Source organism: Lepidochelys kempii, chromosome 25 (genome assembly GCF_965140285.1).
Source record: "Lepidochelys kempii isolate rLepKem1 chromosome 25, rLepKem1.hap1, whole genome shotgun sequence".
Classification (NCBI taxonomy): Eukaryota; Metazoa; Chordata; order Testudines; family Cheloniidae; genus Lepidochelys; species Lepidochelys kempii.
Window position 1 is genome coordinate 15,695,669 of NC_136404.1, and position 61,842 is coordinate 15,757,510.

General features: G+C 60.4%; 2 protein-coding genes and 1 long non-coding RNA gene across 3 annotated transcripts; 1 reads left to right on the plus strand and 2 right to left on the minus strand.

The window, feature by feature from the left end:
* Window positions 1-4,691: 4,691 nt before the first annotated feature.
* Window positions 4,692-7,096, minus strand: LOC140903302 (uncharacterized). Its single transcript, XR_012156211.1, has 3 exons — window positions 7,012-7,096; window positions 6,803-6,929; window positions 4,692-4,750 (listed from the first exon to the last, which is right to left on the minus strand). It is a non-coding gene; the product is annotated as an uncharacterized LOC140903302 (long non-coding RNA).
* Window positions 7,097-15,784: 8,688 nt separating this feature from the next.
* ADAMTSL5 (ADAMTS like 5) lies at window positions 15,785-34,975 on the minus strand. Its single transcript, XM_073323873.2, has 12 exons — window positions 34,471-34,975; window positions 30,923-30,992; window positions 26,305-26,459; window positions 24,757-24,817; window positions 23,930-24,038; window positions 23,637-23,764; window positions 23,158-23,281; window positions 22,062-22,145; window positions 21,271-21,434; window positions 20,645-20,888; window positions 19,945-20,016; window positions 15,785-18,727 (listed from the first exon to the last, which is right to left on the minus strand). Exons 1-12 carry the CDS (start codon window positions 34,587-34,589, stop codon window positions 18,414-18,416), a joined length of 1,644 nt encoding a protein of 547 aa, XP_073179974.1. The 5' UTR covers window positions 34,590-34,975; the 3' UTR covers window positions 15,785-18,413.
* A 10,460-nt stretch (window positions 34,976-45,435) lies between these two features.
* Window positions 45,436-57,455, plus strand: PLK5 (polo like kinase 5 (inactive)). The gene is made up of 15 exons (XM_073324027.1): window positions 45,436-45,540; window positions 47,536-47,643; window positions 48,916-49,032; window positions 49,947-50,076; window positions 51,618-51,705; window positions 51,785-51,880; window positions 52,294-52,492; window positions 53,049-53,187; window positions 53,276-53,364; window positions 53,460-53,568; window positions 54,767-54,847; window positions 55,241-55,400; window positions 55,958-56,087; window positions 56,319-56,429; window positions 57,270-57,455. The coding sequence occupies exons 1-15, from the start codon at window positions 45,436-45,438 to the stop codon at window positions 57,453-57,455; spliced, it is 1,848 nt and encodes a 615-aa protein (XP_073180128.1).
* Window positions 57,456-61,842: the final 4,387 nt, after the last annotated feature.

Below are 61,842 nucleotides of genomic sequence, written 5' to 3' on the forward strand. Positions count from 1 at the left end.
AAAAATATTACCCAGCAAGTCCCAACGGCAGGGATTGGGACCCAGGCAGCCTGACCTCTGCTCGGCTGCTCTTACGCAAAGGGCTTCTCTGTTAGTGGTATCAACCCTTGAGAGGAGACTTGATCCCCAGCCAGTACCTGCATGAGGAAGAGGCCACTAGCAGAGGGCTCTTTGATCTAGCAGGCAAAGGCAGAACAAGACACAAGGGCTGGAAGCAGAAATTAGATAAATCCAGCCTAGAAATAAGAGGCACATATTTGACAGGGAGAGGAATTAACCACTGGAGCAAACTTACCTGGGGGCATGGTACGTGCTCTACCCCTTGAAGTCCAGTCCTAGTTAACAGATGCACTAGCTCAGCTACAAGATATGGGCTGGATCCAGGAATCACCAGACAGCCCTCTGCAGATCAGACTAGCTGAGTGTCAGTGTCCCTCTGGGGGGTAGATTTGATGAACTCTCAGTACCCTAAAACCAGCACCAGGGGAACGTAACTGGGTCTCAGGAATGTCACCCCCCAATAGCACTCACATCTCAGAGGCAGGGGCCTGGGGTCCAGCTAAGAGTGCACTGGTTGGGTGTATAAGTTGAGGGCTGACCGTCCCTTTGCTGTACGGTGATCGAGTCCTCACCCAGCACTGAAATGGTTAAAGCTGGTTCTCTCTGTGCAGCGCCTTCCGGTCCCAGCCCAGATCTTAACTTGCATGGCATGTTCCATCCCTAGATCTCAAAGCACCATGGGCCAGGCTTACCGTCTCTGTTTTACAGATGGGAAAACTGAGGCACAGATGGAGTGACTTGCCCAAGTAAACTCCACCACAGAGGCTGTGGCAGGGCCAGAAATCAAACCCAGGTCTCCTGAATCTTAACCCCTCATGCCCATCCGTCTCACAGGATGGGAGCATGGTTCCTGCAGCTGCCCCTCTGCCTAATTCAGAGCCACCTCGCTCATTGCCACCTTCCTCTAACAGCAGGACTCCAGCGGGGAGCACACTCTAGCTGGGGAGACCAAAGCACAGAGAGGAAGGGACTTGCTCATGCCCCCCACCCAGCCAGTCAGGGGTAGAGAATCCAGGCCCCATCCCTAGCTCTAACCCCTCTTCCCACTGCCGGCCAGGGAACAGAACCCAGCTCCCCAGCCCTGTCCTGGTTGTATGGGAGGTTAAAGCACTCCTGGCTCCAAAGTGGGTGTCGCACTGCACTGGGGTGGAGCCGATAGCAGCCTCCTGCAGGAAGCATGGCCCCTGTGCAGTTGGGATTTCTCTCACTGTGGGGCCCTGTTGGGGGAGAGCAGTACAATTGGTGGTTACTGGTTCTCCCCCCACCCCCCATAATAGCTTTGAGAGCTGGGCTGAAATCCTCCAGGATGGGGTGATCTAAGGGCTTCTCTGACAACAGGGCCCTTTGTTCAGCAGCAGCCATGTGCTCAGTGTTGAGAGCCCAGCAGAAGGCACGGGGCGGGGGGCGCTGAGGATAGAGTTACACAAGCTGGTGAGGGGATCCGGCTGGATTCTACAGGGGTGGCAGAGGCAGGGTTATGCACCCAGACTGCTATTGGCCACAGGGCTAGGCTGGGCAGCTGCTGAGCTGGACCCAGGCTTCCCGCCTCTGGCTACTGGGGTTTGCAGCCCCTTGTGCATGTGGAGGAAAGAGACTGGCTGGTGGGATTTCTGGTGCCCCCCCCCACACACACACACTGACCCCACTGCTGTGACCCCCCTCAGCTCCTGGGGCAGGATGCCCCCCCCCCCATTTCCCAGTGGCTGGAGAAAGCAGCTAGGTCACAGTCTAATCTCCTCCAGAAGGGAAAGGCTGGCTCAGTAACCCACTCTTCCCAGACCCCCCAGCCTGAGGCAGGGGCATTAGCTGTGGGGACTGAACCTGGGTCTAGCAGCATGACCCCCTGCCTGAGCTCAGAGACCCAGTGTGGCTGGCTCATGAACCTTCATGTAGCCCAGACAGAGCACCCCACGGGGGGCTGGAGAGGGTCTGCAGTGGGAATAGCTCCAGCCCAAGGCTGCACCTATAGGGGAAACTTGTGCCTATTCAGTGAGCAGCAGCCAGGGAGCTTATGGCTGCACCTAGACAGACACCCAAGGGAGACAGGTGGGGCTTCCCTTGTCTGGCTGCCCCGGCTCAGAAGCAGGGCAGTTTGTCCCTGCTGTACGACTGCCACCCTCTGGGGGCTACCCCAGATCTAGAACCTTACATGGCTGGGGCTGCCGCCAAGCCAGCAGCCCTTTGTCACCAGCAGTGAAGAGAGTTTCCCTCTGGCATGTGTTCTGGTGACTAGGACTGAGTCTGTGTCAGGCCATTTGCAGTAAAGCAGGCAGCTGGGGGAGGGGTAGGAGGAGAGGGGAGCAGCACAGCAGAGATGAGTAGTTGATGGTGGTTTTTTTATTAAACAAACAAGGTTACAAATAATGAACTTTTCAAAACAAAATTATAAGAGTCCAGCTGGGAATCTCAGCCCACGGCCCTTAAAAACATGGAGAGGGCCCAACACACAAAAATCTCTCTCTAACTCCACCCCAGACTTGGCAGAGCCAGGCACAAGGGTTACACACCAGCCTTGCACATGGATGATCATGAGGGAGGTGTCTGGGGGGCAGGGAGGGAAGAATACCAATATTTGGCCTGGAAAGAGCTCCTTGGCCCAGCTGAGTTGGGTGGTCAACTGCTGACCCACCCCAGCTCCTTGGCCTTGGGGATGGCCTTGCTGAACACAGCACTAGCTGCTGTTATGGCTTTGAAGTGCCCGTGGCTCACTGCAGAACCCAGACTATGTGATCAGAGAGTGCCAAGCTCCCAGGGTTCCCTGTGCCAGCCTGCTAACCCAAGTGGCTCAGTTCCCAGCATGGGGGGGCATGTTGGCAAGACAGGGGCACACAGATTGAAAACTGAAAGCTAAGGCTGGCTGCAAATTCCTCTCCCATCAGGGCCCACCCACACTCAATCAGCCCCCGGAGTGGCTACAGGGAGAGCCTGGTTTGCTCTCCACTGACCCACCCTGGGAGAAGAGGGAGGCCTTGAGTTGTTTTGAGGCAGGGGGAGGAAGTGCTGAGTTGGAAGAATTCAGGAGGTGAGCTACAAAGACAAGAGGCAGGTGTGAATGCACCACTAGAGAAATCTTAGCAGTGGGCAGAGCTGCACAAGCCAGCGACCATTGCCCTGGGCCCAGCACACACTCAGAGATACTAGACTGTAGCCACTCTGGAACAACAAGCCTTAAATGCAGTCCTCTGGCTGAACAAATTGTCTCAAAGGTTGTTTTTTTAAAAACTGTTCTAAGGACACCAGTTTCAAAGCCAATACAAACAGCCCAGCTTAATACAAAGATGACAACAGAATTTAAGTGGAGTTTACCTTCAGCCATTTGTATTTCTCTCAGCTCAGAGGCCGGTCAGTTTCAACTTTTGTTTCTAGTCTGTTTCACTCAGGTTCTCAAACACTGGGACCTTGCTGCAATTCTTGGGTTGCAAAGGTCTGCAGGGAAGTTGTTGCTTTGCAGAGGGAAGCTTCCTTTGTCTCCTCCTAGTTTGAAGAGCACTAAGTAAAGGGGAAGTTTTCGAAGAGTCTTTTTTTGGGTTAATATACACACCAAGATTTTCTTAATAAACTTATGAGTCCAGGTACCCATCTGATTTAAGGGGCCTGATTTGTCAGAGGATGGGTAAAAAACAACCCAGCCCTCTTTAAGAGGTTCTCAAGTTGGACCCCCCCAAAACTGAGATACTCAAAGGCACTAGTAACTTCTGAACTGTAACTCTTGAAAGTTGGGGGTCAGACTTGGATTTCCCCTTTAGAAAGCTGCCCTCTGTGCTCACATTAGGTTGCCAAGCTCAGTTTTCCCAGCGGGGTGTATGTGAAGGAGAGAGTAGGTAGGAGAAGAGTGAACGTTTGCCTTGCCGCAAGCTTTGTGCCTGGGACCTTTGAGAGCAGCCCATCAGGACAGACTTCTAGGAAGGCTTTTCCCCTCTACACTTAGTCCCTGGGCAGACATCAGTCTACAGCCAGTAGCTTGCAGAGACGGTATTTCCTCCGGATTTCAGTGCGGACATCACCCTATGGGAGAGGGATTTCAAAGGGGACAGCTCAGGTGGGCAGTGCTTCGTTTGGGCCGGGGCTCAGCCCCAGCCCCTCTTTCATCACAAGTGGGGCACAGCAGGTGGGGTGTGCAACACTCACAAGGATCCCCCACATGGCAGGGGAGTCGGAGACTGGGACCTCCAGCACTGCAACACAGACCTCCCACTACTGCTCAAGTAACTCTGCCAACAGGCTCTGTTCCTTCAGTGGAGCAGCCCCTGTTCGGGGGCGGGGGGGGGGAGAGATGTGGCATGTTCTGCCATTGTGTTACAGGGGCATTATTTCCTAAACAGATGATCAGCACCACTGACTCCTGAGGGTAAGAGGAGCTGATCCGGCCACTTTACTGACAGATCAATAACCCTAGATTAGCACTGTGGAGTGGCACTAGGAACCATGTCACTGCTCAGCTCGGGGCCTGTCTCCATAGAAACAGGGCACATCTGAGCCCTGAGGAGGGGCAATGCCCATGAAAGGCAAGAACGGGCGAGATCCCATCCAGCCCCTTGGTCAGCCGGGTTAGGGGGATAGTGACCGAGCTGGCTCAGCGTGCTGGTCTCCTTACCACTTGGCTAAGCTTCCCCAGCAGTGGGAGAACGCGTAGCAACTCCTCGTCCTGGCGGTCCCCCAGCCAGCCGGGGATCGGGATCCAGTTGGAAATCTGCAGAAAGGGAAGGAGTGTTGGCTGTGCAAGAACCAGGCAGCCCCGCCAGCCAGCAGTTAGCCAGGGGAATGTGGAGAGATTAGAAATCCAGGGGCAAGAGTGGGGAGAAAGTGTAGACTCCTAGAGGTGCAGGGCTAGAAGGAACCTCAATCATATAATATCAGGGTTGGAAGGGACCTCAGGAGGTATCTAGTCCAACCCCCTGCTCAAAGCAGGGCCAATCCCCAATTTTGGCCCCAGATCCCTAAATGGCCCCCTGAAGGATTAAACTCACAATCCTGGGTTTAGCGGGCCAATGCTCAAACCACTGAGCTATCCCTCCCTTCAAGAGGTCAAGTCTAACCCCCCTGCACTGAGGGGGGACAAAGTCAACCTAAACCATCCCCAAGGGGTGTTTGTCTAACCAGTTAAACCTGCACTGATGGGGATTCCACCATTGCCCTTTGAAGCCTTGCAGGACCCATTAGATACACCCTCCCCCTTGGGCAGTGAGTCATTGATAACAACTCGGGTATCAGTTGCACCCCAACCATTAGCAATTTCCTCTCAATTGCATTTCCCGGGTTTGAGAGTTTCAGGTGAGATGGTCAAAAGCCTTTTTTAAAAAGACGCACCCCCCCCCACCCACTAGGCCGTAACCCCAAAGGGGGTTAAAGGAGAACAGTAGGTTGGTTTGGCAGGATTTGTTCTGGACAGATCCAGGCTGGCTATTATCCTCCATGTGCTCACAAACGGAGTGGTTAGAATTTGGTTGCGGTATCTTTCTGGGGAGTGAAGTGAGGCGGAGTGGTCTAGAACTTCTTTGGTCCTCTTTGTACACCAGTCCTCCAAGATCTTGCCCATCCTCCAGGAGTCCCCAGAGAGAATTGCTAACACGTCTCAGATTGCTTCAGCTGGTTCTTTAAGGAACCTAGAGTGAATTTTGTCAGGCCCTGCCAACGTGAATGTAGCTACCTATTCTTTAGCCTGCTCTTTCCCCATGTGACTTGTATTCCTTCCCCTTCGTTGTTGGTTTGTTAATTGCATAGCGTTAACCATCTGATCACAACTCACCTTTCTAGCCAAGAAAGGAACAAAACAGGCATTAAACAAACACCTCCAGCTTCTTGAGGTCATCCCTTATTAGCTCTGCCTCCCCACTAAGTGGGCTGTGCTTTCCTTTGTCTTTTATAGAACCGCATATGTCCCTTGCGAGGCATAATGCAGTTTGGGAATTAGCCTTTTGCACTTCATCCCCACATGTGTGATTTGTCTGGACACCTCTTCAACCATTCATCCACTTTTCCACTCTTTGTAGGATTCCTTTTTGGTTTTCAGGTTATTAAAGAGCTTCTGATGGAGCCACACTGGCCTCTTGCTATTGACTTCTCTGGACTCCTCATACTCTGCAGAGCTAGAGTGGGTGGGAACCCCTCTCCAAAATCCTGCTTCCTCTTGTGTTTATCCCCACTGATGGTCAGGCATGGCATATACAGGCAAACACCCCCAGCAGGACTTCAGCAGGGAAGGGTGCAGGGTTAGGATCAAGCATGGGAGACACTGGTCTTTAGGATGAGACTAAAGGACCCAACCTCTTGTGGTCTCTAATGCCCCTGGCACTTGGGGTGGCACTTGCTTTCAGGAGAAAGCCAGAGAGGCAGAGTGTAGAATCCAGCCAGGATGCTGGGGCAATCGTACATGGGGCAAGTCTTACCTTCAGCAGCCTAGCCTTGCTGGGTATTGTTTAGCTGCTGCATCACACCCCAGAAGCAGCTGCATTCCAGCAGCAGGGGAGTGCGACTGTTTGCAAAGCACCATAGGAACCTTGGGGATGAAAGGGGCTCAAATGACCCTCTTATGCTTTTGACGGGAAGCACGTCTCACCTATGCCCCGTAACACACGACTCCCCTCTCCCCAAAGGAGGTGGGGAGCTGGGGAAAGAGACCTCTGACCCGCTGCATGGCACCAGATGGGGGTGAGCAGGCAGAGGGTCACACTGCCTTCGGAGAGCTCACCCCCAGCCTGTGCAGGCAGAGCCATGCTAGCTGCATCCAACACCCCCCAGTTACCTGGTAAGGGAACCCTTGGAGGGAATCATCCAGGGCCACTGTCCTGGCCAGGTCTCTCTCCAGGATGGAAAGGTCCTTCACGTAGTAACCCTGCAGGCAGAGACAGTCCTGCTGATAGAGGCGGTGCCTGGGGGGGGAGAGGCCAGGGCAGGATAAGAGTCTGAGCGGGGGCAGGGAGGAGACCTGCACCTCTTGCCTGGGACAGTCACCTGATCAGCTTCTTCTGAGGGTCCAGGACATCCAGGATCTTCTCTGTGTAGTCCTGCTTTGCAGTAGTGAAGATAAAGATCTGGGGGAAGAACATGCAAGCAGGGCTTGGGAGCAGCTCCCCCATGGTCGTGTCTGAGCAGCTCCCAGACACAAATGGCGTTAGCCCCACTCACCCCCCACCCCCATATCCACAACCCTCCTCTCCCAGGAGCATCACCGGCTGTGACCAATGCGGAGCCGGAGGAACAGGGAGATGAACGGATGTGGTCACACAGGGAGTCAGTGGCAGAGAGGGGGTTGACCCTGGGACCCAGTGATTCCAGAGATCTCTTCAGTCCAGAGAGGAGCCCCCAGCTGGCCTCCCCTCACCACCCACCCAGACAAGCCCACGGACCTCCAAATTCAAGCCTGGCTTTGGATCTGGATTCTGCAGCTGGGTCCTCTCCCTATCGCAGATGTCCCAGCACATCCCTTCCTCCCACACAGCGAGCATCGTTACTCCCTTACACCTCCTGGCGTGGTGCAGTGTCCCCACCCCCAGCACATCCGTGCAGTGCCCTGGCTGTGGGAGAGGGAGGCCAGGGGCCCAGCAGGTACCTCATAGGCTTTGGAGAGAGTTTCCAGGAACTCCTGCACGTGGGGGCGCAGCTTCATGTAAACCTCAAGGAAACCAGGGGGCAGGAAGCAGGGATCTGTATTAATGGGTCCAGCCTCCATCCCCTGCACCGCAACCCCCGCCCCACCCAAACAAAACAAAAAACCCCTCCAGCAAGGGCTTCTCATTCAGCACCAGAGACAGAGGGGGCAGCAAGTCAGCTCAAAGGCCCATCGAGCTGCGGATCTGGTCCCCAGGAGCCGCTGGCTCCGGGGGATGGCCCAGTCCCTTGGCATGCAGGGTAAGCCCACTCCTTCCTGACCCCCATGCAGGCTTGGCTTGTGCCCTGAAGCAGGAGGATCAGTGGTGCTTGCGGTTTGGATTTTAGCTACTGCAACTGCAGACGGGAAGGGACTGCTCTCCCTGCACTGCCCACCGGCTGGGGAAGGCCCCGGAGCCCGATTGGCACGGGAGGGCTGCGGGAAAGGACCGAGGCAGGGAGGCCAGGTGAACACGGCTCTCGAGCCCCATCTAGTGGGCGGATCGGGGGCAGGGCCGATCTCCCCACTTCTTTCCTTGCTGCCACCTCCAAGGGCAAGGAGCCCCCCCCCCCCAGCTCCCCCCCCACCTTGCCCCAATCACACCCCAGGCTGCTCAGCAGCCCCTGCCAGGCACTAACCCGATAAGCATCCCCCTGGAAGTCTGTGAGGAAGGTGCAGTCGGCGTCCCGGCTGGAGGTCAGGGAGCAGCAGACCAGGGTCCCCTCCTACAAGCAGGGAGTGCGGAGCTGCTTTTAGCGCCCTCCCCACACGCGAGGCCCCCACCCCAGCAGCACCTCGAGCTGGCACAGCAGCCACGATGCACTGTACGGTGGCGCCAGGCCCACGGTGGGGATTTGGCTCCTTTGTGATCCCTGCACAGACACCCCCTAGCTCACCAGCTCCAGGACCAGCGTGCTCTCAGGGGTGCTGCGGGTCTTGATGGGAGTTTCTTTCCTGGGGGGCTTCTGGCTGGACCTGGGGGGCAGGGCCTTGTGGATGAAGCTGGATGGGTGGGGAAGCAGAGAAAGGGGATTGGAGCTTCAGGGGTACAGCCACCCCCCGCATCCCAGGGAGCGCCGTACTCACGGGCTCAAGATACTGGTTTCCTCTGGCTCATCCGATGGGAGGTTCCCGAAGTACACAACTCCACCCGTAGGCTGAGCCCCGGGCTTCCCTCTCTGCCCCCGAGGGCTCTCTGGCTCTGTAGGGACAAAAGCCTGGCTTCAAGATGGCCCTAAGTTTCAATGGGGACAAACTAGGACTTTGGGGCAACCAATGGGGCAGCACCCAGAGCCTGCAGGCTGGGGCTGAGGGGACCCAGTCCAGTTGATGTCCATGCAGCACAAACACAATCCCCAGAGTCGCCGACAGTGACCCCCCAGACCGAACCCTGGGCCTCCCCACACTCAGCTGCTGCCGGAGGGCTCCTGGAGGGCAGGCAGTGCCCAAGCACCCTCGCTGGGGGCAGCCGGCCTCACACCCAGCCCCGAGGCAGGGCACGGAAGCGCCTGGTCATCAGGGGCCCAGCAATTCAGCCAGCCCCACTTACCCTCCGTGCCCAGGGGAGAGAAGCAGACGACACCCAGGGGTGGGCCCTGGAGGGAAGCCGCCTTGCTTGCTGGGCTGGATGGGCACGGTTCGAAATGCACCTTCAGGGCCCTTCCCGTCAGCGGGGACACGGGCTCTGCGGGAGGCAAAGGGGGCAGGCGGTTACAGTCCGTAGGAGGTGGAATGGGGAGGGGGGACCCACAGAAGAGTCAGCACAAGGCATCAGCTCTGCAAGGTGCTGGGCACACAATGCCAATGGGGTGGGGGGGGAGCGCTCTGGGACACCACCCTCCCCAGCCTGAGCCCCCTCACCTGTAGGGCCATCCTCTCGCCAGCCTCTCCCCTGGCTCTTCCCCCCTCTGGGGGCACTCGCCTTCCGAACTGGGGGTCCCAGATCCTCCACATCGCTACTGGTCTCTCTGGGGCTGAAGGGCTTCTTCACCCGGGGCGTGATCTTACCCGAGCGCAGCATCATGGTGCGGACGGGCAGCTGGGGACGGTGGAGGAGACAGAACCACCCAGACCCTTCAAACAACCCACCCTGCGTGGTTAGCGGTCAGCAGTAAGAGACTCAAGAAGGCTCAGCCCCTTCTCCAGCATCAGCGCCCCGGGGATCTCAAAGCACATCGCAAACAGCGACTGACCCTCAGCGTTGGAGCTGCCAGACCGGATCAGACCTGGGACCCATCTCCGACAGCGGCCAGAACCAGATGCTTCAGAGGAAAGTGCAACCCCCAGCACACGCAGTGAATTGTTAAACTGGCTCCAGGGATGTCGGGGGGTGGGAATTCCCCCCCTACGTGAGGCTAACGCTTTTGGGGGAAACACCCCTCTATTCCCCTCCATAGAAAGGCCCTCACGAGCGACTCGCCCGAGGGATCAAGGCCTTAGCTGCGCCCAGGGCCGGCAGCAGAGCTTGGGGGGGTGGGAGAGTGAGTCACCCCCAGAGACAGAGGCGCTTGGAGAGGAGCAGGCCCAGCCAGCGGGGCACCTAGCAAGTGCCTTTGGAGCCATTTAGGGGGAGAAAGGGGCCAGGACCCCCAGAGGAAGTGAAATCGGTCCATCCCCCACTCTACAACAGCCCCAACCCAGGCCGGGCAGGAGAGAGCCGCCAGCCAGGCGGCGCGGACACGGCTATAGCCAGGGCCCTGGCTGGGAGCCGCAGCCGAGAGGCCACTGAATGAACACAGCCCAAATCGCCTTCTGGCCAGGGGCAGGCTCGCTCCCAGGCAGGGGGGGCCCACGGCTCCGGTGATGGCGAGGCAGAGGCGTCATGGCTGCCCTGTCACTGCCAGGCCTGCCCCAGACAGAAGGGGTCACACAGCCCCAGCTGAGATGAACATTACAGTTACTTTAGTACCTGGCCCTCCCTAGCAGCCACATCTGCTCCAGCATCCCCCATGGGCGTGACCAGGGCTTTGGCTTGCCAGCCACCTGCCCCAGGTGCAGGGATCGCCACAAGTTCAAAGCGGCCGCTTGGCCCAGGCGTGAACCCCCTGCACAGGGGGCAGGGAGCCAGGCCTCAGCAGCAGGGCCAGGGGGACATCATGGTGCAACACAGGAGGGATCCCCATCAAGCCACCTCCTCTCCCTAGCTCGGTTCATCCTCAGGGTGTAAGCATAGCCCAGAGACTGGGGGGAGCCTTGTCTGCTCAAATAAAGAGACCAACACCTCTTCCCTCTTTCTGTAACTGGCACCAGGCAATACAGCAATGGGCGCTTCAGAAAACCAGCTGCCCGTTACAACAAACGGGGGGTCCTGGTTCCAGGAGAACCGAGATTTTGTTCAAGTCTCTCTGAGGCCTGAAAAGGCCCAGCCCAGAACTGGTAACACTCACCTGACCTAGAGACCACAGCACATCAGGAAGAAGGGTCATAGAATAAAAGCCCCCAGGGCACTGTTTTATTGGCAGGGCTGGTTAGTAACACAGCCCAGCTGGGTTTGCAGGTAAGCTGGGTGCATTTAAAGGGACGGGAGCTTTAAAAAAAAAAAAAAAAAATCATTCTAACACACAGAGCCGGAGACTCAAGCATTCAAGCCCGAAACGAATAACGTACCCCAGCTTTCTAACGGGTGCATGCTAAGGCTCCGGAACGTGAGGGGTTAATAGCACTGGCCGGGGCACTAGGTAGGCAGGTGCTTACAAACTTCACCCACACAGGTCTCAGGAGGTCTCTCATTCCTGGCCTGCGGCTTCCAGCGCTATTCCAGTTCCCTCGCCCTGCCAACGCCCCTCGACCCTGACCCGCAGGCCCTGCAGCTATTCCAGCCTTGGGTCACCCCCCACAGCCCTGCCAACGCCCCTCAATCCTGACCCGCAGGCCCTGCAGCTATTCCAGCCTTGGGTCACCCCCCACAGCCCTGCCAACGCCCCTCGACCCTGACCCGCAGGCCCTGCAGCTATTCCAGCCTTGGGTCACCCCCCACAGCCCTGCCAACGCCCCTCGACCCTGACCCGCAGGCCCTGCAGCTATTCCAGCCTTGGGTCACCCCCCACAGCCCTGCCAACGCCCCTCAATCCTGACCCGCAGGCCCTGCAGCTATTCCAGCCTTGGGTCACCCCCTACAGCCCTGCCAACGCCCCTCAATCCTGACCCGCAGGCCCTGCAGCTATTCCAGCCTTGGGTCACCCCCCACAGCCCTGCCAACGCCCCTCGATCCTGACCCGCAGGCCCTGCAGCTATTCCAGCCTTGGGTCACCCCCCACAGCCCTGCCAACGCCCCTCGATCCTGACCCGCAGGCCCTGCAGCTATTCCAGGCTTGGGTCACCCCCCACAGCCCTGCCAACGCCCCTCGATCCTGACCCACAGGCCCTGCAGCTATTCCAGCCTTGGGTCACCCCCCACAGCCCTGCCAACGCCCCTCGATCCTGACCAGCAGGCCCTGCAGCTATTCCAGCCTTGGGTCACCCCCCACAGCCCTGCCAACGCCCCTCGACCCTGACCCGCAGGCCCTGCAGCTATTCCAGCCTTGGGTCACCCCCCACAGCCCTGCCAACGCCCCTCGACCCTGACCCGCAGGCCCTGCAGCTATTCCAGCCTTGGGTCACCCCCCACAGCCCTGCCAACGCCCCTCGATCCTGACCCGCAGGCCCTGCAGCTATTCCAGGCTTGGGTCACCTCCCACAGCCCTGCCAACGCCCCTCGATCCTGACCCGCAGGCCCTGCAGCTATTCCAGGCTTGGGTCACCCCCCACAGCCCTGCCAACGCCCCTCGATCCTGACCCACAGGCCCTGCAGCTATTCCAGCCTTGGGTCACCCCCCACAGCCCTGCCAACGCCCCTCGATCCTGACCAGCAGGCCCTGCAGCTATTCCAGCCTTGGGTCACCCCCCACAGCCCTGCCAACGCCCCTCGACCCTGACCCGCAGGCCCTGCAGCTATTCCAGCCTTGGGTCACCCCCCACAGCCCTGCCAACGCCCCTCGATCCTGACCCGCAGGCCCTGCAGCTATTCCAGCCTTGGGTCACCCCCCACAGCCCTGCCAACGCCCCTCGATCCTGACCCGCAGGCCCTGCAGCTATTCCAGGCTTGGGTCACCTCCCACAGCCCTGCCAACGCCCCTCGATCCTGACCCCCGGGGACCTATTCCAGTGTGGAGCCCCTCCCTGCAGTTCTGCCGCTGCCCCTCAGTCCCACCCCCACCCCCCACTCCAGCCCTGGGGTTCGTCAGCAGCAGCTGCCGGCCATGCCAATTGCTGGGGTGTTTCCCCTGCTACGATCAAATGTCCATGCTGGGCTGGGTAACGACCCGACAAAGTCATTTTACTTCTGACCTAAACCAGAAATTAAGACATAAGGGGCTAGTAGTTGGCGACGGTGAGTCAGGACTCTGAGTTCTGTCCCCAGCTGTGTCACGGACTCACTGTATTGCTGTGGCCAAGTCACTTCCCCACTCTGTGCCTCAGTTTCCCCATGTGGAAAGCAGGGTCAGTCTACCCCCCCAGAGGGACTGTGGGGCTGCGTTAATGGCTGAGCTCCTGGGATGGTGCATGCTCGCTGCAAATATTGTCACAAGTGGATTTGCTCCTTACACCATCTGTGAGTCCTGGGGAGACTGGACAACGCCGTCTCGTTTCCTCTTTGATTCTGCTGGTGGTGGAGGGTTCACGTGGGAGAAGGACGGAAAGATGAAACCCCCGTGCCTGGAGTCTGTCAGACACACATTGCTCCAGCCCCGGAGCCCCCCAGACCGAGCCCAACTCTGTGGTCCTTGTGGTGCCGGTCAGATTCCAAACAGCCCGCAGGGGGCACCCCACTCCAGCTGTGAGGTGTCCTCGGGCCGGCTGGGTGTTTTCCATGGGGACGCGAGGCCCCCAGAAATGCTGGTGGATGTTCCATGGAGGCCTCAAAATACACAGCCCGGCATAAAATCTTCTGCTTCACTCACAGGTTCGTGGCCAGGCGACCTGCCATCAGGAGCCTGCGCTCAGCCCTGGGTGCCATCTCTGGGATCTGGAGTGGGAATTATTTCAAGCTGCAGCCGGAGCCCGAGAAAGAAGGGGTGGGAGGGGGCGATACCTGTGCGCGCACGTGTATATGTGTGTGCATACATGCACATCTGTGTGTGGGGGCGTGCACAGGCGTGTTTGTATATGCACTCATGAGCCTTCACGTGTGTACCTGTGAGCAGGTGGGCGTGGCTGTGCATTATCACACATCCCCAGGCTTTATCACTCCCTCCCCCCATCTCAGATTAGTTTAAAGATCACAAGATTTTTTTTTTAATTCACAACGTGGGGCTGGGTTTCTTTGCCTCCTGGCTGTTGAGTCTCTGGGTGTCACCTTTTCAAGCTTTCTGGGCAGCCTGGCAGGCGAGAAACGTGCAAGGGATTTAAATGCAAGCTCAGAGTCTGATGAAATCACCTGACTCCAAGAACTGGGGCTTCAAGGAAAGCACCTGGTATTGTGAGACTCAGGTTAAGATCACGAGAGCTGGCCACATTGTTTCAAGGGCTTTCTCTGCCGGACACTCACAACCCCAGTGCCCCAGGCTGCTTTGCAATGGGAAGCCTAACAGATCCCAGCTACCGCATCCTCCTGCCCTGGACAGGATGGTTCCCTTTGCCGTGTATTCCCCAGGGCCATGGGCCAGCCCATCCCTTCCGAGGCTATTCCACACCTTGCTAGATCTCACCCTCAGGACCCATTTCCTGCTAGTGCCCAGCACCATGCTCTGAATCCGCTCTCAACAGCATCCCAGAAGCAGCCGCATTTCAGCAGCCTGGTTAGCCATCTCTGGAGTGGCTGGAGCTATGAAATGTCCACACTTATTGCTTCCTGCACCCTGCAGCCTCAAGTAGCCAAGCGCAGTTGTTCAGCAGCCTTTGAGTCCCAGACTTCAGACACACATCCCGCTCTTTCTCATGGCGACTTGACGTTAGTTCTTTCTTGATGCGTTCTCACACTCGGGGTTGGAATCCTCCAGCTGTCCCGGGTGGAAGGCAAACAATAGACGCTGTTGGTAGCACAAAGCCTCTAGGCCTGTCAAGGCCACAGCACATGCCTCAAAAAATCCACCGGGGACGACCAGGCCCCACCTCTGCGATGCAGACCCCGCTTAGCCATGATTTCACAGCCTGTTCCCGTGTTGGTTTGTCGTCCTGGGACAGAGCTGCCCTTTGGCAAGCGCTTTGGGTCTAGGGGTGAGAGTTGAGTGTGCTGGCGGGGAAGGAGCGAGTCCTTCCGCCACTGTTAATTGTGACCGGGGCTTTCCAGCTCCTTTCCTGGAGATAAAGCCGCCTGTTTCGGGAAACAGCTCCAGATAAGGGAGTGGGGCCAGAGCGCTGGCTTCTGCCGAGCTCTACCCCGGCCAGTGCTTCCCTTTCTGCCTCTCCCGCTCCTTCGCTCCTTCCAGAGCGGGTCGGGCTGGGAGCCTGTTGGAACGCTGCTTTGCAAACAGAGAGCCATCAGTGTCATGAGTCAGGAGGCCTCAACCCCTGGTTCCGGTGATAGCTGGGCGGGGCTTGCCTACTTCCTTGCCACCCTGCTGCTGTGACTCAGTGGGTGACACGCCCTGGAGCCCTGAGATGAGGCTGGCACGGAATGGCCCTGGAGCCAGGGGCTCCTGTAGAGTGATGGTGAGGCAGGAGCCCTGAGTGGCGGGGAGATGCTGGCTGGGGTCGGGGGGGGGAGGCACATACAGCACCGATGCATGAGGCTTTAAGACCTATGCCCACTTTGCGTGGAGGGCCTTAAAGCTCCCCAGGGAGCATCTGTAAACGCAGGAGCTGGCCAGGGCATTCCTGGGTAAGGCCCCAGTGCTGTGTGGAAAGGTGCTTCCCCGGGTATCTGAGAGCAGAGAACGCATTGGCTCCATGGGAAGGGATGTGGGGTTGGGGGTGCAGGAGCAAGGTCCCTACCCCCCTGGGATCATTGCAGATGTAAAGGCCGGAGCTGGTGCTTGCCCTGGCTGGATGCTGGCTCATTACTGACATTCTGGGCTCCAGTGGACGCAGAATTCTTCCTTTCCCTGCAGAGCAGCAGTTAAACAGCCCAGAAGTGGCTGGCAGAGAGCTAGGGCCCTGGACATGCCAGGCATGGTCCAGGCTCAGGCACTTGGCCAAACTGGGGGAGAAAGGCTTAAATTAAAAACACAGCGACATATTTTATTTTGCAAAAATAAATTACCCCAAAAACACAACAGAGGAGAAGGGATGGGGTGCAGCAGGGGAGCCCCGCATTGGCCTGACTCTCCCCGGGCGAGAGGCTGGGCAGTGCCCTGATGGAAGCAGGCAGGGGGGCTGCACAGGGGTCTGGGAGGGAGCGCCACCGAGGGGCAGCTAGGGGCAAGTCTGGACTACGTGTTGGATTAGCAGTGCATTCAGGAGGCATTAGGGAGGGCCCGCCTCCCGCTGTGCCCATCTCTGACCCCTTCCCCTTCTGCCCCCAGCCCCAGGAGCCTCCACCCCTGCGAGGCCCATCTCAGCACACGCCCTGCCCATTCCTGCAGAGCCCACCTGCTGGCATGTTCTGGTGTGTCTGTCTGCCCCCTCCTCCGACTGCCCTGGCCCTAGGAGCACCCTCACGGGCGGGGGCCACCCCTCTCTGGCTGTACCACTCCCCCTCAGGTGCCCATCTCATGGTGTGCCCATGCCCACCATGCCAGCTCTTGGGAGCCCACTCCTAGGCTGAAGGGAGCGTGTGGCTCCCAGCAGAAGCAGACAGTGGGACAGGCCGGGTGAGGGTGGAACAAGGACCCAGCCCAGCTGGGAAGCTCGCCTGGCATGCGCTGGTGGGCCCAGGCAACGGAGCTGGCTGGGCAGATGGAGTCCAGGGCACCTCCCGTGGGCTTGAGGGTGGGATTCCAGGGACTCAAGCGTTATCACTGCTGGGCAGAGCCGGGAGAGGAGCACACGGCAGGCGTCAGTGTGGGGGGGGGGGGGGCGCAGCACAGCAGTGTCTGATCCCAGAGACTCGACTCCGAGCAGTGGCCAGGCGAGAAAAGCCGCCCAGCCCTGCACCAGGGAGAGGGGGCAGGGAGAGGGGTTAGTTACAGACAGACACAGACGCTTTGCCTCGGGCGCTCCAGACGAGTTCAGGTGTGTGAGGGGCGGGACTTGGGTGGGTGCTGGTTTGCACGGCGGGGCTGCGGGGGCTGCAGAGTGAGCTTGTGTGTGTGTGTTTGCATGTGTAGGTTTGCACGATGGGCTAGCGTGTGCGTGTGTGTTTGCACGATGGGCTAGCGTGTGCGTTTGCACGATGGGCTAGCGTGTGCGTGTGTTTGCACGATGGGCTAGCGTGTGCGTGTGTGTTTGCACGATGGGCTAGCGTGTGTGCGTGTTTGCACGATGGGCTAGCGTGTGCGTGTGCGTTTGCACGATGGGCTAGCGTGTGCGTGTGCGTTTGCACGATGGGCTAGCGTGTGCGTGTGCGTTTGCACGATGGGCTAGCGTGTGCGTGTGTGTTTGCACGATGGGCTAGCGTGTGCATGTGTTTGCACGATGGGCTAGCGTGTGCGTGTGTTTGCATGATGGGCTAGCGTGTGCGTGTGTGTTTGCACGATGGGCTAGCGTGTGCGTGTGCGTTTGCACGATGGGCTAGCGTGTGCGTGTGTGTTTGCACGATGGGCTAGCGTGTGCGTTTGCACGATGGGCTAGCGTGTGCGTGTGTGTTTGCACGATGGGCTAGCGTGTGCGTGTGTTTGCACGATGGGCTAGCATGTGCGTGTGTGTTTGCACGATGGGCTAGCGTGTGTGTTTGCACAATGGGCTAGCGTGTGCGTTTGCACGATGGGCTAGCGTGTGCGTGTGTGTTTGCACGATGGGCTAGCGTGTGCGTGTGTGTTTGCACGATGGGCTAGCGTGTGTGTTTGCACGATGGGCTAGCGTGTGCGTGTGTGTTTGCACGATGGGCTAGCGTGTGCGTGTGTGTTTGCACGATGGGCTAGCGTGTGCGTGTGTTTGCACGATGGGCTAGCGTGTGCGTGTGTGTTTGCACGATGGGCTAGCATGTGCGTGTGTGTTTGCACGATGGGCTAGCGTGTGCGTATGTGTTTGCACGATGGGCTAGCGTGTGCGTGTGTGTTTGCACGATGGGCTAGCGTGTGCATGGCATGCTAGCAGATGTGGATGTGATGGCTGGGTTCTCACGCCGTTTGCACCCTGCCTGGCAGGGATTTCGCAGTGCCAGGGCTGCAGGGAGGTGGCTGAGCAGGGTGGCTAGTGTCCAGTAACTGGCTTGCTGCGAGGCTCACAGCCTGGATTTGCCCCTGTAGGGAGACACTGTTTTAAAGCCCTGTGTCCCCTCGACCACCAGGCGTGGACTCGAACATCCTGCCCTGTTGTGAAGCCACACTCCCATTTTACCCCTTGGACAGCATGGCTGGATCGGGGAGAGACTGGAGACTGAAATCCCCCCGTTCCCATTGCCCTCTGCCTTCCTCCGTCACTGCCGCCCCAAGCTGATCTCAGCAGCCGCTCTCCCATCAGCTCCCAGCTCTCACCCCCATGGCTGGCACTCGAGGTGAGGGTCTGGCTGCACTGGGAGCAAGGGGGTGACTTTAGCAAGGCTTGCATCAGGGCCTGCCTTGGAGCCAGCAAGCCCAGGGGTGAGTGGCAGGTGAAGGCAGCGTCGGTCAGACTGGCTGATCTGAGGGGAACCCTGCATTTTGTGGCATCACCCCGAGTATGCACGTGGGAGGGCTGGATGGAAACAGGTCAGGGCGCCCCCAAACCGCTCCCTGCCCGCCCTGTCCACGGCTGGGCTCCCCCCCGGTCACGCCGGCCTGCCCCGGGCGCAGTGCCCGGCGATGTCCCGCAGCAGCGTGTCCTCGCGTGGCGACCAGGGCCGGGCGTAGCTGCCACGCTGCAGCAGGATGCGGTTGAGCGTGTGCTCGTAGTTGACGTGGCGCCGGGCCATGAGCAGGTACTCGCGGCGCTCCAGCAGCGGGGGGCAGTCGCAGGCGTTGGAGACCCACACGTACTCCCGGTGCACCAGGGGGAAGCGGTTGCGGTAGGTGTGCTTCACCTGCACGTCGTAGCGCGTCTCCTGCCCGATCGGCCGCTTGGCCAGGATCCGGGCCCGGAACACTGCGGGCGAGAGCCGAGTGGGGGTGGGGCGGAAGGGGAGAGGGGGCGGAAGGGGAGCAACAGGCCAGGCGGAAAATCAGCTGCCCTGGGGGGCTGGGGCGTGGGACATGGGGCCCCTCCGCCTCTAGGGGGCGCCACCTTCAATCCACCCCACTGGGGGAACTGGCTGCCCTGGGGGGCTGGGGAATGGGACATGGGGCCCCTCCGCCTCTAGGGGGCGCCACCTTCAATCCACCCCATGGCGGAAAACTGGCTGCCCTGGGGGGCTGGGGCATGGGACATGGGGCCCTTCCGCCTCTAGGGGGCGCCACCTTCAATCCACCCCACTGGGGGAACTGGCTGCCCTGGGGGGCTGGGGAATGGGACATGGGGCCCTTCCGCCTCTAGGGGGCGCCACCTTCAATCCACCCCTCGGGGAGAACTGGCTGCTGTGGGGGGCTGGGGCGTGGGACATGGGGCCCTTCCTCCTCTAGGGGGCGCCACCTTCAATCCACCCCTCGGGGAGAACTGGCTGCCCTGGGGGGCTGGGGCGTGGGACATGGGGCCCTTCCTCCTCTAGGGGGCGCCACCTTCAATCCACCCCTCGGGGAGAACTGGCTGCCCTGGGGGGCTGGGGCATGGGACATGGGGCCCTTCCTCCTCTAGGGGGCGCCACCTTCAATCCACCCACGGGGAGAACTGGCTGCCCTGGGGGGCTGGGGCGTGGGACATGGGGCCCTTCCTCCTCTAGGGGGCGCCACCTTCAATCCACCCCACCGGGGGAACTGGCTGCCCTGGGGTGCTGGGGAATAGGACATGGGGCCCTTCCGCCTCTAGGGGGTGCCAGTTCTGAGCTGGCCCCAGAGTGTGGGGGGACTGGCTGGCTCAGGGGGTGGGGAATGGGACATGAGGCCTTTCCCCTATAGGGGGCGCCAGCTCCAATCCACCCCACAGTGGGGAACTGGCTGCCCTGGGGGTGTTGGGGAATGGGACACGGGGTTCCCCTCTAGGGGGCACCGGCTCTGATCCAGCCCAAGTGGGGAGCCTGGGTGGCCAAGTTTTTTTTGTAAAAAAGACAATGTGGAGCCAAGCTCAGTGCCCACCGTGCCCCGGCAATCCCTTCCCGGGTCTCCTGGCCTGTCCCAGTCCCGCGTGGCCCCTGTGCCTGCCCCCGGCTCCCTCTCCCTGCCGTGTTCACGCTCAGCCCCCCGACAGGGGGCTGGGCCAGGGGCTCTTACCGAAGTCACTCTGGCAGTAGTGGCGGATGCGCTGGGACTTTCCCTTGGGCGTCTGGCACCTGCCGCAGCTCCCTATGGGGCACAAAGCCAGGGCAGTCAGTGGGGGGTGGAGGATCGTTTGGGGGGGGATGCAGGCAACCCCGGTACCTGCCCGACAGCTGCAAGCCCCAGCGGAAGCCCCCAGGGGCCGAGGGATGCTGTGTTGTGTCTAAGGGTGGGGCTGGGAGGGAGGGGGCTGTGGTGGAGCATTAGCAGCCCTGCCGGGTGGGCGGGGGGTCCCACATCCCAGCAGCCAGGGGAGCCCCATGGACAAACGGGCCTGGGGCCAGGAGGATGTTTAGCTCCGGATCCAAACTTCCCCCAGGGCCCTAGGGGCTCAGATCTGGGGCTTTGGTTCTGCCCGTTGGAGCGCTAGGGGCCAGGGCAGAACTGCAGTTCGGATCCCGGTCTGGAACCCCTCTGGGGTGGGGCGCTTCTGTAGCCCTGGCCTTCCCCCCTGCCACCCCCATGGTGCTATATCTGCCCCCCACAGCAGAGCTGGGATCCTGCTGCCAAGGTGGCTTCCCCTGGGCTCTGCAATATGCCCCCATGGGGTAGCATCCTGCCCCAGTCCACTCCAGTAGTACTGTCTGTCTATCGAGGTCCTGTCTGTCTATCGTCTGGGCCCTGGAGGGAAGACCCATGAGGACAGAGCAGGCACCTGTTTGCGTTGTGTCTGTGGGTCCCCGCCGGGCCCTCTCCGTGGTCGTGTCCCTGATGCTGAGGTGCGTGGGGGGCACCAGTGTGGTCCAAGGCCCAGGCTGGGGCACGCCGGGTGGGTCCAGGTCGACCCCTCTGGGCTGAGGCTGTCGCAGAGGGCTGGAGTCACCCTGGAGGTGCCCGTGCCGCTCCCTGGGGAGCCAGAACTCGTACTCGATGCCCGGGTTCGGCTCCTGGAACAGGACCTGCTCGGCAGGGGGAAGACGGAGAGCTGCCTTTGAGCCCACCCATCAGGCTGCATGAGCCCCCCGCGTCCCAGCTCCCACCTGCCCGGGGGCATACAACAGTCCCCCCAAGAGACCCTACAATAACGAACCAAGGTGTGCAGCCCAGCAGCACTCAGGAGAGACCCTACAATAACGAACCAGGGTGCGCAGCCCAGCACTCGGGGGAGACCCTACACACATGCTGGGGGAAGTGTGTGTGTGTGAGGGGGGCTGTTCTCCCATGCACCGGGGTCCCTGGGGTGTTATGCTGTCAGGGCACCAGGGAGATCAGCCTGTGAAGGGGAGACCGAGATGGGGCAGCCCCTAAGCCCAGCTCGCTCTCTCCCCCAGCCCCCCTCACCATGACGTGCAGATCCTCCTCTGTCGGCCCGGCTGCCTCGAGGGTCTCGTGATTGTCCGCGTCCCGGGCATAGCGCACCGTGGTACCTGCCACCTCGTACGCGCCCGGCCAGTCGATGGCCCAGTCCCCGTTGATCACGTACTGCTGCTCCCCGTTCATCAGTGCTGCGGAGAGACACAGAGCGGCCCGAGTGAGAGAGAGGGAGGACTGGGGAGGGGACCTGGGGGGGCACAGTGTGAGGGTCTGCTGGGCTTGGGGGCGGGGGAAAGGCACCGTGGGGTAAAGCTGCAGATGGTGCAATGGCATTGGCCTGTAGCTGTGCCATCTGGGGGGGAGGATGCACAAAGGGCCCCAACCCAGCATAGCTTGGCTAGGCAGTAAGATTTAGTGGTTACAGCAGTGGGAGGGAAGTGAGGTCTAGTGGTTAGAGCAGGGGCAGGGTGGGAATCAGGACTCCTGGGTTCCTTTCCCAGCTTGGGGAGGGAACTGGGGTCTGGTGGTTAGAGCGGGGGCATGGTGGGAGTCAGGACTCCTGGGTTCCTTTCCGAGCTTCGGGAGGGAAGTGGGGTCTGGTGGTTAGAGCGGGATGCGGTTCCAGCAGTCAGGACTCCTGGGTTCTGGCTTAAAGGCACCTTCCCCAAGCACAATCAGGGACAATCTCGCTCTTGCCACTCCGGCTGTGGGACAGAGTCACTCCAAGTGGAATCATCATGTGGCCTGTGGGGGGGCGGAGTCAAGTGAGGCAGGGCGGGGCTAACAAGAGGCCATGGGGTGGGGATGGCTCCTCCTACCTAGGTAGTTGCGGCTCCAGTCGGTGACCTTGATGCGCATCGCCCCTGCCGGGATCCTCGTCACGTTCTTGTACCCAAAGAAACCTAGGTGGGGGAGGAGACAGGAGTCAGAGCAGAGCCTGGGCATGTGGGAGGCTGGTTCCTCCCGGCGCTGCAGCAACGTGTGGGCTGAACCCAACGGCGCCGCCCCAGGGGCAGCGAGAGGCCAGCTCGTCCTGCACGGCTCCCCCAACTCGTGTCCAGGGAGGGGAAGGAAGCGAAGGCTGCGGTGTGGCTTGGAGCTGGCGGGATGCCAGTTTCACAGGCACATGCAGGCATGGGGGGCGCTGGATGGCTGGGGGGGCTTAAGTGGGGCAATGGGCCTTGGGATCCCTTCTCCCAGGGGTCACCATGTCCAATCCAGCTCCGAAGTCACCATCACGTGGGTGGAAGCCGTCGATAGCAGCCTCTGGAGAGACCCAGGACTGAAAGGGGCTCAGACGGCCCTCTGCCCCCCTGGAGGGCAGGGCTCAGACATGCTTTGGGGGTGTAGAAGGAAGCTTGCCCTGGCGCCGCCCTGTGGGGAAAGACCAGCAGCTCTCTGGGGGCTCAGCCCTTTCCCCACAGGGGCCAGGCCTCTTCTCCTGGTGTCACTAGGGTGTGGCTGCCAGGGCCGGGCCAACGTGCAGCTGGGCACCCTCCTTCCCTCCCCTGCCGCTACTCACGGGGGCCTGGATTATTTGCGAAGCCACTAGCAAGCCTGTTACTGTGCAGGGAGGGGCGTGGTGGGCACTGAAGCCTGGCACCACAGCAAATGGGGTTTTGCCTCCTGTTCCCAGAGCTGGTCCCCATCTCTGCAGCATGCCCCATCCCCCCCACGCCAGCTCATCCACTCTGCAAGGCTTGTGCATTGCCGTCGAGCAATGGGGTCGCTCAGTTCCTCCTGGCCAGTGGGTTTGTCCCGTTTGGTGTCAGGAAGAGGATACGGTGCCCGGAGCAGGAGGGGATGGGCTGGCTCCGAAGGGTGGCGGGCGGGGGGCAGGGTGTGCGGCGGAGGAGACAGAGAGGGAGCGTTGAAGCCAAGAGCCAAAGCATTCACCCCTGGAGAATCAATCACCGGAGGAGGGGAGCGCGGCCCGGAACACCCTCTGCACGAAGAGGCACGAGTCGTTCCTGCCATCGCACAGGCCGCAGGCGTCGCTCCGAGAGCCAGACCCCAGGATCCCGTCGCAGCCCGCTGTCTGGTAGGAGGGGAAAGCGGGCGTCAAGAAGGGCGAGGTGGCTGCACCGGATATCCCTCCCCAGCACGGGACGACCCCCAGAATGAGCGGGGGCTGGGTCAGCCCGGAGTGCTGGCACCTCCCCGCATTGCCAGGGCTGGGACTCACCCACCTACGTCCCCTGAATGCAGGGTCTACGAGGTGGGTGAGCCTTATCCAGCATCCCTCGTTGCAGTGGCGTCGGCAACCCCTTGGGTACCAGGCACAGGGCGAAAGCCCCGCTCTGCCTGGGTACGCCAGGCACTGGCAGACAGTGCTGGTCCCAGTCCGGGGCCCCCCACGAGCCCCATGCCCTGCAGCACCAAGCGAGCCCTACCAAGCACTGGCCGCTGATGCAGAGATCCGGGGAGTCCGGGCTGCAGCGGGTCCCGTCCAGCACTCTGCCGAAGGTGTAGTAGAAATTGTGTCCCACCGCCAGGCAGTTCAGGTCGCAGAGGTTGGGCGCTGGAGGAGAAAGCCGGGGATGGGAGCGGTTCCAGTTTAGGGGCCAGGAAACCAGCAGGCCCTGCCGTTCAGCAAGGGCGGCTGGAGAAGGGCCCCCAGGGTGAGAACGGAGAGGCAGCAGAATGGCTGTGCCACCGCGGGGGTGGATTCGAACCCAGGACTCACCTCCATGAAAAGGAACCCACTGGTACCTCGCCTGGCTCCCCAGGATGGGCTTGCCGTCATACAGGGAGCACTGCACGGCCCGGAAGGGCACCGAGCTGCCAGGACACTCCTGCAAGGGAAGGGCACAGGGCTGCAGCCTCACAGGGGGGCGACCTGCCTTGCCTTGGCCATCGGGCACGCGAAGGAATGGCAAAGTGCCACCGAGTCCCGTCTGTACTAGCAGAGACCAGCGGGCAGGTTATCATGCACCCGGCAGGGGCACCTGTAAATGGGGCAGGTGGCGGGGAACTGCAGGAGGCCCAGAATCAGGGAGAATGCCCATGCCCAGTGCTGGTCTGGACGCCTGAGCTCTGTCTTTCCAGGGAGTCAGATGAGACGTGAGTCTCGAGATCAGAGCAGCAGAGGTGCTGGGCTGGACAACACAGGAAGGAACCACCCACCACGGGGCTCTGCCACCGAGACAGGATGGAGCATGACCCAGTTGTGGCAGCGACGGACAAACCTCCCAAGGGGATGGGGCAGAGAAGCGGCCAGCCACTGGCATCCACCCCTCTGGGGGCTGCAAAGTTCACGCGAGGAGTGGATGGAGAAACTGAGGCACAGAGAGGCAGGACCCAGCCAGGCCAGCGGTAGAGCCAGGAACAGAACCCAGGTGCCCGCTGTCCCGGTCCAACACCCTACCCATTGCACCCTGGTGCCTCGCTCTGAGCTGGCAGCTCCGTGTTGCTGTGGCATCGTGTGTTGGGGGGACGACACAGTGCGGATATAAACTGGTTCAGATGCACCCCTCCCCCACTCCAGCTGCCGTCGCTCTGGTGCACACTCACGTGCAGCTTGCACACGCGGTACTGCCGGGGCTCCCCTGCACACAGCTCCTCTTCAGGGAACCTGCGGTAAAAGGACCTTAGCACAGCGGCTCCCAAGCTGCCAGGCCTTCCATCTGGGTGGCAGGGCAATGGCAGGGTCCCATCATAGGCCCTGTGCCCAAGGGAGGGAGCCGGCGGGTGACGGGGCAGGGATTCCGGGATGGGGCGTGTGGGGTGTGGGAGCTGCGACGACTCGCTGGAAGAATGTGTGGTGGTTCCAAGAGGAAAACAAGGCGGAAGGAAAAGGGGCCCGAAATCCCAGGCAGGGCGCAGAGCCAGACGCCCGCCCAGCCAGCCATGCCTCCCGGTGCTAGCCACGGCGAGCACTGCTGCTTGCCCAGACGCTCGGCTGACACCCCCGCCGAGGCTGGGGAGCTGGGGGAATAGGGCAGAGCGTGCCCTGAATCACGCCCGATCTCGCCAGGCGCCTCCCCGCCTAATCAGGGCAGAGATAAGGAACCCGCTCACCCACGGACTCTGGCCAACCGGCACAGACAAATCCGCAGGCCTGCACCCCGCCCCTGTCTGCCTGGGATCCCAGCCACAGCCAGGGGTCCCCAAAAGGGGACCGATACCCCAGCGCACACCCCTTGGGGTGTGCGTCATGGATATCAAGGGACCATTGGGATCATCTCGTCTGATCCTCAGAGTCAGGTTGAGCCCAGTCACTTGGAGGGAGGGGGTGGGGGTATGAATAGCGGGGGAGGGGGTTGGGGGGCAGCTTATTCTGCCCAAGTTTAAGCTTTTTTATTTCTCTCCCCACCTAGAAATCAGGCCAAGCCTGTGTATTTTCCATGCAAAAATGTCAAATGAAGCTAAAAAATTTCATCTGCAATTTTGAGCAGGTGGGAAAATACAGAACATTCCCGCCTCCCCCCCCCAAATAAAAATTACTTTCCTTCCACATTTTCCCATGGAATTTTTCAGATTAACTAAAAATATTGTTATTCTCCTTCCCCTGCCCTCCAAAAAAGGGGGAAAAAACCCCAAATCAAACTTTTGTCATTAGAACCCTCCCCCCAAGTTTCAAGCCAAATTAAAATGCAAAGTCGTCGGAAATGCCCCAGAGAAAAATATTTTTCCATGAGAACCTTTCGGGCCACTGGAGAAATCAAGCCTGTTCCTTGGATCCCTGCCGGCTGGGCCATGGAATCCAGGCCAGCCTTTGCCCAGGACTGGCGCAGCTGGCCATGCTGGGCGCAGGGAGGTGAGAGGGTTCGGCTGACGGCCTTTGGGCAGAACCAGAGGTGGATTCCTGGGCCTGCCTGGAGTGGAGCCGGTGGTCTCCAGACGTGCATGTCGCTTTGCATCGGGGTGCGTTGCAGAGGGGTCATTCGCACCCTGGGCAAAGACCTCTCCCATGCCCCACATCAGCACTGGCCCTGTAATACCAGGCTGAGATGCCCTGTGTCTGGTCCCTGGGGGAGGACGCCGTCATGCCTGTTCCATGCATGGTTACGCAACATGGTGAGGGTTCCCATGGTTCTCCCCCCCGGATCCTCCACTCACCGGATGCATTTCCTGGTGCGAAAGGAGGCGCCGTCCCCACACGTACTGGAGCATGCGCTCCAGCCTCCCCAGGGCGTCCATTCCCCATGGCCTGGCTGGCGCCTTTGGCGGGGCTGAGGCTCCAGGCCGAACGCCAGGGTCCTGCTGGCTGTCCCCTACTTAAAGGAAGATGACAAAGTCACCCCTCCCGGATGGGCCAGTCCCTCCCAGCCCAGGCCTGCCCTGTGCCCCTCCAGTTATACAAGCAACATTTCCCACAGGGGCCCCTCAACCCACACCAGGAGGGGTGCCTCAGTCCCTCTGCCCTCAGATCCTCCCCCGCCCCACACCAGGAGGGGCTATCTGCCCCCCCCATACTCCCCCTGCTCCACACCGGGAGGATCACCCACGTCCATCCACTCCCTTTGCCCTGTCGCCAACACGCCCAGCCCAGTGCAGAGATGGCAGATCCCCAAGAACCTTCCCCGGTTATTTTGTTACACAGTCCCTGGAAACCGCCGTGCAGCTGGCACCAGCCCCCCAGGCTCCCTGCCAGTGGGGCATCCTGGGACACTCGCCACGGGGGGAGCACAGCTGGAGCACGCTGGAGAGAACTGCTTCCAATTGAACAATTTTGGGGGGGGCGCGGGCTCAGCGTCAGGCGTGTGGTTTCCATTCACGGTTTGGATGGAGGCCACGGGCAGCTTGTAGCTGTAACAATAAGTCTGAGATCTGCCCAGTTTGGGCCACTCGAGAAGGCTTGGGAGGCGGGGGGGTGGAGAGGGGGGAGTCCGGGCCACATGGCTTCTCTGGTGGAGTCAACATCCTAGATCTCCCCCACCCCCACCCCTTTATTTTTGCTGGGCAGTTATCATCACACAGTGAAATCATCCCCCTCCTCCTCCCCAGCCCTGTAATTGTCTCCTTCTCTGGTTTCTGTCCCTGCCACTCCTTACACTGAATCCTGTAGGATCCCTCCAGTGCCTGCTTTATCTCTGCTCCCGACATTTGGAATGAAGGTTCCTTCCTGGCTTCCCATCCCCTGGCTCCCCGCCAGCCAGGCCTGTCTCCCCTTCCAGTCCCCTGCCCCGCTATCCATTGTCCTTCTCAGACAGTGATCGGGACGGGGTGGAGGGACCGGCCTGGGGAGAAGAGTGATGAGCCCCAGGCTGGAGAGTCCAGAGCCAGATCTGGAGGGGAACTTCCCCAAAGGTGGGCAGGGGGGAGTTGGATACACCTTTACTTGTACTGCCCCTGGCTGAGCAGCCCCAGGGGGAGTGGGACAACATGCTAGCACCCTGCAGGGGTGTGACTCACAAGAGCTCAGCCACCACCATGAGAATGAGATAGATAGATAGATAGATAGATAGATAGATAGATAGATAGATAGATAGATAGATAGGAATCTATTACACTGGTGCTCCCTTTGCCCAGAGCTGGAGGCAAGAACATAAGTACAGCCCTAATGGGTCAGATCAAGGGTCCATCTAGCCAGTGTCCTGTCTTCCAACAGTGGCCAATGCCAGGTGCCCCAGAGGGAATGAACAGAACAGGGAATCATCCAGTGAACCATCCCGTCGCTCATTCTCAGCTTTCTGCAAACAGAGGCTGGGGACACCATCCCTGCCCATCCTGGCTAATAGCCATTGATGGACCTATCCACCATGAACTTATCTAGTTCTTTTTTGAACGCTGTTATGGTCTTGGCCTTCACAACATCCTCTGGCAAGGAGTTCCACAGGTTGACTGTGCGTTGTGTGAAGAAATACTTCCTTTTATTTGTTTTAAACCTGCTGCCTGTTAATAAACCTGCTGCCTATTAAAAGCTGGAAGCTGGAAGGAACCTCCAGGCCCAAATCAGCTGCTGCGTCTCTGGGACTCCCAGCTGCCGCATGCCTGGGGCCGGGTGATGGAAAAAGCAGATCTCCTCCCCCCCACTGCACATGGAGTCACACGCATGAGCACACACACGTGTGTGCAGGCACACATAGAATGCCACACAAATATCGTACACACATATGCGTGCATGGGGTTTTGCAGGCCTTGCACTACACACATACCCACACGCACGCACACATGGATGCACGGGGGCCTGACCACCGGGAAAGCCAAGTGCCAGAAGCTGGTGAGAGACACGGGGGTGGGCTGCGAGTGCAGAGCATCCCCCATGTGGAAGCTGACCCACAAATGAGCTGTGCCAGGGTCCAGCGGTCACCCGCTCTGGTGGCAAACTACAGCCTTCCACCCCAGGCCTTTCTTTGATGCTCCCTGGGGCAGCTACCACCCCTGGCATTCAGCCAGACCCTGGGGGCTCAGCCCCCCTCTCACTCAAACGTCCCCTGGAGCTGTGGGCGGAGCCAGCCATGCAGGAGACCAGGGGGCAGATGCACCCAGGGCCCCATACGTGGTTGCCCTGCAACCTTGTGCCAAGTAGGCACAGTGCAAAACTGTTGTGACCAGATAGTGTTTGCTCCAGGATGCAGAGCTCTGCCATGCTGGCAGAGAGGAGCCCCTGCCTGTGTCCTTAACCCAGCCCTAGGACAGGAGGGATGATCTCAGTGCCGTGGGTGGGTCCCTGCCTCTGTGGTTAGGGTGGGGGAGGATGCAGGCCCGTTTGGTAATTTGCACACCAGTTACTTCTTGTCTGCAGCGTGTTTCCTGGGGCCTGCACAGGGCCCTCTCCGCCACGCCCAGAGCTGAGATTCCCAGGGCCCCTTCACACCCACCACTGCTGCGCTGGGTTAGATTCTTCCTTTGATGACGGGCTCCCCTTGTGACACCCTCCCTCTCTCTCCCCCTCGCAGTGCAAATGCTGCTCAGAACTCAGGCACCAGCCCACGTGGAGTTTACAGCCGAGCTGGCCTGTAAAGTGTGATCCCGTGATCAGAGCAGCGGGAGGGAGCCAGGACACCTGGGTTCTCACCCCAGCTCTGGGAGGGGAGTGGGGCGAGGGGGGGTCTAGTGGGTTAGAGCAGAGTGGGACTGGGAGCCAGGACGCCTGGGTTCATCTCTGGCATTAACTTGCGGTGTGGCTTTGGGCAAGTCCCTTCTGGGACACAAATATGCCCTGCCAAGGAACATTACATCAGTGTCCAGCCACCACACTATTCACTGACAGTCTCTCCCAACAGCGAAAACCCAGCCTCTTCTCTTGGGGAGTGTGAGACGTCTGGAAGGGAAGCATCTGTACAGATACGTAACACGCAGAATATTGGGTTCCAAACCCCCGGGGGGCGGGGGGGGGAGAGAAACTTGTCACCTGCAGCAGGGTGGGTCTCCGAGCTGACTCAATGCACACTGACAACAAGTCACACCTGTCAGCTCGGCCCCGCCCTGTGGTAGTGATTCCTCCTGGCCGCCTTGGGTAACCCCCAACAGTGTCACACCTGCGCTGTGGCTCACTCGGCACCCCCACACAACTGGGCCGATCAGTATCAGCTCCGTGGGCATTCTGCACTGGGCCCTCTGGGCGCCGGCCGGAGAATTCCAAGGCCTGGGCTGTTAACTCCCCAGCAGATGCTGGGATTAATGAGCTACGGGCAGAGCTGGAAATAAACAGGGAGATGGGGTGGGGGGTCATCTGGCAACTGGGAGAGAAGCAAACGGCCAGGCCTGGCTGGATCAATTCACTGGCTCCTGGACAGGAGCTCCCAGGGGTCTCCTATGCTGGTGCCCAAGCCACCCCACCCCAAAGGGGGGACCAACCCAGCGACCTGACCCTGATGAGCTGCCAACCCTGCCTCCCGAGGAGCAGACAAGAGGGGAGGGCTGGGTCAGCCAGTTAAAGAAAGACAGAGCAGCTCTGGCTGCAGAGGAATAAAGCAGCTGAGAAGAGAAGAGACTATTTCCTGTATGACGAATGGAACATGCCTCCTGCAACGGAGGCCCACTGCTGCTGGAGATGGGGCCCTGACCCCTTGTGGCTGCTACCGATCCCCCACCGCAGGGGTCTGTTACTCCCAGAATCTTGGCCAGCTTCCAGCTGGAGGCATTTACATCCTATCTCCCCAAAATCCCCTCTGTAGCTGTTGTTGCTTTGTGTTGTCAAACAGCTGCCAGCTCTCACTCCAGGGGGGGCTGCATTGCAGTGGTGGGTGGGAATGCTTAGATAAGGACAGATGAATTGCTATCTACCAGTCAGTTAGCCAGATATAGTGGCATTGTGACCCTTGGCAAGTGCTTCAAGTTATTTTTATTTCCAGAGCTTTGGGAGGGTGGAGACTCCCATGCTTCTAGGCATGAGCCAACCCGTAAATCACAGGGGTCAGGAAGGAAATTTCCAAGGGGGCAGGTTGTTCCATTACTGTCACTGCAGGGTTTCGCACACCTGCCTCAGAAGCAGCTGGTGCTAGCCACCATCAGAGAAGGGACACTGGGCTAGATGGGCTGTGGGTCTCATCCTGCCTGGTAATTCCTATGTTCCTCACTTGGTGTATATCTAGGCCTATTATCTGTTAGGGGTCGGCGGGGTCCTGCAGTTACAGGTGGTGATACCACGACGTACATCAATGGGGACAGATATCTTGGGAAATGTTCAGATCCTACATGACCCCCACTCTGCTGCAGGCTTGGGCCAGGCCTTAGGGAAGGTCTGTCCTCCAATCTGACCTGTCCACGTGGTCTCTTCTCCTCCACTTACCTGAGTGCTGCCGATGCCCCAGCCCACACTCAGCCAGGTCAGGAGCAGGACGGTCCCCAGGGAACTGTGCCTGCAAAAAGCCAGAGAGAAAACTCAGCGTGGATTCCAGAGTTTGCCCTGCCCGGCATGTCAACCCCCCAACTCCCCGCTAGGTGGCAAAGGCTCCCACATTGCCTGCCTCATGGCACTTACACAGACCAGGCAAAGGAAGCATTTTGAACCCCCATTTCACAGAGGGGGAGACTGTGGCCCAGGGAGGCGAGTGACTCACCTAGGGTCACACAGAGAGGCCGTGGGGGAGCTGGGAACTGAACGCAGGTCCCAATCCAATACCTGACCCACTGTCAGTCACATGCTGGCCCCGCGCGTCCCTGAGATGCCATGGGCCGAGGCTGCTGTTCCAGCCCAGGCAGGCATGGGGGGAGCCAGCGAGAAAGGCCAGGCTGGTGTAATTCTGCAGATTCAAGGGGGCTGGAGAAGCAGCCAAAGCTATTGAGGTTGGCCGGTTCTTAGAGGCACCTGAGGGAACAGGGATGGGGGGGCCCTCTCGGGAGTGTGTGTCCCCCCCTTAGTTACCCACATTCATGTCTACAGGTGCATAACAGACACAAGGGAGACAGGAGCCCTGCAAAGCAAGCTTGGCTTGGTCCCGGCCCTCCCCCCAGATTTCGGCCTGAGCCAGACAAGACACACAGAGATAAGACAAGACACAACAGCTCAGGTGTGAGATCATCAGGGAAGGGAACAAGGTGGGGTGGATTCCTACAATCCAGTGGGGGTGGCGGGCTGACTGGAGATGGGTGGGGGGGCTGGGATGAAAAATGTGGGGCCAGATTTTGACCCTCTCCCCTGCCCGTCCAAAATAAATGTCTTTGTTTTGGGGGGTTCAGTTCAGACCATTGTGGGGGGTCAAGCTATGAAAGCTGCATCCACATCTGGGTTCCAGGTCCAGACCCCACAAATCTGGGGGTGTTTGACTGTGGGTTGAGGTTAGGCCCTTGGCAGAGATGTGGGGGGGGGTGTGGGAGGGGGAAATGGGGGGAGCTGGGGGGGGCTGGGAGGGGCGGAGGAGACAAGAGCGGAGAGGCCAGCCGCCTAGGACGCGGGCCAGCCTCATGGGTCGGGCACTGGCCTGCGACTGGGACCTAGGTTCAGTCTGAGTCTGGGCCACTCCCCGGGTGAGCTTGGCCACTCCCCAAGTCACTTTTCATTCCCCATGGGCTGTTCAGCTCCTGGCCACTCTGCCTGCCTGGAGAACAGCCCGACTGGGAGGCATTGCTCCGTTGCCCCCCCGCCACCCCTGTGCGGCACTGGCAGGACAGGGCAGAGGTAGGATCCTGCGGCCCCCGCTGGGAACCGAGCTGAAAGCGAGAGGCCACTGGTAGAACTGTCAGGGCACTCGGCAGCTCCTGCTCCGGCTTCGGGGCTCTTTCCCTGGGCGATGAGTCACGCGGCCAGCCTGGGATGTGCAAAGTGACCTCCTCTCTCTGTGTGAGGAATGCCACATCCACTCAGCAACCCGCCCTGCACAAAGGGTGCCGGTGTCTAGGGTTTGTCCCTAGCATTTCGAGACCAGAATGCTTCTAGAATATGCAGCCTGCTTGTAGAGCGTAGAACTGACATAGTGGCTAGGAGGCTCATGCCACCAGCTCACCTTGGGTTCTAGAGCACTTCAGAACTCAGGGCAGGGCTCCGGGTGCCTGGGGCTGCACCCCAGACAGACACACGCAGGTACACAGAGTCCCTGCCCCAAAGGGCTTGTGATCTATGGGAGCGCCGGACTGCGACACCTGCCTCCCCGTCAGCCTATCCTGCGGGTTCTAGAATTTACAACCCCTGAGAAATGAGCCGGCTTCTAGAATGTAGACGCCCCGGGCTCACATGGGGTACGCAGAGGCTGGGTCCCCTAGGCCTGCACAGGGTTCCAGAGCGCACACAGGTCTGGGCCGAAGCAACAGGCTCACGTGGGGTTTTCGAACCCAGTGGGTTCTAGACTGCACCCCAGTTAGAATTCCTTGAGCTCTAAAACATAGAACCCTCCTCAGAACAGCGTCTGGTTTGAGGGATTCTGGTTCCATGCAGGGGAGAACAAGCAATTAGTTTGCCTTGAAAAATTCTATCTTAACCACCCCTCCTCCCACCCCTTCTGACCCCCAGCTGCCCTGGGTTTTCCCGCAGAGTCACAGAAGTTCGGGCTGGGAAAGTCCTGCTGGAGTGTTGTCTCCATCCGTCCCTGCTCCCCCTGCCTGGCTGACGCAGGGAGCTTTTCGAGATGAGTCCCTGCATCGTTCAAAAGATGAGTCAGACATGGAACAATCGGAGGTGTGACTGGGGGTATCGTTTTGTGTTTGGTCCCATAGCAGGCCCCAGAACAGACACGTTGGCCAGAGCCCTGCCAGGACGCCAGCCCAAACCCTGCCCTGCTCTCGAGTGATACACAGGGAAGGAAGGTAAAATCCAGCCCGTGGTGTAGAAACAGGACCCCAGTCCTGCAACCGGACACACACTGGGCCTGATTCTCCTCTCACTCACGCCAGAGGGGGGTGGCATGGGTGAGTGAAGGTGGCAGGATCAGACCCATTCACCACCCTGAGATGCCCTCTGGGTGTGCCAGTGATGGCGAGTTAATGCCATGCCCGTGTGTGAGGGTGCTGGGGGGGCAAGGATCCCCAGCTCCTGGAGGTACCGTTGTTATCCTATCCTCACTGCAAAGTCACAGATCAGAGACTGCAGCCAGCAGATCACCAAGCCCTCCATGTGGCAGCTGGAGCCGGGTGATTTGCAGAAGCAGGGCACAGAACATCAGTGGCACCAGCAGCTGGCACACCAGCTGCCCCTGCCAGGCCGGAAGGGGTGCCATCTACATGCAGAGAGCACCCTCGGAGTCCATCTGAAGCTATGGGGTCAGGTGGGGGGAATTCTCTTCTGATCTCACAGGCTCTGGTCGAGCGGGTTTTATTGGAGCCCGAACTGTTTCTGATTCAGTATCACAGCAAGCTGCAGCAGCCGGGGATGCTCCACCCGGGACATGACAAGTTTTCTCATGTGGCTGGGACGGTGGGGAACAGGACAGGATGGGGAGGACAGGATGTAAGAACCCTCCCAGCTTCTAAATCACAGTGAAACCCAGACACCACACCCTGCAGCCTGCCCCCACTCTGCTTTAAGCAAGCACCTTACGCTGCCCCCAGCCCAGGTGAGTTGGAGCTCATAGACCATCTCAGTGGCCTGCCTGGCTTTTGCTGGCTGAGGGTTCCCTGTGCTATTACTCTCTCTAAGCTGAGGGTGGGGAAGGAGTACGATCAAGGAGTTAGAGACGGGCGAGGACTGGGAGTCAGGACTCCTGGGTTCTGTTTGCTGACCGTGAGCAAATCACTTCCCTGCTCCGTGCCTCGGGTTCCCCCATCTGTACATTTGGGGTGAATAACATTTCTGGAGGTGGTGGGGCTCCCATAGCTAGTGCTCGCCACACATTTGAAGAACCTTCAGGCGACAGGGGCTAGAAAAGGACAGATTGCAAAGGGTTAATAAGAAAGAAATACTCTTACCAGACGCTCTGGGAGCCCATGGTCAGCTGGCTGGATGTCAGACCCTCCTGGCACCCCTGGCTTTCTGTGCCCGCTCCTCTCCTTCCGCTAATCCTGGCATCAGGTGGGTGCTTTGCCATCCCAGCTCCCACCTGTATCTCCTGGATGCTGGTGGCTTGGGCTCACTTCCCAGAGGGGAGCTGGGAACTAACTGTGCCAGGTGCCTGACTTTCTCCCAAAGATTTCAGCGTCCGATCAGACCTGAGCACCCGGACGGGGACTTGCACGTGGGGGAGAGTCCAGCCCAGCTCCCCTCTCCAGAAACTCCTGTACTCTCATTCCCAAGCAGCCTGTAGCCTTGGAGTCTGGCCCGCATCGGCTTGGACGGCGTCCCATGTGCTGATCCTCCGGGGGGAGGGAGGTGGGGGCCGTGCCGGGGTAACCAGTTCCTGGGTTTAGCTGTCCCAAAACGCTGGAGGAAGGTGGGTTCTCATGCTGGATCTCCCAGCCACGCAGTGTCCCGTGCGGTTCCTCGGGGATGGAGCTAAAGCCCTTTTCCTTTCTCCTCCCCTTACGTCGTTTCACTTTTTAATGCTCTGATCCTGCCTACAACAACTGGTGTTATTAATATTCATACCCAAAGGTGCACATGGCCGTCCCGGTTTCCCACTTAACCCTTAAAGGCCCATGCTGCTCTGATAGGGAACACACCACGGCCGTGCCCTTCCCTAAAGGGAGCAGGGCAAACTGGCCGGGCGAGTCCGAAGTGTTTTCCCCTTTCGGAGGAAAATCCTGAAAACCGCCCCGCTGATTTGTTTCTATCGGGCCGGGTTTGGAGCCAGGGCAGAAAGGGTAAGTTAACTCTTTGATCCATGGCATTTTCCAGGCTGTCGGCCAAACCTGCCTTCAGGAGGTGTTGGGCCATATCAGCTATAAATAAATACACAGGGCCAAATTCAGAGCTGGTGGAGGAGGGTGCCAAGCAGGCCGAAGCTAGGGGTGATGTAAATGACTTGTGGAAGCTCCTCAGCTGGGGTCACACAGGCCTGCTCCTGATCATGCTTCAGCCCCGGTGTAAATCAGGACTAACCCATGGGAGAGGATGGAGCCGCCCCGAGGTTAGGGAAAGGGGTCGAAACGTAACTGACAGCCAGCGGGGGGTGCAAGGGATGTGATTGAGGTCTAAAAAATCACGAGTGGTGTGGAGAAAGTGTGTAAGGAAAAGTTATTTACTTGTTCCCATAATATAAGAACTAGGGGCCACCAAATGAAATTAATGGGCAGCAGGTTTAAAACCAATAAAAGTAAGTTCTTCACACAGTGCACAGTCAACCTGTGGAACTCCTTGCTTGAGGAGGTTGTGAAAGCTAGGACTACAATAGGGTTTAAAAGAGAACTGGATAAATTCATGGAGGTTTAGTCCATTAATGGCTATTAGCCAGGATGAGTAAGGAATGGTGTCCCTAGCCTCTGTCTGTCAGAGGGTGGAGATGGCTGGCAGGAGAGAGATCAGTGATCATTACCTGTTAGGTTCACTCCCTCTGGGGCACCTGGCATTGGCCGCTGTTGGCAGACAGGATACTGGGCTGGATGGACCTTTGGTCTGACCTAGTATGGCCGTTCTTATGTTCTTAACTCACCGCGGTGAGGAGGGGAAGAGGACAGGGTAGGGGGAGAAACAACCTGAGACTCCATCCAGTCCTGCCCGCTGCTCCGTGACACTCACAGGTGGGCCAATCAGTGCAAGTTACACTGACGGCCACTAGGCCTTGTTCTGTTCACACTGACACCAGCGGCTCCTGGCACGTGCTCTTGATTCACACTGGTGCCAATGACGGGGGGGTCAGGCCCAGTGGGCAACCCGCTGCACAGCCCCCCCCACCCCCGTGGAGTTTGGCCCACTCCCCCGCCCCGTGCAGCCTCTGCCACTGCTTGTGGCTTTGTTGTTTCAAACCCAACTTGTTTCCCGCAGAGTGGAGCTCCTGCCCCTTCCTGCAGGCCGGGGTTACAGCAACCCCTGAGCTTCCCAGGCAGTGCCGGGGCTGAGCTCGGTGCCGGCTCATCCCAGCCGCAGGGACACCCTGCTTCCATGCAGTTCTTTAACGCAAGGTTCCCCTGCCTGCTAGGCCTGTCAGAGGGGGCTCGGCCCAGCCGCTGAACGAGTCCCCGCGTGGAGGCCAGCTCCGCTCTCCCGCGCGCCTGGGGGTCTCCTCGTCGAGCATTACTGGGACTATTTCACGGAGAGGAAGGGACGCGCCCATGCTCACGGGCAGAGGCAGCAGCAGAGCTAGGAAGAGCTCTCAGGAGGCCCGACTCTGGCCCCCTTCTTACCCCTGGACCCTACTCCTCTCCCAGAGCTGGGAGCAGAACCCAGGAGTTCTGACTCCCAGGCCCAGCCCCCTAGACAGCATTCCTGTCCCGTCTGTGAAAGCCCCGGGCCCATCGCAAGGTAAAGCGAGGGCCCGTCACCCTCCATGGCCCTGCCCCAGGGACTCAGCCCCTTCCCCCTGCAGCCCAGCACGACTCGACTTCCATCCCCATGATCTTCCATCCCCACGTACTCCCAGGGGCTCCACCCCACAGCCCCAGCAAGCCCCTGGCAGGCGGAGAACCATGGCCCACCCCCCAGCACTACCCTGCTCTGCTGGGGGCGCTCGCTCCCCCTAGCCGCCTGGGAAGGTAGGGCAGATCTCGACCCCCTCCCCTCCCAGGGCAGGGATCAAGCAGTGACAGGAAGCTTGGGGGGCATTTTTATTTCTCCCGTCCCTGCTGATGCACCCCGCCCCCACCGCTATGTAGGATTGGAAGCAACCAGGGGCATGGGGGGTAGGGACTGGGAGCGGGAGGGGGGGCGGTTCTTGGAGGAGCTCAGTTCCCACCAGCCCTCAGGTGCCGAGTGCTGGGGCTGGGCTCAGAGCCCATCCCAGACAGGTTGTTTTTGGTGCTGTTCCCTGCCCCACTGCAGTGCGAAGCCAGCGGGCAAACCCCGGGAGGTGACCGAGATACGGGCTCCAGCCTCGTCCCCAGCCAGGGCCAGCGCCGCAAGGGAGATCCTACTCCAGGAGGATGCCAGGCAGGGCCTGCTGCCTGCCCTGGAGCCTCCTGGCAGGGAGGGCAGAGATGGGGACCAGAGCATCAGGGGCTTGTCCCCTTGCCCCTCGCAAAGCACCAGCTCCCTGAGCTGATGGGGAGAGGGGAGGTCCTGGCTGAGGCTCTTGCACGTGTGGGATGGGGCGGGTGATTCTGTGCTGTGGCAGTGGTGTTGTGGGGCTCGATGCCCCAGGCACACGGGTGATATGCCAAATCTGGCCACATGCCCAGATCTCATTGTACTGGTACCAACAGCCAGTGCAGCCTCCAGGCAAACTGGCCTGGCCCCACGTGGGAAGGGGGGCAGGCGGGGCGGGATTGGGAGGCATCCAGGCTTTGGCTCCGCTGTCCCCGGCCCACCAGTGGTGCCAGCCCCAGTGAGCTGGGCTTGCCTAGCCCACGATCACAGCCCAGCGGGGGGGTAAGACCCCCCATGTTTGAGACCGAGAGCTCAGAGGGCTTGCGGCTGGCGTGGGCAGGTTGTGGGGTGCGGGGGGGGGGCAGAGAGCAAAGCTGGACCAGCCCAGGAGAGCTGGGGGAAAAGGGTCTTGTGAAGCAGCACCAGGCACGGCCAGAGCCTGGCAGTGTGAGCAAGGCCTCTGCACAATGGCCAAACCAGGCCCCACGGCCAAACCCCCTCTTCCCAGCTCCGGGCTGGACAGCTCGGAGCTCCCCCGGGGTGCAGGGATCAGGGGGCCAGGGTTCCTTCTCTCTCTTTGCTTACAGGCTCTGAGAATACCCTTCTGCTCCCACCCTGCATCAGTCCTCCCCGAGAGCCCTGCCAGCCCCCCCTCATGTCCCTCCCCACCCCACAGCCAACCCCACTCCATGCCACCAGCCCAGTGCTGAGAACACTGGGGTAACGGGAGAGGGAAGGACCGCGGGGAGTGGCAGTCGGGTAAACACTAGGCCCAGGGAGTGGGGGGCACGAGGGGGTTAGGGTTGCCAACTTTGATTGGCCGTATTCCTGCAGGTTCCATCACATGACATAATCTTTCATTAAAGATTGATCTTTAATTGCTGGAGGCTCCAGGACAATCCTGGAGGGTTGGCAGTCCTAGGAGGGGCTGATGGTTGTGGGACTAGAGAGAATGGAGGGGCTGGGAAGGATGGGCAGAGCGGGGGTTGGGGGGGTACAAGAGGCTGGGAGAGATGGGGAGAGCAAAGGGGGCTGCATCTTTGGCTGGAATGCAGCTGACACCCCCCCACCCCAAGAACAAGGCCAGCGCGTGCAGTGCATGCTGGGAAATGGGCAGCTCCTTGCACCTGCAGCTGGGCTGCGCCTTGTTCTCCTGCCAAGGCTGCTTCAGGAGTGGGAAGGGCGGGGGGAGCAGGAGGACAGGAGAGGTCAGGGATGTGGGGGAAGGGAAGGGCAGAGAACAGAAGAAAGGGACGCATGTGTTGCGGGGGTGTCAGGCAGCCAGAGAAGGGGAGGAAGCTGCAGGGAGGGAGGGGTCTGGCCGGGGGTAGATGAAGAGTGGGATCGGGGGTGGGGGAGCAGGGGTACAGAGCACAAGGACAGGAAGGACAAAGCAGGAGATGGGGGAGGAAAATGAAGCCCTTTGCAGTGCTCAGTGGGGGAGGGATTCTTGAGCCAACACGGAGAGCGGGGGATTATGGCCTTTCCACCATTGACTGGGGGGGGGGGTACATGGCCCTCCCACCACCGGCCTTGGGAAGGAAGATGCTGGCAGGGGCAAGGCCGCTCCCCACCTCCGCAGGAGAGAGCACATGGCCTGAGCCTGGGAGAACCTGGCCCCAGAGCTCTCCGGCAGCCCAAGGGGATGGAGAGGAGCCCGGGCCTCATCCCTCAGAGAGGCAGCTCTGGACGCCCCCCAGCCCCTGCAGGGAGCTGGGAACCGTTTCCTGAGTCAGTTTTCTCCACCTGCAGCTCAGCATCCTCCCCCATGGCCGTGGGGCGCTGGCGGTATGTGGGGGGGGGAGGGGGATAATCAGCCAGGTGCCTGCCTGAAGCCTGCGTTCACGGACACGTCAGCACCTTGCCCGCCGGAGGGATGGTGGCTGGCAGCTCCCAGTGTGGCCTTGGTGGGACCCACAGAAGCTGTCTTTGTGGGGGTGTTGTTCAGAGACACGCTCTCCCAGTGGGGGTGGTGAGGCATCGATCCCAGGCCAGGATTGGGCCCCAAGTCCATCTCCCTTCCAGGACCTTTGCACCATTCAGCTCTGCTCCCTGTCCTGCAGCATGAGGACAAGGGAGGAGATCGCAAGTGCGCCCTTCCCCCAGCCACACACCATCAACCCCTGGAACTCACCGCTGCAGGATGTCACTGGGGCGAGCAGCATGCAGGGCTCCACATAAAGAGGAGCACAGCAGAAGTCTTCTTTAAATGGGCTTCCCTGACCATCTGTCTGTATCCACCTGCTGTCTCTTGTACTTAGGTCGTCAGCTCCTTGGGCAGCTCCTTTTTGTTCTGTTTGTGGGGTCCTGGTCCGGGACTAAGGTTCCTAGGTGCTACCCCAATACAGATTAAATCGTAAATAATAATAATCCATAAACCGCTTGCAGGCCTCAGCAAGAGCTCTTCTTAGCCCTAGAAAATCCAGGGACAACGTCGCCTCCTGCTAGGCACCAGGTACTGGCACCTTATCTGTTAACTACCTGGGTTTACACAGGCATCTGTTCTGCCGGCACCTTTGTAACAGTGCTATCTAACAAGAAGGGATCGGGCATTTCCCACAAAGAACAGCTCTTGCAGGGACACTGGCTAAGGGAAATCGCCATGACTCCCAGTCCTCATGCTTCAGAGCAGATGCTCAGGGAGGGTCAGGAAGGGATTTCCTCCCACAGGGAGAGCACTATAGTTTTTTAAAGCCGTATGGAGTGTCTGGCACTGGCTGTTCTTGGAAGCTAGATGTATCAGTGGAGTGTTTGCAGCCCGTTTTCCAGACAGAGAGGAATGCAGTCTTCTTGGATTTCAATCTGGCACCACATTGATGGAATTGGGGAGTTTATACAGATCATTGGTCCCTGCCTTTTAAATAACAGGGAAGCAGAGACTATTTTATATAGTTATTTATCATAGCACCAAGAGGATCCAACTAAGGTCGGGGCTCCATTGTGCAAGGTGCTGTATATAAAAGTTAATAAGAGATAGCCCCTACCCCGGAGAGCTTACAATCTAACCAGCCCAGACCTAGGAAGGATTGTTATCTCCATTTTACAGATGGGGGAAACTGAGACACACAGCAATGACGTGACTTGCCCAGGGCCACACAGGGAGTCAGGGGCAGAGCCAGAAATTGCTCCCATACCACCTGCATTCCAGCCCCGTAGCCTGCCCACACGACCACCTTCCCGTCTCACTAAATCACTGCAGATCCAGGTGCTAACAGGTACCTTCAGTGAGCGACCCTCTGACTAATCAGACCCTGTGTTGTTTCTCTGTACACGGCACACTGAAGAGACAGGGCCCTGGCTCAGCACTCAATGGGTTAAAGTTGTATGGTGTTTGTTGGGGGTCTGGGAGCCAAACCTCCGGGAACAGCTGTTCCCAGCCCCTGTTTTGGCTGCTTGCCAACCTTGTAGAGCTGCAGACTCCAGTCCTCAATGTTCAAGGGGAAAGGCTCCCCAGAGACACACCCATCCTCTCGCCCCAAACTCCCAAGTTACTGGGCATCAGCCAGGCTGGGTGTAGGGGATATGGCATGCTCCCCCCGCGCCCAAGGGCCCCCAGCTGGAGAGAGGGAGTGCAATGAAAGGAGGTGTGTTGTGGGGGGGGGGAACTTGACACCTCCTCTTTGCAATCCCCTTCCCCAGAGGGGATCTAAGCACCCCCAGGGACAGGAGGTGAAGAACTCTGAGATAGAGCTGGATTTCCACATGTCAGGGGAGTTGGGATCCAGGAATCCGATAGGGAAGGAATCCCTCCCTCCCCCAAAGTGCATAACAGGGATGAAAAGTGGGGGGGCATGGCTTCCCCACAGCCCTGAGCAGGGCTCACCTAGCCCTAGCCCATGATGCTGGTGTGCAGTGATTAACTCCCTGCCCCTTTCACAAGGGCTTGAAATTAACTCTGTGTGTCAATTGCAGCTCCCATTAGGGGTCCCTGGGGGTGTAGAGAGGAGCCCACGGTGGCTGCAGGAGAAGTGTATGTGCTGGACCCAGGAGTCCAGGGGGACTCTGCCTTCTAAACAAGCCCCTCTTCTCCCCAGACGCAGACAGCCACCAGGCTCTCACTGCAGCCTGTTCTCCTGCCAGGAGCGAAGAGCAGAAGGTGCCACTGTAAACACCAGGCGATCCGGTGTCAGACACACATCCCACAGGCCTGGCGTCACAGCCCGGCTCGGCCCCCTGCGACCAGCCCCACAGAGGGAGTGCGCACCCCGACGTCGGCCAGGTGGCACCGGCTGCTCGCCGATGGCGTGGGAAGACGTCGCAAGAGCTGCCCGCCTGGAGGCAGGCTCAAGGCGGTGAGATGGGAACCTTTGGGCAGGACCCACAGAGGCAGACCCAGGGGCGCCAGCCCCAGGGGCTGCCCAGGGGAAGGAGCAAAGGAGTCGGTGGTCCTGTAATGCCCAAAGCACTTCATGAGCACTCGCTAATTAAGCCACCTTTTGAGTTCGCTGGGCCTCCCGGAAGGTTGCCCCTCTTTGGGGGTGCTCGGCCATTTCTGGGGGCGCAGGCTGGTGACCCAGTCGCTGCAACAGCACCACCCCCATGGTAACCACAGCATCTGCCTTTCACCTTCAGCTCAGCCGAGCTGCCTGGTAAGACCAGCCCAGCTCCCAGGGGACAAAGACCCCTCTAGGATGGGGGTTTATCGGGCCTCCTCGCTGGGATCTTGTGAATGCACCATGGGGACTGAACTCCCCTCTCCTCCACCAGCCAGAGGTCCCTCCAGGGCAGGGCAGGGCAGGACAGGATATTTTCACTAAACACAGCCTGGTCAGGGGCGGGGCAGAGGGGGGCAGGAGTGCTGCCTGATTTGTACCATAATACAAATAACTAAGTGCTCCCCCATCCAGTCTTGCTGAAGTGGGTGGCTGCCTTTCATCACTTGTTGAATGCTGCCCCCTCGCCTCTCCCCCCAGCTACTGCAGGCTCCTGCAGACACGAGCACCGCCCGGGGAGATCTTTCCAACTTCATTTCAAGTTTTCTGAGGGTTGCTTTATTCCAAGGCAGACCCAGTCCCTGCGATCCCCTGGGCGGACGACTCTAGCTCTGAGATGCTCTCGGTCCCGTGTGGATGTCAGGAACAATAAGATTCCGCCCTTCTACAGCACTTTCCACCCTAGGATCCTGTTGGGCTTTAGATACATAAATTTAGCCCACAGGCCCCCCTCCCCAGCATTTTATAGATGGGGAAACTGAGGCACAGCAAGATTTAAGACCAGTATTTTCCAGCCTGGGTGCCTCAGGTTAAGCGCCCAATCAAAGGGTCTGATTTGCAAAACTAGTGCGCACCTGTAGCGCCCACAGACTTCACTGGCATTGTGGATACTTGGCACCTCCGCCAATCAGGTCACTTACGCAGCTAAACATGGATCCAGGGAGCCTAGTCTTAGACATCCAAGATGGACAGTGTTGAGCAAAGTGACCTGCCCACTGTCACACAGCAAGTTTGGGGCTAAGCCAAGAATGGAACCCGGATAAGCAGGGCCCCTTAATCACAAGCCCATCCTACCTGCATTAGAGATCCCGGGGGAGCTGCCGTTTGCACTCCTCCTCCTCGCATTGCTGGGCACTCGCTGTGCCCCCCCCCCAGAAGTGGCTGCATTTCAGTGGGGCTGTGCTGCCAGAGTGCGGTGGGAGGAGGGGCTCCAGGCACAGCACGAGTGGGTTATTCTGACCCTCTCCCCCCTCACTCTACAAAAGAGGACGGGGAGCAGCAGATGTGGGAAGATGGAAGGAAGGGGCAGGACCTTTGGGATGTGCCCGGGGGGATTCTCAGGATGGGGTTAAGGGCCTTACCAGGGGGGGGTTGGGTCCTTTCCCCCCACCCTAGAGGTGGAAGGGAAATCAGTTTCTCTATAAGGACCAGAGACAACAGAGACCCTAAAACACCTTTGCCATCCCCTTTGCCCGCTGCCCTACCTGTTCTCCAGCCCAGCTGTACATGGCCCTGGTGTGGGGGCTCCCACCCCTTATGAGATGACCCCCCCAGCCACCGATCCCAGCGTCAGGAAGTGCTTCCATCAACCCCACCAAAACACGGGATCAGAACAAGAGCTGGACGCCAGAGGGAGCCACGCTAGCGAGAACGTGCAAAGGAGCCCAAGCCGGCCCCGGGCCTAGGGCTGCCCAGGGCATGGCTAGTTCCAGAGAGGGGGCACTGGGCTCCCCTGTGGTGCATGGACATGCAAGTGGGGCGCTCAAGGGTGCTGCGAGGGGCAGGTGGGAAGGTTTGTCTACACAGGGAAATGCCAAAGTAGAATAAATATCCCAGAATAGAGTCACTTGTCCTGTGGAACAGTGGCCACGTGTGGGGGTAGTTAGAATTATTTTGCTATAGCTCTGCAGTGTTTCTCCATGGAGACAAACCTTAAGGGTCAAGGGGGAAGAAGACCACCCCCCCAAAAAAAGATCCCCCCCAAAAGGGGCTCATAGAAAGTTTCTGATTATCCTCCCAGCTAACCCACCCTGTCCCCTCAGTCCTGGGGCCACCGCCCCTTGCAGAGGGGACTCTGGGAGAGTAGAAACAAGCAGCAGGGAGTAACTCCTTGCTGGCGTCAGCATTGTCCCATGGCGCCCACCTCACCTGGGCATCTCACAGCCCTTTCCCTCACCCATGAAGCCACGCCTCTGGAAGGGACCCATCCACCCCCACCCCGAAACACAGCCAGCTCTGGGGTGGAGCAAGGCAGCTGTTGAACAGCCGCACGGCAAAGCTACAGAAGAGCAGGGGGATGGCACATGGAGGAGGAGGCTGCATGCAGTGGAAGTGCAATGGGGGTGGGGAGGCATGTCGGGTGCAGAATGGACCTGGCGGAGTTATCCCGGCTGTGAGCTCTTGCGTGACCACTCACCGCACAGGGCCAGGGATCTGTAGTTATCAGCCAGAATGGGGTCAGGATACTTCCTCAATGCGAAGTTTTAGCCTTGTGAATAAGGCCCCGGACAGGGGCTCAGGAGACCAGGGTTCTATCCCCCAGCACTGCCACCAGTTCTGGCCATGGCCACGGGCAAGACACTCGCTCTCTGGGTGCTTCCATTTTCTCAGCCATCTTTCTCTCCCCTTTGTCCATCTAGACCCTGAAAGGAGGGGCTGGCTGGGCCTGTGCAGCGCCGAACACAACAAAGCCCTGATTTCTACCGGAGCCTCTGGGCATCATTCAGCCAAGGGATATTTACATGGCAGGCCTAGCCCTAGGAGGGGGCACGGTTGACCACAGCGCGTCCCCATCTCTCTGCTCTGTTGTGACATATCCCTCCCGCACACCCACGTTTAGAGACGTCCCCAGACCCCCTGGTCTGGCTGGGTCACGGATTTTCCACGTTTCTCTGGCTAAAGGTGTTCGCAGGTGCGGGAGTGGGTGGTGGATATCAGGCTATTTCGTCTCTTACCATAACCCCCCCGCCCCCCCATGGGTGACATCCCAACCGTCACCGCAGTAACCAGCCATGATGCGGCCCCTCCAAGGACTCCAGGTGAGGGCCTGGCAAACCATCTCAGAAACCCAGCTGCTGCTAACGCAAGGACGGGAGGCGCAGCTGCTCTGCCAAGCCTGGATTCCCCTTTAACGAGCTCGGCCGGCCCCTCCTCTCTGCCCGCCCCCAAGTTGTGGAGTCTTGAGCCCATGTCTTGGGTATCCAATCGGCAGGCGATGGGGAGAGCAAGCCCCTGCCTGCATTATAAGAGGTTTGCAAGTGCTCTGCCTTGGGCACAGTGAGTGGACCTCGGAGAACGAGCGGGGTGGGAGAGGGCCTGGGGCGGATGGAGCCTTCAGCCAGCAGGAGGGCACAGGGAGACAACCTGAGCTACTTCATAGAGGATCCAGGCACCGGGACGCTGTACAGGAGGGGCCAGCTCTTGGGAAAGGTACCTTTTTTCCCCACTTTCAAGCTGTTCTGGGAAGCCAATTCCCCCCAGGCTGTTGGGGGCAGAGTCTGTGTGCGCATTTGATGGAGACAGGGCTACTTTTGTACTTCTCTAGCACCTGCCACTGGACACTGGCCATGGACTAACCTCATCCAGCCCCCCTTCCCCGCGGGAGGTAGGCAAGTCATTGTGGTCTCCAGTTTAGATGGGGGGGAACTGAGGCAAGGGGGGGGAGGGGGCGGGCTATTTGCCCAAGGTCATCTAATCAGTGACAGAACTGGGAATAGAACCCAGGAGTCCTGATGCCTACCCCCCCTTCCCCTGTTGGATCCACTGGACACCATTCCCTTCTGAGAGCTGGGACTAAAACCCAGGACTCGAACCCCAGGCGCCGCCCTGCTGCTCCCACTGGACCCCACCACTGAGCTGCAGCAGGCCACGGGCTGATTTGGGAGACTCTGCTGAGCCGAGGGCTCTTCCTGGCTCCTCCTGGGTGCAGAGGGAGCCCCGCTCCTTACCCTCCCTAATACCCTGGGCCCGATCCTCCATCACACTGTACCATCGCTTACACCTGTGCAAAGTGCGACCCCATCAGGGGCAGCTGTCTACACCTACTTCGCCCTGATGCCAGTGACCCGGGAATCAAGGGATCAAAGAACTTCCGACTGTGGCCAGCTCACGACAAGTCTGGCAAGGGAAGCCCTGAGCACTTAAAGCTACCCTGGACTAGAGTGACCAGATGCCCCAATTTTATAGGGACAGTCCCAATATTTGGGGCTTGGTCTTATATAGAGTCCTATCCCCCCCCCCCCCACACACACACACACCCCCGCCCTGATTTTTCACACTTGCTGGTCACCCTACCCTGGACGGAGCAGCCTAAAGCACTGGTCAGGGCCCTGCTCCGTGCCATTGCAGCAGGCCCTGGGCACCAGAGGCTGGGATGGCCCAGGGCAGCATGGGGTGCCCAGCCCGACTCAATGACGCTCCCCCATGGGCCCAGCCAGGGGCCTGCTAGCCCACGCCCGGAGAGCAGGGCTTGCTCCCCACTGGTGCGGCTGCAGTGCCCACCCCCCAGACAAAGCCTCGGTCTCACAGCCCCCGTGATGAGGAAACTGAGGCACAGTGAGGGGTTAGCCATCCAGTGGTGCTGCAAATTTTTACAGTGGAGGTGCTAAAGGTGGAAACCATGTATCTGGGTTGTTACTACTACTTCAAGCCAGGGGGGGTGAGGCAGCCCCCCGAGTTTCAGCACCTAGAGACCCTGTCTGTCTCAGTCCCCATCTCTGTTCATAGCCGTAACACCCGGCGCTGACCTCACTGCTCTAGCAGACAGGGGTGAGACAGGAATGGGTTAAGTAGCTTTGCATTCTGGCCTTGAACCTGGAGCCAAAAATCAACAGGAAGCAGAGTCCAGTGGCAAATGGAGAGAAACTGAGGCACAGAGGCAAAGCAACTAGCCCATCAGCTGCTGCTGCACCTGCAGGAGGGGGAACTTTGTCTCTTTCAAGACAGCCGCATTGGCAGGCGGGAGCGGCCAGGCCAGGAAGCAGGAGAGCCCCAACTCCCATGCAAAGCTGCCCACAACATGTACGATCCCCGCCGGAAAGGCTGGTGCCTTGCGCAGCACGTGAGGCTCAGCATGGGCACTGCTGGCTAGCGGTTAGAGCCAGCAATGGCGACTCAGGGCCCTGGCACTGCGGGGAGAAGGATTGAGGAGGTAAAGCAGCGTTTGGGGCACCAGGGTTGGTTGATTGATTGGTCTCATCTCTGGGAGGCGAGCCCGACCTAGGACTCCTGGGTTCTAGTCTCAGGTGGAAGGGCCAAGGGTCATCATTGGAGGCACTGTCAGGGTGGGAACGACCCTCCGCGGATGCCCAACCCCCATGGCTTTGTCCCAGGGAAGCTCCCCCCCGGTACAAGTCCCCACAGGGCCGGGGGAGCAGGATGCAGCCCCGGGTTACCAGCATCCTCACAGCTCCTCCTTGTGCGCAGGGAGCTTTCGGCCAGTGCTACAAGTTCACGGACACGTCCACCGGCAAGGTCTACGCTGTCAAGATCGTCCCCCAGTCCCGCATCTCCCAGCTGGAGAGCAGGGGGAAGGTGAGCCAGGGGCTACTCCCGTGGGGAGGGAAGGGGAGGAAGCACCTAGCACTGGCCAGACAAGCCTGGAGGTCATGCCCCCTCCTCCCCACACCCTTCTTATCATCCCCCCAGAGGAGCAATTGGCCGCAGCTGGGCCCTGTTTTGCCTTCTCCCAGCTGGGCTACCTATGCTGGGCAGACACCCATGAACTACGGGGAAGGTTAATTAACGCTTTCCTTGCCAGCACCCAGGGCTCGACTATACCCCTCCCCCCGCCAAGCCCCATTCCTGCGCCCCCTCACCCCGTACCTCAATCTTGGGGGTGGTGGGGGATAAATCCCAGGGCAAACAAAAAAGCCCCCCTCCCTCCGCAGACTCTCCACTTTCCTCTTGCTCTCACCATCCCCAAGCCCCAGGGTGTCGCCCAGCCCCCAGCTGAGACCCGGTCTCTGAGTATCACAGAGCAAACCACGGGCCACGCAGAGATGAGCCGCAGCCTCCAACGTCAGTGCAGGGTGAGACCGCTTCTCATTCCTCCACGTGGGGAGGCCATTGCGCCTGAGCACCGAAGATTGAGAGCGTTAACCCTGGTGGCCCACCCTGCGGGTAACCACAGCCTGATCGTCTCCATCCCCCCTGCAGCTTCGTTCAGGGTCCAGAAATTCCCCGTCTGCCTCTATCGTGTGACTCGGCTGTTGCGAGATGCCGGTCACATTCCACCGCAGAGCCAGCTGCATTTCGGTGGCAGAGGCGTGATTTCCCTGGCGCACACCGTCTGCCAACTGCTTGGCATCCCTTAGGCCCCTTGCCCGAGAGATATGTCAGATCTCATTAAAGCCTTGGTCTTGCTGTCATTTTACCAGCTCATGTTGGCATCAACCAAAAAGCATGAATGCTCTGAGCTAGCTGGGTTCTGACTCTAATGGACTGGCCGGTGGTGGGTGGGTATGCCCAGCCGCCACCTATGGGTGGGATCTGAACTGCATAGCTGTGTATCATAGGCCCTATACTTCTAGCAGCAAATGGGGTTTCTCCTATCGCTCCAGTAGCTTTGGGAGGAGCAGAATGATCCCTACTGCTGTCGTAAAGTTCCCAGGGGCTGTGAGTGCAACGCTGACAGCTGTGAAACTCCGAGCTGGGCACGAGGACCCAGGATCCGCAGGCCCAGCCGGGGAGCAGCGTGCGTGTGTGTTTTCCACAGCACTGTATGATTCTAGCTGACTCCAGCGCTTCGGGCTCGTGACTCGTTTCTCTTGCTCTTTGTGCATGTCTGCAATTCTCCTCCCGCAGGTCGAGAGGGAAATCGAGCTGCACAGCCACCTGAACCATCGGCACGTCGTGGGCTTCCACCGGCACTTTGCTGACCGGGGCAACATCTACATGATCCTGGAGTACTGCAGCCGCAAGGTGAGCCGAGCCGAGCCAAGGTGCTGGGCCCCGGCTCTCGTCAGGGAAGGGAGCAAAGAAATACCTAGACTCAGAACCTCCAAGGTGTTTGCACTCTTAACTTCCGTTGAAATCCAGGGAAGTTAGGAGCCTACATACATTTGAAGCCATAATAAATTGGGCGTCTCTCCTGATTTTTTTCCAATCCTCTGGCGCCTGCAAATCTGGCTTGAAAATATGAGACCAGCCTTTATCTGGCTTGCAGCATGTTGCGAGAGGCCTGTTTGACTAGTGTTGCGGGAGGCAGCCTGGTCTAGAGCAGAGAAGGTGCTGGGATTCTGGAGCTCTGGGGTCTGTTCCCTCTCTGCCTGTGATCTACTGTGTGTGACCTCGCGTGAGTCACTTTCCCCTCCCTTCCACCCTTTGGGCTTAGTGGGCCACCCAAGCTGGTGTCACTTAGAGCAGTCCTTAGGCTGCTCTAAATTACCCTGGGGCAGTGGAAGATTTCCTGGGAGCAGCCGAGGAGTCACTCCAAACACAGCTATATATATGGCTGCTCCCTTTGGATTGAAAGGGACAGACGTGGTTATTCTTCAGGGTCGACTTTTTAGTCCACTAAGTGAAGGGTGGGGCAGCTTTCCGAGGCGATACGAGAGTAACTAACCTGCCTCTAGCAGCTCCACTGACCCTCCGACAAGCAGAGACAGGCTGGAGCCATGAAAGTCAGGCCCAGATGTCGAGCGCCCGAGGGTCAGAGGGAGGGGGGATGGGTTTGACTCAAGCCCCTCCGCCTCCCCCCCCCCCCCCCGATCCAATCTGTCCCCAAAAGGCTGGGCGGGGGGTTACCAGCACCTTGGACCGTGCTGCCGATCGGAGGCTTGCGTGCTGTGCTGGACCCAATCTGTCGCTGAGCTGTTTCCTCTCCCCATCCCCAGTCCCTTGCCCACATCCTGAAGGCCAGGAAAACGCTGACGGAGCCAGAGGTCCGATATTACCTGAGGCAGATCGTTGCGGGGCTATGCTACCTCCACCAGCAGGGCATCATCCACCGCGACCTCAAGCTGAGTATGTGGCTCGGGCCGGCAGCAACGAGCCGGGGCTGGCTGCAGCACAGGGGGACGCCGGGGTGGGAGGGGGGATCCCCAAAGGGTGCAGGGGGAGAGACCTCGCCAGTGATGCTTACACATCGCCCTCTGATGCTGAGCAGGTGCCCGTGGGAAAGCGGCTGGCAGAGGGAACTGGATTCCGCCCCACCCCTCCAGAGTCCTCGCCTAGACATGCTATGGGACTTGGCTGCAGTGGGGAAGGCACCCCATGGGGACAGGAGGGCAGTGTTGCCTAGTAGTCACAGCCAGGGCTTGGGAAGCAGGACTCCTGGGCTCTATGCCGCGCTTGAGAGGTGCAGTGGGTTGGAGTGTGGGGAGGCCCGGAGGGGGGGATGGGGGGGTTGGAGCTCCTGGGTCTTCTTTCCAACTCTGAGGCGTGTGGAGCAGGTTGCTGGGTGCCAGGACTCCTGGGTTCTGGTCTCAGCTCTGAGAGGGTGGCCCTATAGGTTGGGGGAGAGGAGGGAAGGGGCTGGGAGTTGGGGCTCCTGGGTCCTCTCTCCAGCCGTGAGAAGCCTTGAGCTGGTTTTGGGGTGCCAGGATTCCTAGGTTCTGGTCCTGGTTCTGGGAATCTGGTCCAATTGGTGTGGGGAACAGAGGAACAGTGGTGGCTGGGAATCAGGACTCCTGGGTTCTTTTTCCAGCTGTACTTGAGGCAGGTCACGTCCTTCCCCTTCCTCTCAGCTCCCGCACTGGGCAATTAGGAGATGGGACTGAGCTCCTAGGGGCTCAGACCCTTGGATTGATTGATCTCTGCCTTACAGCAATGCAGCACCAGGGGTCCCCAAATCCATCTTCCTGGGGACCCTTTCAATCCTTTAAGCCTTGAGCAGCAGTGAAGGAGTTAATCACCCCTGTGCCCTTCACCTTGGCCTCTGAGACCCCACCCGAAGAGGGCTGGGGGCTGGAGAGGGGTTATAAATACACCAGCAGCGCGTCTGGCCGTCTGGCTTGTTGGGAGTAAATGCCACCAGCGTGACTTCATGCTTCTGAATGGGAGCCTGGGAGCCAGCTCTCCATGTAGGGGCTGCCCCATGGAGGGGGAGATACGTGGGGACCCCCAGATGCAGCCTCTCTCCCTGACACGCACACAGCTGCCCCCTGCCGAGCAGCCTCTGTCTGCTGGGCTGGGGAGGACCTCCTGCCTGTGATTTATTGCTCCCATGGGGCACATACAAACCGCCAGGGCTACTGAGGAGGCCCTGTCCAGAGCCTTCCTCTGAACAATGGGCTACTCCTGTCTCCAAAGCTGCTGTACAGAAATATATCGGCACAGACAGCCCCGCATACGCCCCCCTCCATGCTCCCTTCTCCCCTGCAGCATGGTCTAGTGGCTAGAGCCTGGGAGCCAGGACACCGTTCCCAACCTTGTTACTGATTCCTTGTGTGATCTGGAGCTGCTCTGTGCCTCAGTTTCCCCACCTGCAAAGGGGGGTGACTCTGGCCGTGTAACTGGAAAGCTGCCCGGATGTGCTCAGCGGCTTACCTCTCTTCCCCCCACAGGTAACTTCTTCCTCACGAAAAATATGCAGGTGAAGATCGGGGACCTGGGGCTGGCGACGAGAGACGAGCAGGCCAGCCAAAGACGGGGGTAAGTGCTGGCCCAGCACAGCCTGCAGCCCTCACCAGGGCGCTCTGCGGATTCACCTCCTGTTCCTTTTCCCCTACAGCGTGGTGTGTGGGACGCCCAACTACCTGGCCCCCGAGGTGATCGCCAAGAAGGGGCACTCCTTCCAGTCCGACATCTGGGCCCTGGGCTGCATCATGTGAGTGAGGCACCAAGCTGCAACTGGGGAAATGCCTCCGAACGGGGTGGGCCGGGTCGGTGGGGAGGGAATGGGATACGGGGCACCAGCTCCAACCCAGCCCCAGGGTGGGGAACAGGCTGGTTCAGTGGGGCGGGGAATGGGACACGGGGCATTTTGACTCTTTGGGGCACCAGCTCTGATCCAGCCCCAGGGCAGGGGAATGGCTAGTTCAGTGGGGTGGGGAATGGGATATGGGGCTTTTTGACTCTTTGGGGCACCGGCTCCAACCCGGCCCCAGGGGGAATGGCTGGTTCAGTGGGGTGGGGAATGGGACACGGGGCCTTTCCCCTCTAGGGAATGCTCTGATTGGCTGCTTGTGCCCGCCTTGGTGCACTGGGAAGGCTCTGATTGGCTGCCTTCCCTCGCCCCAGGTACACGGCTCTGACAGGCTGCTCCCCCTTCGAGATCACCCACAAGCAGGAGATGTACCAGTGCATCCGGGAGGGCCGGTACCCCGCCCCCAACCACCTCTCGCCCGGCGCCAGGAAGCTGATCGGCCGCCTGCTGGCGCCCCGCCCCTCGGAGCGGCCCAGCCTGGAGGAGGTGCTGGAGCACGAATTCTTCACCCAGGTGCGGGCGATGCAGGGGCGGGCGAGTCGCTCCGGGCACTATAGATGGCAGGCACCCATCCCGAGCAGCGCTGCGACCCCGTGTGCCAGGTCGCGATGCCGCTTGCTCGGATTTAAGACGGGTGCTGCGCGTACACTGGGGGAGCCGGGCCCAATTGCTGGGCACGTGCTTGCACCTGCGAACCCCGTCTAGGCGCCCAGGGTGGGCGTGCACCTGTGCTGCCCTGTCTTAGGAAGAATGCCACCTCCCCTGGCCCACAGCCCCCAGAAGGGTCCCGTGCCCTTAGCTCAGCTGCAAAGAGCTACGGCCGGCCCTGGTGCAAACCAAAGCCAAGAGGATCCAAGTTCTTGCACCCAGCCCCCGACACAGTGCCACAAGTCCCTGGGCTGGTGCTCCAACCTCTCCAGCCCCTCTGGGTTACTTCCACCATCCCTCGCCTCTATAGCCCCTTCTAGCCCTGGTGCCCGTATGGACCGTGGGGTCCTTGCCCTGCCTCCTCCGTGGCACCAGCGTGAGGTACAGCCGGGAATGGAGTGACGTGGCTGTCGTCTCCCAGGGTTTCACTCCGGACAAGCTGCCGTCCCGCGCCTGCCACTCGGTGCCCGTCTTCGCCCTGCCCAATCCAATCGGCAAGCTCCTGCAGAAGGCGGCCAAAGTGCTGTTCAGGGGGTTGCCGTGCCAGGAGCCCCAGGCAGGTGGGTCAAGTGGCCGCGTCCCCCCGTGCTCTGGGCTGAGCTTGGCAGTGCCCGTGTGGCGTCATGGCTCCACTGTGTCTCCATCCAGGTAGCCCGGTGCCCGGCGAGGAGCCGGAGAAGCTGACGAGCCAATCCTGGCAGGCTCAGAACCTGCCCAGCACGGAGCAGCACAGCGAGGTAGGAGGGGTCCACAGGAAGGAGGGTGGGGAGGGACCTGGGGGGGTCTGCAGTCTGGTTCCCCCCCTCACCCGCTGTCCCCGTCTCCCTGCCAGGTGGAAGGAGGCAGTGTCCAGGCTATGCCATTGACCAAGGGCCCCCACATGTTCTCCATCCATCTGCTCATGACGGGAGCTCTCAGGCCCAGATGCTCCAGAGCCGACTGTAAGTGGATGCCACATTTCCCAGACCGACCTCTAGCTGTCGGGCTGGAATTTGGGAGGGTTCTAGGCTGGAGACATCCAGGGCCTGATGCCAGCTGGGAGCGGTGTGTGCAGAGCCCCTGCTGGGGATCGGGCCCTGGGGAGGCTCCAGTTGGGCCCCCACACCAAGGACCTCTCTTGGTCTCCACCTCCCTTGGGAGCTGCCCGGGGAGGCTGCAGCTCACGTGCACTGTGTGGCCAGGGGCCCGGAGTAGCCCCCAGTAGGGCTGCCGGGAGCCTGCTGGGCCGGGATCGCTGCAGTATGAGGCCCCCACCGCCCTAGGGTTGCCAACTGTCTAATTGCACAAACCCAAACACCCTTGCCCCGCCCCCTGCCCCGAGGCCCCTCCCTCCATCACTCACTCTCCCACACCCTCACTCACTTTCACTGGGCTGGGGCAGGGGATTGGGGTGCAGAAGGGGGTGAGGGGTGTGGGCTCCAGGTGGGCGGCGCAGCAGGGCTAAGGCAGGCTCCTTGCCTGCCCTGACCCCGCGCTGCTCCTGGAAGTGGCTGGCACGTCCCTGCAGCCCCTGGGCAGGGCAGGGGTCTCTGCGTGCTGCCCATGCCCTGAGCGCTAACTCTGCAGCTCCCATGCGCCGGGAACTGCAGCCAATGGGAGCTGCGGGGGCCGAGCCTTAGCCCCGCCGCGAGGCCAGACTTTTAGCACCTAAAAACCTCCTGGTTTGGCTTCAGTAGCCTCCGGGAGATAGGTCCTGATTCCGGGAGACTCTTAGCGAAACCGGGAGAGTTGGCAACCCTACGCCTCCCCCTGGTGTGGCCCCCCGTGGGTTCCCTCGCTGCTTCCTGTTGGCTGGTTGGGGCAACAGCCCCACTCATTGCGGGAGGGAGGCCCTCAGGGCAGGAGAGCACATGGGGCTGGCGGGGCAGAGAAATGATCCAGCCACCTGCTGTGCTCACTGGCGGAAGCATTGTCTAGCGTTTTGACGGGGGTGGGGGATCAGGACCCCAGGGTTCTCTCCCCGGCTCCGGGAGGGGAGTGGGGTATAGTGGTTAGATGGGGGGCGGGGATCAGAACTCCTAGGTTCTAGCCCCAACTCTGGCAGGTGTAGTGGTCGGGGCTGGAAGACAGGGGGCAGAGGGGTGCCAGGCTTACAGGGGGTGCCATGCATGGAGCCCTGATCCCAGCCCGTCTCTGCAGCAGATGAAGGCTGGAGCGTGGGGAGCGCAGTGCAGTCAGTCACGAGGGTGCTGAGCAGCTGCCTGGAGAACATGCCTCTGGGTAAGAGGGAGCCCTGCGCCGGAAACCCACAAACCCCTGCACGCCCAGCTCCATCATCCCCTGGGCCTTCCTCAGCCCAGGCACCAAGCCCCCCGCGCAAACCTGGCCGGATACGAGTGGGGCCTGGGCTGGGCTGACTGGACCCACCCTGGGCCACTGTCCAGCCCATCGGCTGCAGGGGCTAGGACTCAGTGCTGGGGGGTGGGATTGCCCCACAGGGCCTGGCAGTGCCAGGGGTTGGGCCGGTGTGAGTCTGCTGGGTGGAGGCACAGGCTGCTCAGGTTGCCTCCTGCCCCCACCTGCTCTGTCAGGGCCTCTCCCCAGCTGGCCGGGCACCGGGGGCCTGCGAGGGCCTCTGTGCTGGGCCTCAGGCTCCCCTCTTTCTCCTTGCAGCCGAGCACAACCCTGTGCAGCGCCTGGCGCCACCTGTCCTCTGGGTCACCAGGTGGGTGGATTATTCCAACAAGTACGGCTTCGGCTACCTGCTCTCGGACGGCTCTACGGGCGCCCTGCTCACCGACGGCACCCACCTAGCCCTCTGCCCGCAGCCCCCGTAGGTATCCCCCGGGCACCCACCTGGCCCTCTGCCCCCTCCCCTGGGCACCTGCCTGGCCACCTCCTCTGGGCACCTGCCTTGCCCTCTGCCTGCAGCCATCGTAGGTATCCCCCCCGGGCACCTGCCTGGCCCTCTTCCCCTTCCCCCAGCCACCCACCTGGCCCTCTGCCCTCTCCTCCGGGCACCTGCCTAGCCCTCTGCCCACAGCCATCGTAGGTATCCTCTGGGCACCCACCTGGCCTTATGCCCCCTCCCCCGGGTACCTGCCTGGCCCTCTGCCCCCACCTGAGAATCCACCTGGCCCTCTACCTTCCCAGCACCCACCTCAGCACCTGCCTTGCCACCCCTGGAGCCCTCTGCACAGTCAGCCCCAGCCCCGCTCAGACACCCACCACCCCGTCTGCCCATGCAGCAGCAGGTACCTCCAACCCCCCCCCAACCCTCTGCTCAGTCCCCCTGACACCCACCTCGCCTGGCACCTGCCCTGGCAGGTGTCTGGGCACCTGGGACACCTGCAGCTCCAGCCTCGCGGCTTTTTTGTGGCTTCCTTCCAGGCGTGTCTGCTACTGCCCAGGGCGCGGGGAGGCCATGTCCTTCCCCCGGAGCGACGTGCCCGCCTCCCTGGCCACGAAGATGGGCATCCTGCACTTCTTCTCCCAGTACATGCAGCAGAAGCTGCTGGAGGTGAGGCCCCGGGGCTGGGGAAACCCCGGGGCTGGGCCAGGGGGGTGCAGGGGGAAGAATCACGGGGCTGGGAGCGCGGGATATGCCAGGGGCGGCTGGGGGAGGCCCCAGGGTGCAATCCCCTCTGGGCTGTGCCCGCGTTGCGGGGCGGGGGGGGTGGGGCCATAAGGGGGAGCCAGGCTCGGTGCCCCCCCGGCCCAGCCAGCTCCCTGACTCTGCTCCTGCTGGCAGGGGGGGAGCGAGCCGGCGGGTCCCAGCAGCTCCACGGACACCCCCTGTCTCCTATGCTGTGCCAAGTCGGACCGGGCGCTGCTGATGCTCTTCAGCAATGGGACGCTGCAGGTAACCCCCCATCACCCCCAGCACACCCTTGAGCCTCTCCCCCGAGCCCCCACTCAGGCCTCTCCTCGTCCGGTGCCCCCCCCCCGAGCCTCTCCCCCCATCCGCCTGCCCCACGGCTGCTCCCTCCTCTACGAGCCTCTCCCCTGATCCTCCCACCCCATGGCTACTCCCTGTCCTTCCCCTCCACCCCGCAGCACCCCGCAACTGCCATCACACTTCCCCCAAGCCATGCCCCAGGCTCTGGCTCCTCCCACCCAACACAGGGCCTCTGCAGACCTAGGCTGCTCTGGACTATCCAGTGTCACGAGTGAAGTGAGTTTGACGGCCTCAGCTGCGTTCTGCCCTCCCCGGGGGCTGCAGCACAGCCTGGCCGGGGTGACAGGCCCGGGGCTGGGATAGCAGGGAATGCAGGGCCCCAGAAGGGCTGCAGTCCGTGCCCCCCTACCCACACTGCCCCAAGGCCCTCTCCTGGCAGCAGGGCCAGACAGTGGCAGCGGGGGCTGGAAACCCCTGGGGAAAGAGGGGCTTAGGTGCAAGGGCAGCTGGGGGCTGGCAGTCGGGGGGCAGAAGGGTCAGAACTAGAGGGCAAGGGGGAGGGAGTGGAGCAGGAGCCCCCACCCTGCAGCCAGGAGCCCCCACCCTGCAGCCAGAGCTCCCTAAGCTCATGGGGGCTGGTCCGATTGTCGGATCCCAGCAGCGGGGGCCACCAGCGCGGCTCCCTGGCCCTCCCCAATGTGTGTGTAGGGGGAGACTCTGGGGCAGGGGGAGGGGTATTAACTCTCTCCTGGGCCAGGTCCTGTGGGATGCTGCATCACTCGCCCTCCCCTCTCTGCCCCGCAGGTCAATTTCTATCACGACCACACCAAGCTCGTGCTGAGCTGCCCAGGTGGCGGGCACCTCCTGACCTTCATCGACCAGCAGCGCATCAGTGCCACCTTCCCGCTGGGCGCCCTGGCCGCAGGGGGCTGTGCCCCGGCCCTGCGGGAGCGCCTGCAGTACACCCTCGACATGGCCCACTGCCTGTAGCTGCCTCCGCTGCCCCCCCGGGACTCTCCCGCCCCCTGGAGCCAGACCCACTGCCCAGCACCTGGCGTGGCATGGACATGGACACAGGGCGGCTGAGGTGATGTTGTGGCCCGGGGCAGGCCCATTAGGGGCTCTTATGGGACCCAATTTGATGATCAAACCCTACTCCCTGGCTTGGGAGGGTGCTGTGGAGACATGGGTCCTTTCCACTCTGCCCCTCACTCCCCCTGGAACCAACGGGGCCTGGAGGTGCCCATTTGCCCGATGCTAATGCCGGCCCAGGAGCTTCACCCACTGGCGTCCCCTGAGGATGGGATTTGGGGCGCTGCAAACGGGCCTTGGCCTCCAGGGGTGGCTCCCAAAGGGGAGCTGGAGCAGCGGGTGGCGGGAGCCACCAGGCTGCCTGGAATGGCTGGGGCCAGTGGCCAGGCAAACTGGGGAGTTGCCTGCAGGGTCTGGGACTGGAGCTGGCCGGGCCTGACTGCTCTGCACTGGCGGAGGGTGGGGAAGGAGCCTGCTGGGCCAGGCTTCCGCCCAGACTGGATCCAGGATGGGAAGGGGGCACTGAAAGCCAAGGTTACGTGATGGAGGGAGGTGCTCTGAGGAGGCAAGAGAACCCAGGAGTGCAAATGCAGGAGGTGTGACAGGGTCAGGCCAGATGGCTACAGGAGAGTGATCCTATTGGGATCCAGGAAGGGGGGGGGGCAGAAGCCCACTGCTAAAGGACCCCCCTCCATCTAAGGGGAGGATCCACAGGACCTGGAAACCAAGTGATTCCGGGGGACAACTAATGAAATAACAGGGACAGGAGTGCGGTCAAAGGGTCAAACGAAGGGAACCTGATGGGGACACTGAGCAGAGAACCACAGACAGCACCCAGTGCTCCTCGAAGGCGTCAAGGGAGCCAGTGGACGCCGCCCAGAGGAACTCTGCCCAGATGCATGAACAGACAGAAGGCAGATATATTAGCCCCAGATTAAGCAGTTCCCTTTTCCCTGGGTAAGGAAACAGGGGCAGTTCCAGAACAATCAGGAACCAATTAAGGTAAGCAGGCTAATTAGGATACCTGGAGCCAATTAAGGGGCGTGGGCATGGGCATGCTGGTGCTGCTGCTGCTGGAGGACTGAGGAGTACAAATGCTACCTGGCGTCAGGAGGAAGGTCCTGTGGTGAGGTTAGAGAAGGGGTTAGGAGGAGGCCATGGGGAAATAGCCCAGGGAGTTGTAGCTGTCACAAGAAACACTGTAGACTGCTGTGATCCACAGCGCCCTGGGCCCGGGATCCCCCCAACTCCCTATTGGATACAGGAGTTGCCCTGGACTGTGGGTCCCACCAGAGGGGAAGGTCCCTGGCCTGTCGCCCAACCCACGAGGTGGATCAGCAGAGACTGCGGGGATTGTTCTCCTTCCGTTTCCCCGCGCTGGCCAGTGCTGAGGGTAGCTGAGTGAACGGGGTTTGAGCCACTAGCCAAAGTGGCCGAACTGAGGGCTGCCGTGGACCTCAGAGGCGAGCAAATCCACCAATAAGCGCAGGACGCACCAAGGCAGAGGAGGAACTTTGTCACAGACGGGGAGGGAGCTGGCTGGAGGGCAAGTGGCGGAAGGTGAAGGAGCTGTGGGGCGGTGAGGGGGAGGTCAGGGGTGTCTGGTTGGTTCCGGGCCCCACTGAGTCTGAACTCCTCTCCCTGGCCAAGGAGGCAGCCTGGCCTGGCCTGGCCCGGCCCAGTGGTTCCGGCCGCACCCTGGCTTGTGAGTGAGGGTGGGGCAGGTGCCAGCTGGCGCTGAGGGTGGGGGGGAGCAGGGACAGAGAGGGGCTGTTCACACACACGTACCCCAGCGCTGGGGGGTGCAGAAACCACCGGGACAGCACGGAGGGGCAGGGCAATGCAGGATGTGAAGTGGGGGCCTGCAGAGAGGGAGCGAGGGGAATGGGCAGAGCTGCGAGGCCCAGGAGAGCCCAGGGCTCGGAGAGCCCGACCAGCGGGTCTCTAGCTGCAGCCCGCTGGCAGCGCAGGGGCTGGGCTGGCGTAAGTCACAGAAACGCTGTTCCACATTAAACTCCTATGGCCGCCGCTTAGCAGTGTCTGATTCTGAGGGCTCTGGGGCTGTGACACGGGGCTCCAGCCCTCCAAGGGTCTCTGCAAACCTGCCTCGGATGGATCAGCAGCCTGGCGGATAGAGCACCTGGCAGAGACGCCAGAGACCTGGGTGCTGTTCCTGCTCTGCCACCGGCCTTGGGCAAGCCACGGCCCTGCTCTGTGCCTCAGTTTCCCTCTCTGTAAAATGGTATCATGCTGCTGCCCTCCGTTAAACAGCACTTTGACCTACTGAGGAAAAGTCCTAGGTCAGAGCCTGGGGTGATTATTATTAGTGACCCAGGAACAGCCCCCAGCAGGGGCCCAGGACGTGGCTGGAGTTGGCAGGGCCTCTGCCTGGTTTCTAGCTGCCCAGCTGCCCGGTTGCCCAGCCCCCTAGCCAGGGGGCACTAAGTGGCTACCTTTGCCACGGACTGAAAGGGCCAGAGGCTTAGTCTGTTCTCCCTTCCCACGCCTGGTCTCCATTCAGGGCAGGCCTAGGGCACGTGGCTTGGGGGCCCTGGCACTGAGCCGAGCCGGCTCTGGGGTTAGAGGCATCCAGCCCTGCTCAGCAGCATCCCCTCCCCTGTAAACGGGTGGCAGGGGATTCCCCCCCCCACCGCAGCGCCTTGCAGTCTGCAGTGAAACGGCCCCAGGTGCCCTCGAGGGCTCTCACAAACCCACCCACGCTTGGATCACAGCGAGCGCTGCAGGAGGCCGACGCCCAAAGCAGACAAGAGCCAGACGAGTGGGCACCAGCTGGGAGCAAGGCCCTGGCAGCCCACCAGGGGCCTGAGGGGCAGGGCACTGCCCAACTGGGCGGGCGAGAGGGCAGAGGGCAGCCGAGTACTGAGTGGTGCTGCCCCAGCCTGCCTGGCTGGTCTCGTTCCCTGGGCTGCACGGCCACGCGGGTCTCCTCCGGCTGCTTCACTGTGGCCCTGCGTCAGCCGCCGGGTGTGACGTGAATTGCAGGGAGTATCACTCAGCAGAGCCCATGGTGGGGGGCAGAGAGCCTGGATCATGGAGGTGCCAGGCACAGGGGTGGGTGTGTGTCTTTGTACACATCTGTGTGTTTACACACGTGTGGGTACATGCACACGCCTGGGTGGGCACGTGCGTCTGTGTCTTCCTGTGCTCACACACCCCTGGGTACACGCACACGTCTGTCTCTGTGTGTACGTGCACGCACGAGTCCACACCCGTGTGCGTGTTTTATCTAACGTGCTTAGCGGAGAAACAACAGGAAATTCCAGCTCTGGCGCTAGGGGCTCGCCCTAAGCAGGGCAAAGGCCTCTCGCTCTTCCGTAGCCGGCTGGGGTCGGAGGCTGTAACAACAGGCAGCTGCTGATTCCGAAAGGCCCTGACCCGGCGGAGCCATGACTAACCAGCCCCAAGAGATCATCCTCCGAGGCATTCAGCTCCGTGCAGGGTGGTGGTGTCCAGTGGTTATAGCCCGGGTGCTTGTCCCCTGCCCTGCACGGAGCTGAATGAGCTAATGCTGCTGGCGGTGGCTGGGCAGGGTGGGTGCCCCTAGCCCTATAGGGAGCTGTTCTGTGTCTGACCCCCACGGCAGGCCCTTGCCAAGAATGCAGAGCCCAGCTCACATGCCCTGTGTTCGGAGATTAGCCCCTTAAGTGCGACAAGGTCCCAGCGACAAGCATATCGGGCCCTTTCAGCTGTACACAGAGGAGGAATGCGCCCTGCTCCCCCCGCAGACCCCCCCGCTTGTGAACGAGCCCCTGTGAGAACTGGCCAAGGACTACGGGGCCAGGGCTGCAGCAAGTCCCATTTCATGGCTTTCCCGGCCCTGCCAAGCCCTTCCCTAGCTGGATGCTTGGTGCCCTGGGCCTGGCACCCACTGGGCTGGATGGGACTGTGCCGAGCGGGAACAGACCCTACCATGCCCCCTGTGTGACAGCCCTGCCCAGGGAGAGGCACCAGGAGCAGGGAGGTGGGTATTCCACATGCCAGGGCCCAGACCGGGTCCTTCCCCTTCCCTGCTTGGGACAGTCTCTTCCCCTTGCTGTGCCTCTATTTCCCTACAGGCCCTGGCCTGTCACATCCCTCCCTGGGCAGGATCAGCTGGAGAAATCGAGGGGGAGCCTGAGTGCTGGGAGTGAGGTTACCAGCTCGTACCCCCGCCCCTGCAGTGAAGCCTGGCCGAGCACCCTGGCAGGGCTAATTTGGGCTCTGCTATTTAAATTGCAGCCATGTATTAAAAGACCAGACAGGGCAAATCAGGCTGGGGCTGGCATGAGCTCCAGGCTAATCATCCACCTGACGTGTGTCAATTCCCCCCACCCCCCAACCACTA

What these genes read in the sequence shown, in the direction of transcription:
- ADAMTSL5 (XM_073323873.2), bottom strand. Translation starts at nt 34,589, where the DNA reads ATGGCAAAGCACCCACCTGATGCCAGGATTAGCGGAAGGAGAGGAGCG. An exon ending in ATGGGCTCCCAGAGCGTCTG is followed by an intron (nt 30,993 to 34,470) that starts GTAAGAGTATTT and finishes GGCTTTTTGCAG; the next exon opens with GCACAGTTCCCTGGGGACCG. An exon ending in CACAGACACAACGCAAACAG is followed by an intron (nt 20,017 to 20,644) that starts GTGCCTGCTCTG and finishes TGTGCCCCATAG; the next exon opens with GGAGCTGCGGCAGGTGCCAG.
- PLK5 (XM_073324027.1), top strand. Translation starts at nt 45,436, where the DNA reads ATGGAGCCTTCAGCCAGCAGGAGGGCACAGGGAGACAACCTGAGCTAC. An exon ending in GGGGCCAGCTCTTGGGAAAG is followed by an intron (nt 45,541 to 47,535) that starts GTACCTTTTTTC and finishes CCTTGTGCGCAG; the next exon opens with GGAGCTTTCGGCCAGTGCTA. An exon ending in CCTGGAGAACATGCCTCTGG is followed by an intron (nt 54,848 to 55,240) that starts GTAAGAGGGAGC and finishes TTCTCCTTGCAG; the next exon opens with CCGAGCACAACCCTGTGCAG.